The sequence below is a fragment of the Silene latifolia genome, chromosome 11 (assembly GCF_048544455.1).
Source record: "Silene latifolia isolate original U9 population chromosome 11, ASM4854445v1, whole genome shotgun sequence".
NCBI classification, from domain to species: Eukaryota; Viridiplantae; Streptophyta; class Magnoliopsida; order Caryophyllales; family Caryophyllaceae; genus Silene; species Silene latifolia.
The window spans coordinates 148,500,902-148,572,990 of NC_133536.1; the positions used below are offsets into that span (position 1 = coordinate 148,500,902).

Consider the following 72,089-nt stretch of genomic DNA (forward strand, 5'->3'; position numbering starts at 1 on the left):
AGTGCCATCCTACAAGGAAGTTAACCTCCAAAACTCAAGGATCCGGGAAGTTTCTATATTCCATGCACCATTGGCGACACTACAATCAACAAAGCTCTATGTGACCTTGGAGCAAGTGTAAGTGTCATGCCATACTCGGTATGCAAAAGGCTGGGAATGGGAGAACTCAAGTGCACTAATATCACACTTCAAATGGCGGATCGGTCAATGAAGACACCTCTAGGGGTGTGGGAGGATGTGCCGGTAAGAATTGGCAAGTTCTTCATCCCGGTGGACTTTGTTATTGTTGACATGGAGGAAGACTCCAACATTCCTATCATTTTAGGAAGACCATTCTTATACACCGCGGGGGCGGTGATTAATGTGAAACATGGAGAGCTCACACTTGAAGTGGGAGATGAAATAATCACTTTTAACCTTGACAAGACAATGAGAGCTCCCCACTTACATGAGCCATGTTTCATGATTGATCATTATAGCCGAGAAAGTGATAGGAAGAAGTTGGCATCTCAATACAAAGGACAAGCTACGGGTAAAGAATCACCACCCATATGCGATAAGAAAGTGGATAATATCCAAGATGCTCCATCCAAAGAACAAGAAAGTTTCAACAAGAATGAGAGCTTGAATAGCTCACCACCACTCATGACAAGAGAAGAAGAAGGCCTCATCGGCCATAATGACAAGAAGGAAGATCAGTTGTTCTCATCAACTCATGATACTATTGGGAAGCAAGCTAATGAAGTATGCGGTTTATGGGATGATGAGTTTGAAGGGTTATTCAATCCTTATATTAGTAATGCTATGACCCAAGACCAAGGCTTTGGTGATCATGTTAACTCAAATCATCACAATGAAGAACAACATATGCAAAGGTCTATTGAAGATCTTTATAATGACAATGAACAAGCCTTCGACTAGTTCTTCAAGATGTTGAGCAACATCAACAACACCTTGGCTATGCCTCCTTGACATTTCATACATGAATGAGAGTTTGGTGGAGTCCTCCCTAAACCACCATTTGTAAATATTCTAACCCCTTAACTTGCATTTTACTTATTGCATTTTTGTCAATTTTTGGATTTACCATTTTACTTTGATCAAGATTATCATTTTGAGAGAAAGTGAGGGAGGGACTTAAAAGTTTCTTGATGTATAGCGTTTTGATTTGTGTGGGGATAGCAATTGCCTAGGCTATCCAAGCCTTCGTAGTGCCCCTACAATGAAGACCAAAGGAACGAAGATGAAATGACTTGGGTTATGAAAATACCCATGGGTGGAACTGAACCCGTGATGTACAGGAGCAATCCGAGCGTCTCAGTAAAGATCCGCTCGTCTTGGGTGAAAATCCGAGCGTCTTGAGTAGAATACGCTCGTACTGGCAGAGCTGAAAAGGAAAACTTTGCACTGGGTACGAATCCGAGCGTCTCCTCAGTAATCCGCTCGTCTCAACCAAAAGACGCTCGTCTCAGTAAATATCCGCTCATCTTGGTTTTATCAGAATCTAGGATTTCACCCTGACCTTGAATCCGAGTGTCCTCAAAAGAATCCGCTCGTCTCCAGGAAAATACGCTCGTCTCCTGCGGAAGACGCTCATCTCAGCATGGGTTACATTTTATAAAACTGACTGGGCAACAATCCGAGCGTCCCGTGCTGCAGACGCTCGTCTCCCCCAGCTGCAATTCAAAAACAAGGGATTAAAACCCCCTTTTCCCATTTTATTTCCTTCATTCAAAACATAAACACACATTCAAAACCCTCAAAACCCTCAATCCCTCCATCCACAAAAATCAATTTCCTCAACCAAATTCACCCAAATAAATTCCAAACTTTCTCAAAACTCAAACAAATCACTCCTCTATCATCAAAAAAACCATTCAAACATCCAAATCCTCAAAAATTGAATCGATTTTCTAGGGTTAAAGGCAAAATTCAAAAATCCTAAATCGATTTGGGATTCATTGAAGCTTGAGGATACTAGAAGAATTCAAGCAAATCCTTGGTTGTTGATACATACAAGGAGAAGAACAATGGCTAGGACCAAAGGTGGAAGCAAGGCACCTACAAAACCAAACCTTTCCAAAAGGCAACAAGCACTTTAAGTCTCAAAGGCTTTGGTGGTTCAAGAAGCAAGAATGGAAATTCAAGAAACTCCTATTCTTATGGTGGGAGCTACTACTTCTATCCCGGTTATTGAGCAACTAGAAAAATATCCGGAGGTAACTTTCACATTCGACTCTCATAGGAAAAATTTTGTGTCTCTTGCTAAGAAATCGATTTTACCCACCAAGTTTATTTGCCAAGATGCCTTGACCAAATTGGGTGTCCTTGAAAGGACCAAGAACTTCTTTGAGTCTATGGGGTTGCTTACATTGTTTAATATGCAAGAATTGACCTACCCCTCCCTCACCTTGGAATTTCTAAGTTCATTGAAAGTTACAAAGGTGGAGACTCGAACGAACATTGAATTCCGCCTTGAGAATGTGGATAGGAAGATGTCCTTTAATGAGTTTGGCAAAGTTTTTGGTCTTGATAATGACTCGACTTATGTGAAGAAACCTTCAACAAAATATGATCCCGCCCCTTTGTGGAAAGCTATTAGCGGGAGGAAATTCGAGTCCTTCCATGAATGTCGTGCCCTTTATGCTCATCACCCGAGCATAAGGGTGTGGCACAAGGTTGTGCGAAATACTCTTATTGCTAGGAAGGGGACTAATCACTTCACCGAATTAGATTTCATCTATCTCGAGTCAACCTTGAATGTCGATAAGAAGTTCACCAAGAAATACATTATCCTTCAACTTTTAATCGAAAGGTGGCTTAATATCGATCATGACAAGGAAGGCGCGGCCTTTATAGTAAATGGGGGATTGGTAAAGAAATTCAACCATAATTTCAACAAAGATGACACTTATAAGCCGGTTAAGGGAGGCCACCTCATTGATCTAGCCACTATGGTTCACAAATTCCATTGGGTCAAGAACGACAATCTTGACAACAAATTTGAGTGGCTTACAAAAGATGCCAAGTCCTTCATTCTACTGAATAAAATTTGTCGACTAAATGTCCGAAGCCCGCACTATCTTCTCCCACTCCTCAAGGAAGCCGAGTCCATAATACAATACCATAGGGAGGCCATTGCCGAGCCCTCCTCCTCTATTGTCACTCCACCCTACCCGTTCACCTACCATGAATTCCGACCAAAAATGTTACGGTGGGGAATGATTACTTGACTCTTTTGATGCAAGAAATGCATAGGCAAGCCCATGAAGACCGAGTCAATGCATTTAGAGCTCAATATCCGCCCCTCTTACACCTAGCTAGGCAAGGACTTCTTGACCGATCATGTCGTTTGCATAGTTGGGCGGATATGGAAGTTTTCTTTCCTAATGCTCCTAGGGATGCTAACATGGGTGATGAGGTTGTTGTTGTTAAGAGTGGTGATGAAGAAGAAGAAGGTGAAGAAGAAGAGGGGAGTGAGGAAGAAGAAGAAAGCTCAAGTGATAGTGGTGAAGCCTCCGGGTCTATGGAGGTAGATGATGACAATGATGCTAGTGAGAATGATGATGATGATGATGATGGAGATGGTAGTGATGTCACTATGAGCGACGATTGAGGATTAGACAAGCTTTTGGAGGATACCACTACCCATTGTGAGTTTCCCACCCCTCTTTTTAGCTTTGTCTTTATAACATTTTTAATTTATTCTTGATCATGAGTTCGAGTTCTAGTACCACTTAGAGGACTCCTACCTCGGTCTCATTGAGGTGTCTTTTATTGCTCCTACCATGAAAATTCCAAAATGACAAGTTTTAGTTGCATGCATAGCATTTTTTATGCATTTTAGCATTTTTTATGCATAGTTTTAGTTGCATGCATAGCATTTTTTATGCATGAACTCCCTCACTTTCACTTGGTTTGGTGAAGTTCAAGCATATGCATTGGGAGTTAATTTAAATTATGCTCTCCAACCAAACAAAAATTCATGCATCATATAGCATAGCTTAGTTTGCATTCACTTTTGTATATATATCATACTGTTTGCATTTAGCTTAGGAATCATGCATTTTCATATAGCTTGCATAATTCCCTATCGTATTGGTCATTGAGGACAATGCCCATACTAGTGTAGGGATGGAAAATTCTAACATGACTTATAAAACAAAAATGATAAAAATTGAAAATTTTTGAAAAATACAAAAACATGTCCTTTTTATTTCATAAAAACATAAAACCATAAAAATTTGAAAAATTGAAAAACCCAAAAACATGTTCATTCCTTTTTAGTGTAGAATTGTATATATTGTATATATTTGTTTGTTTGTTGATCCTTTTTCACATTAATCGACTACGCCACATCCGAGACATGAGGATATTGAAGACCGCATGGTATGATCTTTCCAATCTCCTTTTTCCTATTTATGTTAATGATTATGTGGCTTTTTTTTTTATTGACGCGGTATAAACAATGTGATTATAGGATTGCATTTAGATTATTTGGCATACTAGTTGGTAGAAGCATATGCATTAGGTTGTATAAATGTTAGTTGTATCATGGCATATAGTTGCATTTAGGAAAAATTTTGTGGAAACATCTATTTGGGAAGCTTGACAAGTGTAGATAAGGCCCTTGTAGATACTTTTTCTTCTTGAGACTCTGCTTGTTAGAATACTTGTAAAACACCCTAGGATGTGTCATGCTAGTATCCTTTGACCCATGGATTAAGGCCTAGTCAAGAGTACCTTGTAGTGTGATAACTCCTTGGTTACTGTTTATTCCAAGGTGACTCTTGAAACCATGCAACCATCATCCATGTTCTACCACATTTTGTCATAAAAAAGGGAATAGGCACAAAAATTGTTCAAATTTGAGATCAAGAATTGAAATGAAAGTCAAAAAGTTTGCAAATTCATCAAAAGAAAAGAGGAGTAACAAAAATGAAAACTCCTATGCTTCAAATACAAGCACCCTCACTACAAATGGGGTAGCTTTGAAAATGTTCAAAAGAAAATGCAAGAAAAAGTTAAAATTGTCAAGTGTTGAAATGCCAAACATCAAAAGAAATGACAAAAAGAAAGCGTTCTCAAAATGTCAAATGCCACAAGAAATTGGGGGGAATAACAACAACAAAAAGCAAACTCCCACATGAAACTCAAATTCTATTGATCCCTTTTCCATCGTATCCACTTTTGTGCATGGTAGAGAGGAGACGGCCCTTATTCTTGTCTAGGAAAGAAGGGGAATTCCGCGATCCTCCAGTGTTTCTAACACCATAGGGAGTATACTCTTGACGAAAGCATTTAACGATTGAGGTCAAAGGTACCCTAGCTTGACACAACTTGGAGGTGATTTATTGGTATCCTTCTAAGCTTAGTAGTTTGAAGAAACCGTATCTATGATGGAATGTGTACCCTTAGATTGCTTCCCTTGTAGATAATTTCCGCCACTTAGATGAGGAAAGTAGCTATTCATTTTTGTAGATACATCCATTACTTGATTTGTGTGCTTTAATGATTGGATATATCGCCATTTTGGCAAGCCCCACCTTGCCTTGCAAGAAGGCATCCTACCTCATGGTTGTCTTGTTGTGAGTTGTAGGGGCGGAGTGAGACCCGCTAATTGTCTCACATCGCCTATATTAGTAGGTTAGTTTGAATAAGGGTCCTAGTTTTTGTCACCTCTTTACTCGGGACGAGCAAAGGTTCAGTTTGGGGATGTTTAATGTGACTTATATTTGAGCACATTTAGTCCCCGAATTAGCCTTGTTCCTATGCTTTATAGTGCATAATTGGGTCATTTACTATCTTTAGTTTCCCATTTTGTATATTCTTTGAGGTTTTGTCTCCTTGGTAGGAGAGGAGTGCAAACCTTGCATTTACATGGCGAAATGGAGCTAAATTGATCGCATCTAATGACCAAGCATCAAAGGGAAGACGATACTAGAAGGCATATGTAGATAATAAAGTGAAACGGGCAATGACGAAAGGATCCTTGCATCCTCAGATTGGTCCTCGCAGATTATAAGGAAGATAAGAAGAAATGTTGTCTGCCAAGGAATCTGAGCGGTTCACAGAGGATCCGAGCGTCTCCCCACCACCATCCGAGCGTCCCGTGACCAAGACGCTCATCTTGAAGTAAGAAGATCCAAGCGTCTCCCTCGACAATCCGCTTGGATCGTACCCCAGAGAGCCCGTGCCTGTTTTCAAGTCGCTCAGATCATGGCGAGACTAGCAAAACGGAGATGCTCATTTCCTTCGAGAGGAGCATTTCCTCAACTTTTCTTAAGGACTTAATAGTCATTTAAGCCCTTAGTAACCCTAATTTATGTACCTAATCTTTAGTATAAATACCCCATTGTACTACTTAGATTAGCATGCTCTCTTAATCATCTAGTAATCAAGCTCTAATCAATTAGTAATCATTCCTTAATCTTATAATCAACTCTTAATTTAGTCTTAATACAAATCTCAATACTTAATATTTCCTTAATTTCTCTATTGTTCATCATTTATTTTGGGTAATTAGAAGATCATTTAGGTTTATTGGGAGATTGACAACCTTCCATCAATCATCAAGTACTTCTATTATTCTTTGCATTATTATTTTCGAATCTCCATAGGTATAATTCTCTTAATCCTTGCTTTAATTATTGTTAATCATTTTCATTCATTCATCGTGTTTTGCCTTGTTAATGTGATTGACAACCTTGTTAGCATGTTAAACTTGATCATGAGTGAGTAGTTTCCTTAGCTAGGGTTAATGGGTAATTAAGGGAAACCAACATGGGGAATGATTCATGCTTAATCTAATATGTTCACATAATTTATTTGCTTGCTTGTTGTGATTTCAACTTATGCACATGTTATGTTTGATGAAATGCGAGCCTATGAATCCTTGCATTTTTTACCCATCACTTATCTTTTCAATAAGGCTTGTAAGACATAAACCAACTCGAGCCTCATTAGACCATGCATAATGTTGAATAGGAAGGATTAAGTCGACTTGTAGGTGTTGTCCAACCTAATAGATTCGGCTCCGGGATCCAAACCTTCTTAGGGATTGTAAGATTTACACTAACTCGATCCCATCACAACAATAATTGCTTACTTATAATTTGAGAACATGTTTGTATGATCAACTCTCATGTATTCCCCTATGAACCCATGATAACCTAGTGCTTTTAATCAACTGTTTACATCTTCATTTTATCTACCTTGCTTTGTTTTTATTGTTGATTAGTTTTAATTGATCTCCTATCTCAACTCCAAATTGTGACACCCTAAGACACGACCATTTAGAATTGAAAATCCTACATCAATACCCGTCCCTTGGGATCCGACCTTTACTTGCCTCTTTACTAAGAGTAGTTGGTGAAGTTATAAATATTGTTTTGGTTGGGTAACTTTTGACGACGAGTTTTACGATACCAAAAAAATACAACTGTTTCCCAAAAATGTCAAACCAACTAAAGTAAATAAATATTTAAGACACAGCGGAAGACTTCTTGTAACACCCGATTTATTTAGGAGCCTTTAGCTAGACATCCCAAGTAAATGAGAGTGTTACCATCTCGGTTTCCCGAGGTAGTGAATAACAAAGTACAACAAACCAAAGTACTTTAAATTAAAACTTTAGTGAATACATGTTTATTACAACTTTAACCAAGTAAAACTTAATATAAATTACAATACATCTCGCAGCGGAAAATAAATAAAGTGATAAAATCTTCTATATGGTCTAGACTTCTAGGTAGATTGGCCAAGTCCTCACGTATCCCATAGCTCCCAAGTCAGCTAATCTTTAGTACATGTCAAATCTGCTCCCCATTATGGTTCACCGCAGGTGTTCACGAATACACAGTCAACCGCGAGGTTGAGTAGGAATAAACTAAACAACAATAATAATAATCCAACCAAAATAAACATCTTCAAATTCTCATCACTTCATCCGTACAATTCACTTACGTCACTGGCAGTAGCACAACTCCCTTAACACCGTGCTATGCTCAACTGGCAGTAGTACTTGCGTACCATGCTCATCTGGCAGTAGTAATTACTTACCATGCACAACTAACTCTGGCAGTAGTAATTACTTACTATGCTCATCTGGCAGTAACGATTACTCGCTATGCACAACTGGCAGTAACACCCTCCGTGTTATGCTCAACTGAATAATCAACTCTCCAACAATCAAATACTCAATGACAATCCCGTCTTAATGCTCAACCAATATCTTATTATACACAATTACTCTATTTCCATTGATGAATCACAATATTAACCTTAACCTCATAAATCGTCACAATTAAACATTCATTCATTGAACAATAAACCCGAGTTGAGTAGGAAATTCCTACCTGGCAAGCAATTCCGAATAATGCAATCTATTAAAAATATTCTTCAACAAACCCGTTCCACAAGTCCGTCACCTATAGATAAATAATATTTATAACTTAACTATTAATTATTCAATTTATCATTATATTAATTTAATCAATTGTAATTAATTGATCGGGTCCGTTTCGTGTTCACAATTAAAGATGTGGTCGTTGGGTCACGGTCGAATCAAAACACAATTTATAGCTTCACAAACAACTCTACAATTAGTAAAGAGGCAAGTAAAGGTCGGATCCCAAGGGACGGGAGTTGAAATGAGATTTCTATTGAAACTAGTGGTGTCTTAGGGGTGTCACAATTTGGGTTGATGTAGAAGGTCACTAACTAAAATAGCAATGAAAATAAACTAGCAAGATGAATTAAAAAGGGGTGTAAACAAATGATTAAAAAGCACTAGGGTGTCATGGGATCATAGGGGAATCATGGGAATTGATCATACAAACATGTTCTCAAATTATAAGCAAGCAATTATTGTTGTGATGGATTGAGTTGGGTTATATCTTACAATCCTAGGAAAGTTTGGGTCCCGGAGCCGAATCGATTAGATTGTACAACACCTACAAGTCGACTTAATCTTCCCTACTCAACAACATGCATGGTCTAATGAGACTCGAGTTGGGTTATGTCTTACAAGTCTCATTGAAAAGATAGAAGATGATAGTAAATGCAAGGATTCATAGGCTTAGCATTTCATCAAACATAATATGTGCAAGAGTTGAGATCAAAACAAGCAAGCAAATAAAACATGAAAGCATATTAATTTAAGCATGAATCATTCCCCATGTTGGTTTCCCTTAATCACCCATTTAACCCTAGCTAAGAGACTACTCACTCATTATCATGTTGATCATGCTAGCAAGGTTGTCAATCATACCAACAATATGAAACATGATGAATAAATGAAAGTAATTAACAATAATTAAAAAGGGATTAAGAGATTATACCTATTAATGATTCCAATAATAAAGCAAAGATAAAAGAAGTACTTGAATGCTTGATTGAGAGGTTGTCAATCTCCCAACAATAACCCAAATAATCTTCGATGACCCAAAATAAAGGATGAACAAAAGAGAGATTAAGGAAATAAAACTTGTATTAGAACTTGATTAATTGTTGATTACAAAACTAAAGAGGGATTTGATTGATATTAACTACTCTAATTATTGATAAGAAGAACATGCTCCTCTAATTAGACTAATGGGGTATTTATAGTGGAAATTAGGGAGGATGCATTAGGGTTAACTAAGGGCTAAACTAGTAATTACACTTTTTAGATTGAGCAAGGAGGAGCCGGTATTTTTCGAAGGAAGGGCTTCTTTCTTCGTAGCTTGGAGAAGAGGAAATCACGCTGTGCTGGAATCCGGGCGGAATAAGGTCGGGACGGGCGGATTCTAGCGATGGGGTCCGAGCGGATTCGAGGGAATCCGGGCGGATTGTGGAGGTGGAATTCGAGCGGATTAGAGCAAAGCCGCACGGATTGTGCAGCTGTGGGACGGCCGGATTGGTGACAATCCGCACGGATTGTCACTCAAAGAAGACATCTTCTTCTTTTCTTCCCTTTTCTTCATAAATTCCTTGGGGATTTCCTTGGGGACTCAAGGATCCTTTCTCAACATTGCTCTTCTACTATAATATGTACAAAGGCCTTCTAATCTTGTCTCTTCTTGATGCTTGGTCATTGAATTCGATCAATTTAGTCTCGTTTTGCCATGAAAATGCAAGATTCTTACTCCTTTCCTACCTAGGGATCAAAATCTCAAAGAATATGCAAAACAAAGAACTAAAGATAAGAAATGACCCAAATATGCACTAAAAAGCATGGGAACAAGGCTAATTCGGGGGCTAAATATGCGCTAATTATGGTCACATCAAATATCCCCAAACCGAACCTTTGCTCGTCCCGAGTAAAGAGGTGACAAAGACTAGGACCAATACTAACCTATCCTAATAATAGCCGATATGAGACAATTAGCGGGTCTCACTCCGCCCCTTCAACTCACAACAAGACAACCATGAGGTAGGATGCCTTCTTGCAAGGCAAGGCGGGTCTTGCCAAAATGGCGACACATCCAAACATTAAGCACACAAAATCACAATAATGGATGCATCTACAAAAGGGATAGCCACTTCCTCATCAAGTGGCGGAGGCACTAAAGAGGACCGAATTTAAGAGCATGTAATCCTTCACAAATACTAGTTCAACAAATTACTAAGGCTAAGAGGATGGCACTAAATCACCTCCAAATGGTGTTAAACTAGACTACTTTCGTCCTCAATTTCCAAATGCTTTCGTCAAGAGCGATCGGATGGTGGTGGAATGATGATCCCTATGATGCTAGTAGCATATGACATGACAAGTCTCGAATTCTCTACAAAAGTAAAGGTCATGGATCATCCCAAGCTCGACCAAGTGGCTTGACAAAAAGGCTTTTTGGGAATGAAATGCTCAAATCTTTATTCACAACGGGTGGATATGACTAGTATTCAAAATTGTCCTCATTTCACTTTCACATTTCAAATTTAAGATGGGGTTTGTCCCTTCCGGGCTAGTGTCCTTTGCTTTCGCCAATCGCTTATTAGGCAACCGGTTAACCTCTAGACAATAGCTTTTCGGGGTGATAGTCACTCTGTCTCTGGGCGGCCGAATTCACAACCGTATGGGGGCCCAATTCAATGGATCCCGCACCAAAGCACATCGAAGTGGTACGCCTCCATCAAAACAACTTAAATTTCTCAACTTTCAACAATTCATAACATTTGAGGTTCCTTGGCATTAGATTACTTCCACATGACAAAATTTCTTTGAAATGAGCACTTCAAGCTTATTGATAGAAAATATTTTTGGGTTGCCTTACCACAAGGTCAAACAAAGTCACCTAGACAAGTTAACCAAGTCCACATCGCATCACGGGGTTGGATAGGTGACTCACATGCAAACCCTTGACTAGGCTTTGGGTCATGGGTCAAAAGACACTAGTATGACACTATCTAGGGTGTTTTACAACCATTCTAGTAGACAAAGTCTTAAGTTGAACAAGTATTTGTAATGGCTTAGTTGCTCTTGTCAAAGTTCCTAAATAGGCATTTTTCAAAACATTTCTAACATGCAACTACATGCCATGATGCAACTAATATAAACATCCTAATGCAAGTGATTTTATCAACTAATATGACATATAAACTAAATGCAAGTCCTAAGTTCACATTGTTATACCGCATCAATCAAAATAAAGCCACATAGTCATTAACATAAAGAGGAAAAAGGAGATTGGAAAGATCATACCATGCGGTCTTCATGATCCTCATGTCTCGGATGTGGCGTAGTCAATCAATGTGAACAAGGATAGAACAAACACAATATATACAAGACAATATATACAAGACTACAAAAGGAAATAAACATGTTTTTGGGTTTTCAATTTTCAAATTTTTATGTTTTTTGAAATTTTTCAATTTTTTGGATTTTTGAATAAGAGTTAAATGTTAGAATTCCCATCCCCACACTAATATGGGCATTGTCCTCAATGGCCAAAATGATGGAAATTATGCAAAGATGATGCATGATTTCTATACTAAATGCAATCTACACTAAGCTACACTATATGATGCATGGTTTTTGTTATGACGGAGAGGATAATTTAGATTACCTCCCGTTGTGTATGCATTAACTTCCCCAAACCGAGTGAGACACTATTGCTAATGTCCAAGGATGGGTGTAGTTCATGCACACACTATGCAATGCATGAAACTAATTTGTCATTTTGGATTTTGAAAATGGGAACAATGAAATGAGAACACCTCAATGGTACCGAGGTGTGAGTCCTCTATGGTGCTAGGACTACTCTAACAATGATCAAAATTAATGAAAATACAAGGTAACAAGACACAAACTTCTTTTCATGAAACATTGAAAAATAAAGAGGAGAGATGAGAAAACTTCACTTGAACTTAGGTGGGTACCTCTTGCCCGCTCCAACTAGTGATGAAGTAGTCTTCTAGACATCGGCATCATCTCCCTCTATATCGCTATTCCAAATATCCTTTGAAGCATCACTCAAACTTGGGTCCATGAATTCGTCTTCCTCACTCTCAAGCTTCACCGTGTCACCTCCACAAGAATTGCCACTCTCCTCCTCTTGGCGACCGTTCGCCCCTTCATTAGCTTTCTCTAAGTTGGGGAAGAGCAAATCCATTTGAGCCCATGAGGGGAAAGCTCCTTCCTCACTAATCCGTCCTTTTCGAACCATCTCATGGTATTGGGGGTAAAGAGCATAGTAAGTGTCCACGGAGGTCTCGTATTGACGGTAGTGTAGATTTTTTAAGATTCCCGTGACAAAGTCGTCACGGGGGAGGATTAAGGGATTTGGATGGTTATACGGTTGGTAGGGAAAGGGGTAGGGAGGCACTTTTATCTTCTCATTTTGGGTTTGTTGTTCTTGTTGTTGTGGTGGTGGTGCTTGCTTTGTTTGACTTGGGATGAGGTACGAGGGCATTGGGGACAAGTTTCCTCTTCTTGGGGAGATCCATGGTAGACCGGTCATTGGGAGATAGATCGGATCGCTTCCTTTCGACAACCACTTTATCCGCTTATCGACCCCCTCAAGGGTTATCCAATGGTGTTGGACGAGAAGGAGATCTTCATTAATTCTTGTGCTCCCCGTAAGTGGAGTGTACTCATTGTTCTCATTAAACCTTGGGTTGAAGTGCTTTGCAAGTCTAGTTATGAGTCCTCCATTCACTATGTGCTTCATTCCATCATCGTCCCCATTTCTAAACTTTGCCCATTTCTCTAGCAAAACTAGAGGTGCATTGAAGTGATACCCATCTCTCCCTTGAATGTTGAGGTATGATTCCATAAACACAAGGTCTAATTAGTTCACGATGGCCGGATCTCGGCGGGCAAAGAGAGTGCCCGAAAGAAATCGATATGTAAGCCTCAAGATCGGGTTTTGGATATGAAAAGCAAGACATTCCTTGGTAAGAATGAAATCCCGGCCCGTCATGGCCCTCCACAAAGATGCAACACTATACTTTTTGGGTTTCGATGTTCGGGTAGGCGAAACATCAAGTCCAAACACATTTGCGAATTCTACAAGGGTCATCATCCTAGAAACATTCTCCAACCTAAACTCTATGCATATCACTTTATTCAAGGTTGTAATCTTCAAAAAGCTCAAGAATTCAAGCACAAGGGACCGATAGGTTGGTTCATACATGCGAAAAAGGGTTGAAAGACCAAAAACCTCAAAGAGAGCTTCCACTTGGTGATAAATCCCAAGTTTCCTCAAGGTAGCATGACATAAAAATTTAGTGGGAAGAATATTCTTACTTAGAAGCCGGTGGAAGACTAATCTCTGCACATCGTTGAGGAATTCCACATTTGAGAAATCATCAAGCCTTGTGAGATCTACAATCTCTTCATGTTCCCTTCTAATGGTGTTGAGATGGGAGGTAGAAGAACTTCCCATCATCCTTGGTCTTCTTGCACTCCTAAAAGAGGATCTCCTTGGTGCCATTCTTGATTCTTTTGTTGGGTTCTTTTGATTTGTGAAAGGGTAAGGATGTTCCTTGTTGATTGAGTGTTGGAAACCCTAGAAAATTGGGGCTTTTTGATTTTTTGGGTAAAGAGAGTGATTTGGATATGTTTGGGAGTCATAAGAAGGTGGGTTTTATAGTGCAATTGGAAGGAGTAGTGATGTGTCACTGTATGTGTGGTGGGGTGTATTTTAATTAGGGAAAAGTCGGGTCAAAACACCGTGAGAAGACGAGCGGATTCGAGCTGAAGACGCTCGGATTCGTGCTCCTCGGGACGAGCGGATTCTGGGCAATACGCCCGGATTCTGTCACAGCGAGAATTTCCAAAATTTGACGCCTCAGAGACGGGTGTCCCGAGCCTGAGACGCTCGGATTCTTTTACGATGGGACGGGCGACTTCTTCTGAAGACGGACGGATTCTTCTACAGAGATTTTCTTTGAAGTGCACAGGTAGAAAGACGGGCGTCTTTCTTCAAATCCGGCCGGATTCTTCAAGACGGGCGTTTTTCCTCTTTGGACGCTCGGATTCAACCTCAGTCCAAAAATCTTCAAATTTTCAGCGTAGCTGGACGGACGGTTTCTCCTCAGAACGCCCGGATTCCAGCAAGATGGCCGGATTCCAGGGAATCCGTACGGATTCAGGCTGCGAGTTTTGACTTCTCCTCCTCTCTTAGATGCGTCCCCACACTTGAGAATTCGTTCCTTCCTTCATTCAAAATTCATTAGTAACCCTCCCTTACTTACGCTCATGAAAAGAGTTCATGCTATTTATTAAAACAAATGCAATAAATACAAGTTAGAGGGTTAGTATATTTACAAGTGGTGGTTTAGGGAGGACTCCACCAAACTCTCCCTTAGATGGTCCTTTCAAGGGGGAGGAGGCCCGAGGTAGGTAGCCTCGACCTCTCCAACAAACGCTCCTTCATAGTATGGCTTCAACCTTTGACCATTTACCTTGAACTTGCTTCCATCTTCCGCCTTGAGTTCGAAATCTCCATATTTTCCAACTTCGGTAATCAATAGGGACCCATCCATCTAGAGTTCAATTTTCCCGGAAAGAGTCGGTAGCGGGAATTGAATAGAAGGACTTTGTCTCCCTTGTGCAAGGCTTTTTGTCTAATTCTCTTATCATGAAGCAATTTTGTTCTTTCTTTGTAAATCTTTTCATTCTCATAGGATTGTAGTCGGAATTCCTCCAACTCTTGGATTTGAATCATCCTCCTTTGACCGCTCAATTTGAGATCAAGATTAAGTGCTCGGATTGCCCAATAAGCTTTGTACTCCAACTCGATTGGCAAATGACATGCTTTTCAATAGACAAGCTTGTAGGGGGAGGCTCCTATGGGAGTTTTATAGGCCGTCCTATAAGCCCAAAGAGCATCATCAAGCTTTGTGCTCCAATCTTTCCGAGTCTTGTTCACAACTTTTTCAAGGATTTGCTTGATCTCTCTATTTGAAATTTCCACTTGACCGCTTGTTTGAGGATGATATCCCAAGCCGGTTCGATGTTGAACACCATATTTGGTCAACAGGGATGCAAGCTTCTTCTCATGGAAATGCGTTCCTCCATCACTAATGATCGCTCTAGGGACTCCAAATCTTGGGAAAATTATCTTCTTGAAAAGCTTGGTGACCGTTTTTGCATCATCATTTGGGGTGGCGATTGCCTCCACCCACTTTGAGACATAATCTACGGCCACAAGGATGTACTTATTCCCATTGGATGTCACAAAGGGCCCTTGGTAGTCGATTCCCCAAACATCGAAGATCTCTACCTCTAGAATGCCCCTTTGTGGCATTTCGTTCCTCCAAGATATATTCCCCGTTCTTTGACAAGCATCGCAATGAATGATGAATTCTCTTGTATCTTGAAACATTGTAGGCCAATAGAAGCCCGATTGGAGAATTTTTGCAACAGTTCTCCTTGCTCCATGGTGCCCACCGTAGGGTGATGAATGACATCCTTCCAAGATTCCTTGGATTTCCCATTGAGGGATGCATCTCCGGTAGAGCCCATCACTACACTCCTTGTAGAGGTTTGGGTCATCCCAAAAGTACCTCTTCACTTCGAATAGGAATCTCTTCCTTTGGTTGTGGTTCAAATTTGGAGGGAGCACTTTTCCAACAATATAGTTAGCATAATCGGCAAACCATGGGGTGATGTGCCTTTCAAGTTGTGTTTGAATAGCCATCAAAATATCGTCGGGAAATGAGTCATTGATCGGGGTTTCTCCATTTTTATCATGAAACCGGATCCTTGACAAGTGATCCGCCACTACATTCTCGGCTCCTTTCTTGTCTCTTATTTCCAAGTCAAATTCTTGAAGAAGCAAGATCCATCTCAACAATCTTGGTTTTGCCTCCTTCTTTATCAAGAGATGTCGGAGAGCACGGTGATCCGAAAATACAATCACCTTGGATCCAAGCAAGTAGGAACGGAATTTATCCAAAGCATAAACAATGGCAAGAAGCTCCTTTTTGGTTGTATCATAATTCACTTGGGAGGGGTCGAGGGTCTTGCTTATGTAATAGATGGCGTGAAGAGCTCTCCCTATCCGTTGGCCAAGAACCGCTCCAACGGCGTAGTTGCTAGCGTCACACATAATCTCGAAAGGTAACTCCCAATTCGGGGGTGGAATGATTGGTGCCGAGATTAATGCTTCTTTGATTCTATTAAAAGCTTCAACACACTCGTCAGTAAATTGGAATTGGGCATCTTTAAGCAAAAGTTGAGTGAGGGGTTTTGCTATTTTTGAAAAATCTTTTATGAAACGACGATAAAAACCCGCGTGACCGAGAAAACTTCTCACCCCTCTAACTTTCACGGGAGGTGGGAGTTTCTCTATCACCTCAACTTTAGCTTTATCGACCTCGATGCCCTTTTCCGAAATCAAATGGCCTAAGACAATTCCTTCATTGACCATGAAGTGACACTTTTCCCAATTTAAAACAAGGCTAACATCTTCACACTTTTGCAACACAAGAGAAAGATTATGCAAACATGAATGAAAGTCCTTTCCATAAACACTAAAATCATCCATAAAAACTTCCATTATGGTCTCTAAGTAATCGGAGAAGACACTCATCATGCATCTTTGGAAAGTAGCGGGGGCATTACATAATCCAAAAGGCATCCTCCTATATGGAAAAGTGCCATAAGGGCATGTGAAGGTGGTCTTATGTTGTTCATCCGGGTGTATAGGGATTTGGAAGAATCCCGAATACCCGTCAAGGTAACAAAAGAATTTGTTGGAGGCTAACCTCTCAAGCATTTGGTCAATGAATGGTAAGGGGAAGTGATCTTTTCTTGTTGCGGAGTTTAATTTCCGGTAGTCAATGCACATACGCCAACCGGTGATCATGCTTGTGGGTATTAATTCATTCTTTTCATTTGTCACTACCGTAGTACCTCCTTTCTTAGGTACCACTTGGACGGGGCTAACCCACAAAGAATCCGATATGGGATATATGATTCCCGCATCAAGTAATTTCATGACTTCTCCTTTGACAACTTCTTGCATGTGGGGGTTCAATCTTCTTTGGGGTTGAATGGTAGGTCTATGGTCTTCCTCTAGATGAATTCTATGCATGCAAAAGTTGGGACTTATCCCCTTAAGGTCATCTAGACTATAACCTATAACCTTCTCATGTTGTTTCAACACATCAAGCAACTTTCCCAATTGGTCATCATCAAGTCTATCATTAACAATTACGGGTTTGGTCTTTGATTCATCAAGGTAAGCATATTTCAAATTTGGGGGAAGGGGTTTCAAAGTAGGAGTTTGTACCTTACTTTCCTCCTTTGGAGTTTCATTGAGAATTTGCTCCATCTCCATTAGACACTCCATTCTCATAGCATACTCAACTTCACTTTCATCAACCTCATCATATTCAAATCCCATGATGGGTTCCTCTTGCTCTTGAGCTTGTAAAATATCCTCTAGGATGGATTGCTCATCCTCTATGGGTTGACATGCTTCCACTAGAATATTATGCACCAATTCGGATTGTGCACGAGTAAGTTCCTTGTTAGCTAGAGCGGCCTCAAAGAGATCCACCTCCAACTCCCAATACATGCTCTTAGCCTCACTTGCTTCCAAGGCTTCCAATGCTTGCATGGGATCCTTGAAGTAAGGTATACTCAAGTGGTCCTCTACAAAACAATCTATGAAATCCATCTCGCAAAATATCAAACAACTTGAAAACGATTAGAGCAAACCTTGAGGGGTTTTACTTCCCCAAGGCGAAGAAAGGCACAACTAATAACAATAAAAAGAAATCTAAATCAAGTAAACACCGTCCCCGGCAACGGCGCCATTTTTGATCGGGTCCGTTTTGTGTTCACAATTAAAGATGTGGTCGTTGGGTCACGGTCGAATCAAAACACAATTTATAGCTTCACAAACAACTCTACAATTAGTAAAGAGGCAAGTAAAGGTCGGATCCCAAGGGACGGGAGTTGAAATGAGATTTCTATTGAAACTAGTGGTGTCTTAGGGGTGTCACAATTTGGGTTGATGTAGAAGGTCACTAACTAAAATAGCAATGAAAATAAACTAGCAAGATGAATTAAAAAGGGGTGTAAACAAATGATTAAAAAGCACTAGGGTGTCATGGGATCATAGGGGAATCATGAGAATTGATCATACAAACATGTTCTCAAATTATAAGCAAGCAATTATTGTTGTGATGGATTAAGTTGGGTTATATCTTACAATCTTAGGAAAGTTTGGGTCCCGGAGCCGAATCGATTAGATTGTACAACACCTACAAGTCGACTTAATTTTCCCTACTCAACAACATGCATGGTCTAATGAGACTCGAGTTGGGTTATGTCTTACAAGTCTCATTGAAAAGATAGAAGATGATAGTAAATGCAAGGATTCATAGGCTTAGCATTTCATCAAACATAACATGTGCAAGAGTTGAGATCAAAACAAGCAAGCAAATAAAACATAAAAGCATATTAATTTAAGCATGAATCATTCCCCATGTTGGTTTCCCCTAATCACCCATTTAACCCTAGCTAAGAGACTACTCACTCATTATCATGTTGATCATGCTAGCAAGGTTGTCAATCATACCAACAATATGAAACGTGATGAATAAATGAAAGTTATTAACAATAATTAAAAAGGGATTAAGAGATTATACCTATTAATGATTCCAATAATAAAGCAAAGATAAAAGAAGTACTTGAATGCTTGATTGAGAGGTTGTCAATCTCCCAACAATAACCCAAATAATCTTCAATTACCCAAAATAAAGGATGAACAAAAGAGAGATTAAGGAAATAAAACTTGTATTAGAACTTGATTAATTGTTGATTACAAAACTAAAGAGGGATTTGATTGATATTAACTACTCTAATTATTGATAAAAAGAACATGCTCCTCTAATTAGACTAATGGGGTATTTATAGTGGAAATTAGGGAGGATGCATTAGGGTTAACTAAGGGCTAAACTAGTAATTACACTTTTTAGATTGAGCAAGGAGGAGCCGGTATTTTTCGAAGGAAGGGCTTCTTTCTTCGTAGCTTGGAGAAGAGGAAATCACGCTGTGCTGGAATCCGGGCGGAATAAGGTCGGGACGGGCGGATTCTGGCGATGGGGTCCGAGCGGATTCGAGGGAATCCGGGCGGATTGTGGAGGTGGAATCCGAGTGGATTAGAGCAAAGCCGCACGGATTGTGCAGCTGTGGGACGGCCGGATTGGTGACAATCCGCACGGATTGTCACTCAGCAAGACATCTTCTTCTTTTCTTCCCTTTTCTTCATAAATTCCTTGGGGATTTCCTTGGGGACTCAAGGATCCTTTCTCAACATTGCTCTTCTACTATAATATGTACAAAGGCCTTCTAATCTTGTCTCTCCTTGATGCTTGGTCATTGAATTCGATCAATTTAGTCTCGTTTTGCCATGAAAATGCAAGATTCTTACTCCTTTCCTACCAAGGGATCAAAATCTCAAAGAATATGCAAAACAAAGAACTAAAGATAAGAAATGACCCAAATATGCACTAAAAAGCATGGGAACAAGGCTAATTCGGGGGCAAAATATGCGCTAATTATGGTCACATCATTAATTTACCTTAATCATCTCTCATATAAATATTACGTAAAACCCATCTTACATAGTTAATATATCGAAACCAATTCCCAATGCCCAAGACATCACGTGAAAACAACCCAACCCACACCCCATGGTACATGGCAAAATGTGTTTCACATCCCCCCTTTCACCCGCCTATAACCAACACCTCTAGCCACCACTCACACCACCCAACCCCGTCACCAACAGTCCAAAACACCACGACTACCGACGACCTCCAACCACCATCCCAACCGCCCCCTACAGCATGCAAATTTACGCCCTAGCAACAACAACCACACCATACCAATTACCGAAAACCCGACATCGATAACACCGTGTATAAAGCCCACACCCGACTCCACCTTAACCTGCCACCAACACTAACTATAGCCTAGACTCTACCGCACTCATCACCCCAAACCACCCACAGCAACACCATACACACGGCTGGCCCAAACAACAACAACAACCAAACACCAATAAACCCCCTGTTTTTCCCCTGTTCTCGCGAATTCCGGCAGCCTCCAGTCGAAATCACCACCATTAACCAACCCATACCACCCACGGTGGTCGACTACACCCTAGGCATCCCCCATAAACAACCCAGGTCAGTTACGCTTAAGAATGGGTTCAAAACGACACGAAACCCGCAACACAACCACCCCTCGAAAACCCTTCTGCCACCGCCACCCTACGCCTTCCCTGACACCACAACTGTACTCAATCCAACCCTTGCAATCCCACGTACCACTCCCCAAAGTTTGGTCTGATTCCGTCAAGGTTTGGGTTAGTTTCTAAGCGTCTTAAGATCATCTTACATTCAGCTTAATAAGAAAATAAAACGAGATTAGAATTTTACCTTAATTAATTATCGCTGCTAATTCTGTCACCAATACTTTCTTAATCTCCCTCTTGTGAATTATTTTTAGATTTGATGAATAATAAAGACCATTGCTTGAGGTTTCATCTATTTATATTGGTAGGCTAAGGTTATAAGGAACCAATTAGAAAACTATTGTCTTTTCTAATTATTATTAGGAATTACCATATTATATACTTATTATTTTATTATTAAATCCCGCTTTAAATCCCGACTATTCTCATACTAGGCCTAATATAATCAGCCCATTTATTCACAACACATGGTCCAAGGTTTATTACTAGCTAAACCCAATTCCCGGCTTGCTTATTTATTTATTATTTAATTAACGTCTTTCTCGCAACTATTATTAGAAACCTCATTAATTAATTATTTAAATTACATAAACTATTCTCATTAATTATTATTAAATTACGGGGTATTACAGTCTTCCCCATTTAAAATGAACTTAGTCCCGAAGTTCGCCTATAACTACTACAGCAACATTTATAAATCTCCGCACAACTGAGCCTCATTCCAACTTATGATCATTGCAACATAATTAACTTACTTAATCATTATCAAACCATATCATACTTATCAAAATGTATCTCAAAACTAATTCAAAACATGAAAATGTATCACAAAATAAACTTAAAACATGAGGTGTCACATTCTACCCCCCTAAAAATAAACTTCGTCCCGAAGTTTCGGAACTACTATTACTTATTAAACTACTGACAACTTAAATACTTATATAAATTATAAGACTCTAATCCTCTCAATAAAACTAGTTACCCTTCTCTCCATTCCCTTGCACTGTACTAGCTGTACCAAAAGTCTTTCTACCATTACTCTGATTGCCCTCATTGCCTTGCCTATTGTTGTAGCTCCTCTGGGTACTCCATTGCCCTGCATTCCTATTTCCCCCAATACTTGGTGCGGGAGTTCGATAACCCTCTTGGTTCCTATTTTCATTACTTCCCCTAGGTGCACTCCTGCATTCAAAAGCTCTATGCCCCATTTTGTTACAGTTAAAACATCTCCATCCTCGAACTGGAATCTGACCTGAGCCTCCTTCTCCACCTCGTGTTGCACTTCCACTATAACTAAACCCTCCGGGTGAAAAATGTTTAGATTGAGTATTGTTTTTCTTACTACCCCCAACTGCCTCACTTGATGATTCAGCCTTTCTCTTCTCACTCTTTTCCTTCTTCTCCTCCTTCTCCCTCCTCTCTTCCTTTAACGTATCTGCAATCCTCTCCACATGCCCAGCTCGTTGATAAACATCATCCATGGTACTTGATTGACCAGCTGCAAGCCTCTTCTTAATAGTGGTTGTTAATCCCTTTTCAAATCTGAGTGCCAACATCTCATCACTAAAATTCAAATCAGCTACATATTCTGATAATTCCATAAACCTGTTATAGTAAGTCTCTACTGTCATCTCCTCAGTCATCTTGAAAGAATCAAATTCAGCCCTCATCTTACTCCTAATATGTTCTGGTACAAATACAGCTCTCATACTCTCCTTGAAACCCTTCCAAGTGATAAAAGGTTCATCACTCTCCCTCCAAGCTTCCCTTAAGACTTCCTTACTATGATTCCACCAAAAACCCGCTTTTCCCCTCAAATAGTAAGCAGCTTGATCTACTTGCAACTCCGTAGGACATCCTAGCAACTCAAAAAGGTTGTCAAACTCTCTATGCCAATCCTCAAGTAAAGATGGTTCACCTAATCCGTCATACTTTGTCGGGTTGTGCCTCGCGATACTAGCACTCATCTTTGCTGGATCCTGAACCGACCCCTTAGCTTTCAGTGCCGCAGTAAAAGCCTCATTCATGGATATCAAACGGTCAATCTCCTCTTGGGACATGGTAGAGGGTGTAGGTGTAGATCTCTTTGGAGGCATGGTTCTATAAAAGTAAAACAAGACAACATAAGTTTCTACCCGAGTAAAGATGGCTTAACATTTTAAATATTCTATACTTACAAAGATAAGGTTTGGTTAATTATATCCTTTCTTACCCCACCCTAGGTCCTCCTATCATCACTCCCACCTCCCAAATATCATAAGTTAAGAACTGATAAAACATTTATTTTAAACTTTTGGTAAAACTCGCGTTTTTTGGAAATCAAAGTCAAGCTGTAACTTTCAAAAATCACCATTAAATAACCGTTACATTCTACATTGAGTTTTTATACTTTCCAGAAAATATAAAGAGTTTTCAAATCATGAGAAAACGAATAAAGCCCAAATCTCGAATAACCATTTTATAAAGATTTTTACAATTCAGTGGGTCGAAACAAAAACTGATCTGCAATTTGTCAAAATCTTGGGTCAACTTGTAAAAATCACTATTAATTGTCAAAACTTTAACTTGCAACGTCCCTTATCAATATGGAAACATATTTGAATCTTTTAAACAGTGGAGTTGGAATTAAGCACAATTATTAAGTAGGTATTAAATGAGAAATTTTAGAAAATTGTTTGTCGAAAACATAACTGTACAGGAACATTCTGACCACTGTCCACTAAATTATTTATTTCTCCCAAACCGTAAAACTTATAAACATGAGACCAACGGAATTGGTATGCTAACCCATTGGGTTATCACTCATAAAAATTTCAACCATGTATGATGAACGGCGGTCAAATGGCAACTAAATCAAATAGAGGTAAAATATGATGGAATAAAGTTCAGCTCTAGGTTCCTTTCTACTAGGTCACACGCCCTCATTAACACCCTCCTATTCTTATATCAACACAAGTTGGTTGATAAACTTTCACACGACTAGTATATACTCTAAAGCATTCATATCACGAGCTTAATCATTTCATAATATATTTTAAATAACATGGCTTTGGGACTCACACAACCGCATATCACTAGACATGATTCTACTATCAGACAACGTTCAACCATATAATCAATATCAATTTATAATTACTTTCATGCTCATGATCAAAATAATTCAGCATCAACTCCTCATTTCATCCAGTCCACACCCCTTAAAATCAAGGTTACGTCCCGTAAACTCAGTCATCAATGAAAACAATATTCAAACAAAGCAACCAAACCTCCTACGACAAAATAAACAATATTCATTTTAAATTACCCCACTCTGTAATATCTCTCAAGGAAACCGGTTCAAAACTGAAAGGGCCAGAAGTTTGGTGTGAGGGGGCCCCTAACTCATCCCAAGCCTTAAGTGGGCTCCTAATAGTTTCTATCCGGGTTCATTTTATTACACACATCCTATGTTTATTATTATGTTCATTGGTTAGGCCTGAGGATCGTTTTTGCTCTGATACCACTTTGTAACACCCCATTTATTTAGGAGCCTTTAGCTAGACATCCCAAGTAAATGAGAGCGTTACCATCTCGGTTTCCCGAGGTAGTGAATAACAAAGTACAACAAACCAAAGTACTTTAAATTAAAACTTTAGTGAATACATGTTTATTACAACTTTAACCAAGTAAAACTTAATATAAATTACAATACATCTCGCAGTGGAAAATAAATAAAGTGATAAAATCTTCTATGTGGTCTAGACTTCTAGGTAGATTGGCCAAGTCCTCACGCATCCCATAGCTCCCAAGTCAGCTAATCTTTAGTACCTGTCAAATCTGCTCCCCATTATGGTTCACCGCAGGTGTTCACGAATACACAGTCAACCGCGAGGTTGAGTAGGAATAAACTAAACAACAATAATAAAAATCCAACCAAAATAAACATTCTTCAAATTCTCATCACTTCATCCGTACAATTCACTTACGTCACTGGCAGTAGCACAACTCCCTTAACACCGTGCTATGCTCAACTGACAGTAGTACTTGTGTACCATGCTCACCTGGCAGTAGTAATTACTTACCATGCACAACTAACTCTGGCAGTAGTAATTACTTACTATGCTCATCTGGCAGTAACGATTACTCGCTATGCACAACTGGCAGTAACACCCTCCGTGTTATGCTCAACTAAATAATCAACTCTCCAACAATCAAATACTCAATGACAATCCCGTCTTAATGCTCAACCAATATCTTATTATACACAATTACTCTATTTCCATTGATGAATCACAATATTAACCTTAACCTCATAAATCGTCACAATTAAACATTCATTCATTGAACAATAAAACCCGAGTTGAGTAGGAAATTCCTACCTGGCAAGCAATTCCGAATAATGCAATTTATTAAAAATATTCTTTAACAAACCCGTTCCACAAGTCCGTCACCTATAGATAAATAATATTTATAACTTAACTATTAATTATTCAATTTATCATTATATTAATTTAATCAATTGTAATTAATTTACCTTAATCATCTCTCGTATAAATATTATGTAAAACCCGTCTTACATAGTTAATAGATCGAACCCAATTCCCAATACCCAATACCCAAGACATCACGTGAAAACAACCCAAACCACACCGCATGGTACATGGCAACATGTGTTTGACATCCCCCCTTTCACCTGCCTATAACCAAAACCTCTAGCCACCACTCACACCACCCAACCCCGTCACCAACAGCCCAAAACACCACGACTACCGACGACCTCCAACCACCATCCCAACCGCCCCCTACAGCATGCAAATTTACGCCCTAGCAACAACCACCACACCATACCAATTACCGAAAACCCGACATCGATAACACCGTGTATAAAGCCCACACCCGACTCCACCTTAACCTGCCACCAACACTACCTATAGCCTAGACTCTACCGCACTCATCACCCCAAACCACCCACAGCAACACCATACACACGGCTGGCCCAAACAACAACAACAACCAAACACCAATAAACCCCCTGTTTTTCCCCTGTTCTCGCGAATTCCGGCAGCCTCCACTCGAAATCACCGCCATTAACCAACCCATACCACCCACGGTGGTCGACTACACCCTAGGCATCTCCCATAAACAACCCAGGTCAGTCACGCTTAAGAATGGGTTCAAAACGACACAAAACCCGCAACACAACCACCCCTCGAAAACCCTTCTGACACCGCCACCCTACGCCTTCCCTGACACCACAATCGTACCCAATCAAACCCTTGCAATCCCACGTACCACTCCCCAAAGTTTGGTTTGATTCCGTCAAGGTTTGGGTTAGTTTCTAAGCGTCTTAAGATCGTCTGACATTCAGCTTAATAAGAAAATAAAACGAGATTAGAATTTTACCTAAATTAATTATCGCTGCTAATTCCGTCACCAATACTTTCTTAATCTCCCTCTTGTGAATTATTTTCAGATTTGATGAATAATAAAGACCATTGCTTGAGGTTTCATCTATTTATATTGGTAGGCTAATGTTATAAGGAACCAATTAGGAAACTATTGTCTTTTCTAATTATTATTAGGAATTACCATATTATATACTTATTATTTTATTATTAAATCCCGCTTTAAATCCCGACTATTCTCATACTTGGCCTAATATAATCAGCCCATTTATTTACAACACACGGCCCAAGGTTTATTACTAGCTAAACCCAATTCCCGGCTTGCTTATTTATTTATTATTTAATTAACGTCTTTCTCGCAACTATTATTAGAAACCTCATTAATTAATTATTTAAATTACATAAACTATTCTCATTAATTATTATTAAATTACGGGGTATTACACTTCTAGACATCTCGTGGCAACTCAACCCAGCTATCCCATGTGCGTCCATCTCATACCTTCTCAATAACTGCTTACCACCCCCGAATGGATCACCACAGTTTTCAAAACATTTAAACGGGGCCAGTTACTGATTACACAAAAACAATACAACAGAAACAATACACAATTATCCAAATCTCCATCATAACTCCACACACCTGACTACACACTAAAGTGTGTAGTCCTGCCAGAATACTCATCGCAACAAGTACTCCACACCGCCGGTGGGGGACCGCAGCCGTTCCCACCTAAACCCCGCTCATCTCATCCGAGCGATAACCAATGTTCCTAAATGTGCACATCCCCTCTATGGCGGGTTCCACAGAGGGCGAATCAAGGGCGTGAAGCCACTCCCGCAAGTGACTCCACTCAGCCGAGGATGCACCTCGAGTACCACAGATAAACAATCACAACCAACTACATTATACAATAACAATCACCAATTAACAATTCCAATAAGATATGAATCAACAACAATAAACAACCATCAACAACATTATGTAATCAATAACCGAGTAGGGAAACCCTACCTGGAATAAGCAACCACAAGACCGTCACAAGCAGCTAATCAGTAATGATCCTCTACGAAACCTCCTCCTATAATCACATATTCATACAATTACCATCTAAACAACATAACACTCCCAAAACCCCCAATTCTACCCAATTAGGGTTTTAAACAAACCCAACAAACAGTATAAAAATTATACAAGAATCTTACCCTTGACGCGACGAACTCAACGACGTAAAGAACACAACGATCCGACAATCTTAGCCTTTGGGATTTGATAATAACGCGAAGAATAAAACAACGTACTCTTTTCTCTTTTTGGAAGGTTTTTAGAAAAGTGAAAAGTGATTAAGAAAGATGACGGAACCCTTAAATACTAATCACGCGTTATTAACAAAACCCGGCTAAAATAACCCGTAAGACCAACTTACTCGATCGAGTAAGTGACTTACTCGATCAAGTGCCCCTTACTCGATCGAGTGTCACACGTACTCAATCGAGTACCCATCAGGCAGACTACTGTTTCGTATAAAAATATACTTACTCGAGAGAGTAAGCCCCACTCGATAGAGTACCCATAGACATAGAAAACTGTAGTATTACAGTAAAATGTCAACCTTCTTTCCTCATCTAAGCGGCCGTTTTGCTTTCAAAAACCGAACAAAGAGATTCATTAGTGAAGGATGTCATGTTCGGGTCTTACCAAGGTGTCTATCCCCTAGCTCTAGCTCAAGCAGCCTACATTGACAACACGGAGTGCCCAAGAAACAAATTCTAGGTGGAAATGGGAAGTACGTCGCTATACTCCTAAGAATGACACGACACACACAAGATTCGACTCCATATCAAACTCTTGACCAAAGGAGACCTAAGTCCGGCTATCACTGGTTTCACTAGACACTCAATGAAGAATCGGGTGTTTATTGCGACAAAAGTAACCAAAATCACTCCCCTATCTCGACTTGTGAAGTATGTACGCATTCTAATATGGTACTTCATCCAATATCCGCAAGAGAAATGTCAAACTGATGAACACACAAGAGAGACAACCGGGTTGTAACGGGGCTCGGGTTATGTGAAAAGAGGTTTGTGCAAGCACCATTTTAAGACATGTGGGGCTAAGGATCGAGTATTCGTCACATCTAACCAATTCACTAAACTGTATCAATGCAAAATAATTCATCCACAAAATTTGGCAAAGATTGTTATTTCCAAAAATCATTCATTTCTTTTCGAATCAAGATCACTTGCAAATCCATCAACCCTTTATTGGACACAAATAAAACATTCTTTTCTTTTTGTTTTTCATTTCATTATTTTTTTTCTTTTCTATTTGATTTTCTTGGTTGCATTTTTCATGACTTGTTCACCTCTTATTAACCAAAAGTAGCCAAAGTTGCATTTCACTCATGTGGCATTAAGATCATACACCTAAAGGTGAGCCAAAATTCCAACCCAAATATACTCCACAAAAGAACCACAATGACAAACTACTCAAACAATGTGAGTTGTTTATGGGATGTAGTTGTTTTTTTGGCAATAGAAACGACAAGGCTTAAGCTCAAAATGGGTTAACAAAAGGAAAACAATTGACTCAGGGCATAATATAGGCTTATTTGGCTATTGTAAGGTTACTTTATTAACAAAATCGTCTCAATATGCACATCGACATTTCTACGGAATCAAGGAACGAGTTCCATACTTATGCGTGTTGACATGACATACCACATAAGGAGACCTACTCACAAATACCTAATGGGGCCGGTTTGATGGACCGGCCATATGGAGGCTCTAACCTCACATTTGAGTAGCTATGTCGGTCCTAGGTCGGGTCTAGGGTCTAATACGGTTTCACAGGGTGGTCGCAGTTTGGTTGTTAAGCTAGACTTACGAGTTCTTGCAAGCAAAAATCCTAACCATGTGTCATCAAGAGGCACAATAAGCTATCAAAAGGGGAATGACACGGACAAAACAATTATCATCATTGACGACATATACTCTCTACATTTAGACTCTCTATGCAACTATTTACAAACAAGATGCAACGTGTATGAAATGCAACTAAACATATGAACAAGTTACGTGAATGCAAGAGTGTACATATATACATTTCTAGTCTAAATGCATAAAATATCTAGTCCTAATAACACACCAACAACACAAGCATATCTAAAACGGTTCTCAAAGGGAACACCCACATCACATATCCCGTCCTCCTCCATGCTTATATATACAAAAAGAAAAGGAAGGATAAAGGAGAAAGAATTGGAAGAATTTTACCAAGCGTCTTCTCTGATGCTCGCATGTGTTGCCTATCAAAATGGTTAGGACAAATGCACATATATAATATAAACAATGCAATATTTTTGAAATTTTTGAAATTTTTCAATTTTTAAGCATTTTTTGTAATATTTCCAAATTAACAAGCAAATATATACAAAGATGCACAAAGTAGATATTTTCCTCCCCACACTTAAAATTTACATCGTCCTCGATGGAACAAAATGCAGGGAAGAAATAGGAAAGATAAAAGACATTTTTTGTATTTTTGAAAATTTTCAAGAAATTAAAAACGTGTTTTTTTTGGGTCTCCTCCTCACACTTGATATTTACAACATCCAATGACGGATGAAGTGTGCTTAAGAGGCAATTTTTGAAATAAAAGAAAATATTTTTGGATTTTTGAATATTTGAAAATAAATAACATGTTTTTTTGTATTTTTAAATGAAAGAATTTCCTCCCCACACTTATTTATTTACATAATTTTCAATGGAAATAAATGTGTGGAGAAAATTCGGAAATGAAATATTGGTATTTTTTCAAATTTTTTGTGATTTTAGGTTAAAGAAATGCAATGCATGAGCTAAGCTAAATGCAATATGAAATACAATGCAAACTATCCTATATGGATGCAACTAAGCTAGTCATGAGTGTAAACTAATTATATATCACAAATTCATGCTAACTAATGCAAAACTAATGATATGAATGCATGATTTGGGAGAGCTAATTTAAATTAACTCTCATTCAGATCATGTCAACTAAGTGCAAATGCAACTAAAATGCAATTAGAGCAAAGGAAGAGTATATACAATGTGGTGGTTCTTTAGGAGCTCCACCAAAACTCTTCATTCCAAGTATACTTCAATCAACCGGGATCACCATCTAGGAACCACACTATCCCTTTATCAACTTCAAACTTTCCCATGGAGCAACAGCTTCCAAGCTTAAACAATATTTCATGTACACCATTCATTACATGATGTACTTCCAACCATTTCCGGGCAATTTATTCTTCAAGTTTCTTCTTGTCATGGACAAGAGCTTCTTCCTTTTTAACTTTGGGGTCAAATTTCCCTTTCCCCTTTGATTTCTTTCTCCATCTCTTTGGTTTCTTCTTCTCCACTCTTGGCTTGGATTTTGGAGAGGTACTGGTCCTAGAATCAAATTCGAGAGGGAGGACATTGGGGTGATCCTCTCCACCCTCAAGCTTCAACTCTTCTTTACCTTTTTCATCCTCTACCATCAACTCTTCAACTTCCCCTTTTTCATCAATCTTCTTTAGGGTTTCTTGATCTAGAAGGTAGTCCAAAGTCTCAATACCAAACATATCATCAACCATGGGCTTTTTCAAAGTATTTGGCAATTTGAATTCAACTATTTCATTACCGAACTTGAAGGATAATCTTTCTTTTTGAACATCGATGATAGCTCCTCCCGTGGCCAAGCATATCCGTCCAAGGATGATGTGGGAGTTCTTACCCATGGGAATGTCCATTACTATACAGTCGGTGGGGATGGAGAGAGTGCCAATTTTGACCACCATGTCCTTAATAATCCCAATTGGAGCTTTGATAGTGTTGTCGGCTAACTTGATGGTGATGGGAGTGCGGGACAAGCTTTTAACATCAAGCCTCTTCACAATTGCGAGTGGTATAACGCTAACACTTGCCCCTAGATCACACAAAGCATGGTCAATATTTTGGTTGCCAACGGTGCATGAAATTGAAAAGTTTCCGGGGTCACCTAGCTTGATAAGCATTTTGCTTGATATGACTGAGCTACACTCTTCCGTTGAGGAAATCTCCTCATGCTCATCAAGGCAAGTAAATTGGTAGGAGATAAGAGGTGGAGGAGTCAACTTCTCAACATTGAGGTTCATGATGTCATTTTTATCCCCATTTTCTTGACCCTCCAAATGAATTGAACCATTACCTAAGAGAAGAGCTTCAATGTCTTCCAAGCAAGTATCAAAACTACAAACATCATAGTTTTTCTCATGGCTCCTTAACTCCCCAAGTATGGCAAGTTCGAATTCATCAACCTCCATTTCCAAAGTCCTAACCTCTTCCCCACACTTTCCATTGACACACACTTCCTCTTCATGAATAATTTTGCAAGGAATTAGTGGTGGGAGGCCTTCTTCATCATCATCATAAATGTCCCAACAGACTTCGGTAGAGGCAATAAGCTCGTGGTCATTGATATTCCTTTGCTTTGAGATAACTTCATCTTGGAAGTTGGTGTAATGAGGCGTCTCTTCCGTGGATGGAAAAGTGACTTCCATCATTTTCACCAAGTTGATGAATTTCTCAATTCGTGAGTCTTCGTTGGTCACTTCCACCCTTTGAGGAAAAGGTAGAGGTGGCACATAAGAAGGCTTTGGTATAACCTCGGGTTCCTCAATTACCAACTCACTCACTTCTTGCTTTTTCGAGGAGTTTTCCTCCCACATTGCCATTTATTCTCAACTTCTATCCCCACTAGTTCCTCAAGAACAAACTCTTCATCAATTTCACACCTTCTTTGCTCACCAATTTTGGGGGTAGTTTATACAACCGGGTCATCATTCTCTTCACTCACTTCAAATGGTATTGAAATTGACTCATCACCAAGATTAAGGGACGTGCATGCTTCTTCCATTGCCACTTCCCCTCCCGCAATGATTGTATTCACCTTATTTACCTCCATAGGATCCCTAGTATTTGGCCCTTGCTATAGAAATCCAGCCGGTGGTGTTTGAGGGTCGACAAGAGCTTGGGAAGACATTAGACGTGTAAGGTCTCTTTGGTTTGTCAAGAGAGTCTTTATGTCTTGGTAGGTTTGGGTTGTCAATTCTTCTATTGTAATACTACGGTTTTCTATGTCTATGGGTACTATATCGAGTGGGGCTTACTCTGTCGAGTAAGTATGTTTTTATACGAAACAGTAAGCTACCTGATGGGTACTCGATCGAGTATGTTGAGCACTCGATCGAGTAAGTTGGTCATACGGGTTATTTTAGCCGGGTTTTATTAATAACGCGTGATTAGTATTTAAGGGTTCCGTCACCCTTCTTAATCATTTTTAACTTTTCTAAAACCTTTCAAAGAGAAAAAGAAGTTACATAGCTTTCATTCATCGCGTTATTAGCAAATTCCAAGGGCTAGGACCATCGGATTGTCGTGTTCGTTACACCGTTGAGTTCGTCGCGTCAGGGTAAGATTCTTGTATAATTTTTATAATATTTCGTTGTGTTTGTTTAAAACCCTAATTGGGTAGATTTGGGGGTTTTGGGAGTATTATGTTGATTGGGTGGTAATTATATGAATATGTGTAATAGGAGGAGGATTCGTAGAAGAACATTACTGAGTAGTTGCGTGTGACGGTCTTGTGGTTGCTTATTCCAGGTAGGGTTTCCCTACTCGGCTATTGTTTACATAGTTTTGTTGATGGTTGATGATTGTTGTTGATTTGTATCATATTAGAATTGGTAATTGGTAATTATTTTTGTATAATGTGGTTGGTTGTGGTTAGATGTCTGTGGTTCGTGAGGTGCGCCCTCGACTGAGTGGAGTCACTTGCGGGAGTGGCTTCATGCCCTTGATTCACCCTCTATGGAACCTGCCACATAGGGGATGTGCACATTTAGGAACCTGGGTTATGGATGAGATGAGCGGGGCTTAGTTTGTGACGGCTGCGGTCCCCCACTGGCGGTGTGGAATACTTGTTGCGATGGGTATTCTGGTAGGACTACACACTTTAGTGTGTAGTCAGGTGTGTCGAGTTATGATGGAGATTGGATAATTGTTGTATTGCGTTTGTTGTTTTGTTTTATGTAAATAGTAACTGACCCCGGTTTAAATGTTTTGAAAACTGTGGTGATCCATTCGGGGATGGTGAGCAGTTATTGAGCAGGTATGAGATGATGCGCATGGGATAGCTGGGTTGAGGTGCCACGAGATGTCTAGAAGTCTTCCGCTGTGTCTTAAACATTTTTTTACATTATTTGGATTAGCATTTTTGGGAAACAGTTGTATTTACTTTATCAGTTTAGGTTTTGGACTTGTATCACTTTAAACATTTTTAATAAAGTATGTTTCTTTATTGTCTATTTGATATACATTGGCCCGGGTAAACGAGATAGTAGTATTCCTATGCATTAAGTGGTCCTGGTAAGGCACTTGGAGTATGAGGGTGTTACAAAGTGGTATCAGAGCGACGATTTTGGAATCTATAACTAATGAACCCAATGAACTTAGGGAGTCAAAATAAAATGAACCCGGGTAGGAGTTGTTAGGAGCTAATGCAAAGGCTTGGGAGACGTCCTAAAGTCGCGATCTCGCCCTACAACTTTGAACCGGTCACTATGAGGTGTGTCCTGGGGTCTCTATGTGTTTATCTAAGTATGTTGCATATCTGTATAGAAATGTGTTGTGTGAATTGGTGGATGAATGCATGTGGACGATGGAGAATGATGCGGTGAAAAGTGAGTAAGTAACATGAGTATATGTGATGATATGAATAATGGAATTGCATGATGATTGATTTCTAATGTGGCTTATTAGAAACATGTGAAATAGGATGTTGTTTGTTTTATATATATATATATATATATATATATATATATATATATATATATATATATATATATATATATATATATATATATATATATATATATATATATACAGTGGGGATCCGGTGAGTCCGGGGTTTTAAATGAGTCCGTCCTATCAATATAGACCATCAGATCTAGCATCTGTTAACGCGTCAGATTGTGCCACGTCGGGCTAAGTTAGTAGAACAAAAAACTCAAACCTGTCCTCATCTTTCTTTCTTTCACTCTCCAATCTCTTTTGGTACAATAATAATAATAATCCCCAAATAAACAAAAGAAAACACAGATCGCGATTCTTCATCTTCTACTGATTTCGATTTCGATTTTGATGATTACAGATCTTCTAATTCTTCGCTCAAGTCCAAGGTCTATTGTTCCCTTATCCGAAACTTTTTGTTTCCTTCATTCATTCTCTTGAAGTTTTTGCGATTGATTAGCTAGTCATTAGATTTGTATTAGTTATTGTAAAATTTATTTTCGTGTTAATTTTGTACTTGATTGATGACTTTAATTTCAGATTTGCCGAATTTTTCATTTGATTCTCAAGACGTTAATGTATGTAAGCATACAAGTATCAATTGCAACAATTTTAATCCTTTCAATGTGTTGTTTCACTAATTTGTTTCCAAGTATGGAGTTAGTTTGATTTCAAGGTTTATTTAGTTAATTGTTTAAGTTTTATTAGAGATTTCAAATACAATGCTCGTCGGAAAATGTTACGAGTAATTGGATTGTGGGAAATGATACGCGTGTAATTGAAATCGTTAGCGAACATGTTCAAGGCTTTCGCAATGACAATATGAATAAATCTTGATGGTTTTGTGTCGTATTATGATCGAATTCTATTGGCATTTCAAATCTACACCATAATCTAGAGTCATATCTTTTGTTATAATAAGGCTTAGCTAGTGTCGTATTTGGTGAGAATACTTACATTAGTGCTAAAAAAAGGTGTTGTTCTGTCGGATTACCTGTGTTATAATAAGGCTTAGCTAGTGTTATTCTAGGAAATAACTTGTGTGATTTATTAGTGTAAGTGGTTTTACTCTAAGGAAAAATTAGTATTACTTTAATCGTACATTACTCTACCATTTCTTACTATATTAGCTTCCTAATTTTCACAAATAAAGCACACATATCCTGTTACACTATTCTTCCCTTTGGACTTATAGCATATCATTTTAAGCTTCTTTAGAGCAGATTCAATTTTATTTGTCATTTCTTATCTCGTTGCTTAATGACCCCTGCCAAAGCACACAATTTTATTTGTCATTTCTTATCTCGTTGTCTGTAACACACAATTTTTTGTTATTATAACACCCATTCAATGTAGTTGTAACATATATTAGTTGTTATTGTAACGCATACTAGCGGTTATTGTAACGCATACTAGCTATTATTATAACTTGAAGTTGTTTGATCTTCCATAATTGTTAGTTATTGAGTACTTAGTGCCTCATTCTAGAAGTAATATTTTCATGAGTGGAGGATTGGCCTATAGTCGAAACTCAAAAGCCGTTGGTTAGGCGGGTGGCTTGACCTCAGGGCTTGCATTTGAACTAACTTGTGAACTGCAACTGATATGTGCTACTGTGCTAGTGATGCATTTTGGACCCTAGAAAAATGTTAATCTGTAAATCCTAGAAAAATGTTAGTAGTTTTGATTGTAGAAATGCAATATACATATTAGATATTTGATTAACTAGCTTGACGCGCTAACGTCTCTATCTTGTATTACTTCTAGTAAAACCTGAGTGACTCTACTATTCAGATATGTTGTACATCAAATCTGAGATGCGGAATTGTTGACGCTCAAGGTAGCATGTTGTCACTTAACCATGGTTTGAGTGCTTGAATGTTGAGATCAACTAGCATACCTTGTTATGTTTTCAGGATTAGTTGAATTAGTAATAAGGCATTCATGTCCAAGCATGTTTTATGTCGCCAATTTGCTGAATATGATTACTCATTGTATTTCTGTCTAGTTGGCATATTCATCTATGTTGTTCACTTCCACGATAAGAAGTATTTGAACGAAACTCCTATATTAATGTACACGTAGAGCACTTACATTTATAACCGTTTTAAAAACCAATTAGCTCAAATGGTAGAGCATTGTGCAATGCACAAGATGTGGGTTCGACTCCCATGTTGGTTATTAAATACTACTGTTACTCTAAAATTAAGATAATGCCTGTAAAGGACAACGACTCGTTTGTGTCGTGTCTAGTTGTGCTTAATTTCAAAAAAAAAATTGTCTTTGAGGTTATAACAGGCTCACATGCCCGCCCCTAAACCTCTGATTGTTGTATTGAATGATACTAGCTCATGGACATATCATTGATGCCTTCACGAGTCTTATCATGACCTCCTTCTCCTCCTTACTTTTCCAAGATTGAATATGATTAGGACTTATTCATACTAAATGATACTGTAATGCTCATGTCATAACAAGTTTTAGTCACATGTTTCTTAAATTTATTAGGCTATATGGGACTCGAACCCATATCTTTGTGCAAAATTTGCACATTGCTCTCCCATTTGAGCTAATAGCCTTTAATATATGACAAATAAATATAAATGAGGTGTACTTGAAGCTAAATGTCTTTAAAATACCTTTCATGGGACCAAACTGAATGGTAGCATTGTCTATAACTTCACAAGAGGATAAACTGGTACTCAATCTTACGAGGATTACTATCATACTTAATAAACATTGGCATCATTTTACCTACACAACGATAACTCCACGACTTTCATGACTATCTTTTTTCCACTGCCGGAACTCTATGTACATCAAGATAACAGGAGAATCCCGAACTTGTCTTGAAATGTAAAAGAAATCAATAAATTTGCTAACATCACTATCATGAATTACCTTTAAAAGATGACACACTTGTACCATTATTACAGTAACACACTTATACAATTAAAGTAACATAACCGTATCATTATAGTAACATATTTGCAGCATTAGAGTAAACACAATTGTTCTTTATTATAATTTAATAACATAACTATACCATTATGATAACACACTTGTATCATTAGAGTAACACAATTATTCCTTATAGTAACACAATTATATCATTATGACATCTCATTTCGCACGCCCTAACAAACAACAATAATGTACCATGAGTTGCACCATGGCTGGAGTACAAACAAAGCACTCATCTATAATTAAATAAAAATTCTCAACTATAAGCTTTTGTGGGTAGAATATTAGCCAATTTGGTATACAACACCATAAAAATAAAAATTCTCAACTATAATTAAACATTTCGCCACAGTCACAGAAGCTCCATTTGGCGAGTCTCAGCAAAGGAGAGTAAAAGAGAAGAAAATTAATACTTGAAAACTGTAATGAGACAATGACGGGATATGTAATTCGAATAAACCATTAGAGTAACATAATTAATCTATTACTGTAACAGAGGCCAACCATTAATGTAACACTCGTAAACCATTATTATAACAAAGTATAACTGCTATTGTAACACGTGTAAACCATTATTGTAACAAAGTATAACCATTATTATAACACGATTAAGCCATTATCGCAATACAGTTAAACCATCATTATTGTCGCTAGTTAATACTCTTATCCATTGTTATAACACACAAACACCGCTACTCATCAAACCAGAATAACATCGTAACATCAACTGAATAATAAAATTTCACAGTTTCACCAAAGTAAAACATTGTATCTTTATAGTAACAGACTTATTCCATTACAGTAACATCATTATATAGTTAAAAAGCGAGGCAAGCAGAATCAAGGTGAATTACTTGTATGATTAGAAGATCACTACAGAAAATGGTAAAATTGAAATGAAATTATAAAAAATTAATCAGGCTATAAACCTAAAATTACAGAAAATTGGCAAATCGATTATATTGAATTCAAAGCAACATAAAATTTCAAAAATTATACTAATCCTACAAGATTATATAATACATTTCAGTAGCATAGCAATAGATTACCTGATTCATTCATGTCGAAGAGTAGCTAGAAGTTCCGCTTTCTTCAAATTTCACACAAAACTGCGAGTGATTGTTGACGAATAATTATTAAGATAGTTAGATTTAATTTAGAGAAGAATCATTAAAAAATGTGGAATTTGGCTGAGAAATCAACTCACAAAATCGGTCACAAAATCGGTTCACAAATTAGAATGTGGTATTAAAAGCGGAAATTCGTCTGAATTCCAGCGAAAAATAGGAAATAAATTTCATTCAATTCTTAGATCAACAATTCGTAATATATATCGAAATAAATTTGAAAGAAAGCTTTAAACTAAATTAATCCGAAATTAAATATTAAAAATTGCACAAAAACCTTACCTAGAACTAAATTTATCATCAAAACCACGAATTGAGATCAAATTGCCTTCAGAAGACGGAAACGATTTAAGAAATCGCACACATAATTCGCGAAACTTCAAAACACGATCAAGTTAGAGTTTCAACATATATGTGTAATTAAATTAAAAATCGAAGAGCAATACAAAATTAAACGAAGAAAATCATGAGAAAACTCACCATATAAATGAATTGAAAGAAGATTTGTCAATAAAGGATCAATTTTAGACAAACTTTTGAAGTTTTGAGCAGCACTTGATGGAGAATACGGAGAGAAGGGGGAGATTCATGATTTTGATGAGAGAGAAAGAATATTGCTAAATGACGGAAATCGAAAACTGCAATTAATTTTATAATTATTGTTCATTTACGATTTTACCCTTATTAAGACACTCTTACGTCAGCCACTGATTCGAACAGATCTAATGGTCCAGATTGATAGGACGGACTCACCCTAAGAAGCTAGACTCTCTTGATCCTAACTCTATATATATATATATATATATATATATATATATATATATATATATATATATATGCGTATGTATATCGAGTTATATATATAGTTGGTTGGAAAGTAGTTGAGTTGAGCATGCGGGTAGTAGACGAGTCAGCATGACTCGATCGAGTGGGGGGGGGGGGCACTCGATCGAGTAGGTGAGGGACTCGATCGAGTGGGTGTGAATCAATCGAGTGGGGTGTATGTCGTTTCTGGACAGTGTACTGTTTTTGGGCACTCGATCGAGTAAGTAGGGGGACTTGATTGAGCGACGTCAGCTCGATCGAGTAAGTTTGAAGCTCGATCGAGTAAGGTTTGTGAGGCTTTCTGGTCAGGTTCTGGAGTTGAGGCACTCGATCGAGTAAGTGGGAAACTCGATCGAGTGGCTTCAACTCGATCGAGTAGGTTCTACATAGGTCATATACGTGTTTAAGTTGTGGGATGTGTGTTTATGTTTACCTCTTCTCTTATATAGTTCAAAGATGCCGCCAAAGAAATCTGCGTTGTATGCTAGGGCCGAGATGATGAGTGTTGATGAGATTGCCAAGATGCTTGAGCATCAAGAGGCGCTGACAGAGGCCTTAAAGAATTTTGGGAAAGATAAAGAGGCTGGGGTGGATTTTGCTAAGATGAGTGTCACCATAGACCGTTTCAATCCAAAAGAATACATGGACATCGGAGCGCCAATTTTGCTCGATAATTGGCATCGGGAGATGAGAATATACTTAATGTGGTTCATTGCCCTGAGGACTTTAGAGTGGAACAAGCTGCGTTCTACTTGAGAGATGCGGCCGGAGAATGGTGGGATAAGGTTAGGGAGAGTGCCTTAGACCTATATGTGAAACAGGGGATATCGGCTATACCTTGGAGTGAGTTCAAGAGAGCTATGCGCCGAGAGTTCGTACCTGAGCATGTCCGTAGTAGGCTGAGAGAGGAGTTTGATGATTTCAAAATGACTCTGGTGATGATTGTTGCTGGAGTATTACCACAAGTTCAATGAGAAGTCTAGATATGCCGAGGATATGGGGTTGAATCAAGAGAACTTAGCGTTGAGATTTGAGAAGGGTTTGACACCTAACATCATGGAGAAGCTGCCTGTAGGAGTCCTTACTGATGTTAAGGAAGTGTATGAGCGAGCCGGGAGAGCTGAGAGGTTGGTTGAGATGGCCAACGAGAATAGGAAGAGAGCATCTGAGAAGAGGAAGGCTGAGAGTGAGGGTGGTGGTCAGTCTAATTACAAGAGGGGTAACCATAACCAGGCAAGGGCTTACTTTTCGGGGTCGGGGTTCAGTGGTGGAGCTTCCTATGGGCGTCGCCGCGGTGGTGGTGGTAGTAGAGTTGGGGGATATCTTGTTGGGTTCATATACCCTTATTAGACTCATCTAATTCATTTTATAAATTACCCATAATTTATATTTATGTAGATCTGGTGCATGCATAACAAAATAATGAAATAAGGAAGAAAATCGAGTTTTCTTATATTAATATGATCCTCCATAAACTCAAACTTTCAAATTAGAAAATCTCCTCTTGATTGCACCTAAAATAATCCCTTAAAGCTAATATATTAATTAACTTGATTAATATACTAGTTATCCTTAAAATAAAATTCTAATAATATAGTAGTTACTAAACTAGTAATAAGGAGGAATTATTAGAATTTAGATTGAACAAGTTTTAGATCTAAAACTTATTTTAGAGAGATGTGAGTATTCTCTCATCAAAATGATTTGCATAAGTATATGTGTAGTAAAAATGAGAGCCAAGCTCTATTTTTACGTATGGGAGGCCGGGTAGGAGGGTGGAGAAGGCCAATGCATGGCCTTCACCTTTTGCTTTTTCTCTTATAAAAAACATAGGTGTTAAAGGCTAGCTTTTAGGTAATTATTGTGTTTATTTTATACTTAAAATAAAACATCCACTAACCCGAAAATCCTCCATTTTTTTGGCCCATACCATAATATGGTTATCCATTTTATTTTATCAATTGTAACATTGTCACACAATATGTCACATGTAGCATGTAACATGTTATTAATCAATTTAGTGCATATTTAATAATTAAATATCATTATATAAATTAACTAAATTACAAATAACAAATTGTCTAGTAATTCATAATTACATGGTATAAAATGGGTCATGTTAATATAATTCACACATCTTGTAATTATAATTAACTATTCATATTTATCTCAATTGTTTCAAAAACAATAATCAATTTTAGTAATGAAAACATTTCAATTACTAAAATGAATCTTATTTAATCAAATTGCAATAAGATACTTATTCTTACTCACAAAACAAATTGTTCAATTTTAAGGAATTAATTAACTTGTATCATTATACAATTAATTAATTAATCTATTAAGGGAATTGTCCTGTAGGTGTGACCTTAAGGGATCAACTGATCACCACCGTCAAACGATAGTAATGTCAAACTCTAGTTAGCCAATCATTACCGATTAATGTTGATCAGTTGACTATATAATTGAATCATCCCTTACGTATTCTTATTATGAGATTTAAACATGTGATCGCGGTATTGTCGAGGACACATACTCCAACAATCTCCCACTTGTCTGAGACAAGTGTGTGTCACCAATTCTCTTGTCCTATTACATCTCCCACTCAATTCAAGGTGTCTTGCTGGTCGTACATGCATTTGATCATATCTAGAGTGGTTTCCTCGATCTGGAGAGTAACTGTCTGACCGGAATTATCTACCTTAGATACCTTCCAAGCGTGGCCACGCATTTTCAGTTCACTACTCCTCGAGTGGCCCTGAGATTTTTAGATAACCCTGACAAGGGGGTGGACAATTCCTATCGCACTGTTCCTTTTGAATAGCCACAGCTCATCATGACCCAAAAGATGCCCATTTGACCTCAGTTACGAAAATCGTAGAGCATGAATCAAAGTCACTCAGAAGCTGTGCCACCTTGGGCGAACATTCTTTAGTCAAAGAATCGACTCAAAAGAATACTATAGTAGCTCTCGTCACGACAGGGCTTTATAAAAATTACTAGAACTCTATAAACGGTCACTGCCCGACAGAGTGTCCCATAAAGTCTGCCTATGTGATCGACTAGTCATCTCTTATGACTCTATGGCACTTGAACTTGCCGTCAATCGCATCACACTCTACTCACTTGGAGACGTCACCTCCTATAAGCAATTAGGGGCCAATACTATGTTAATCCAATTCACTTTAATAGGGTTCAACATTGTCCTTACAACCTATTTGGATATAACAAAGTAATAAAAGAGTTTTAATAAAACTCAAACGATGAATGTATTATCACATATGTAAAATTGATACCATATCAATTACTACATTATCTATAATCCATACTTAATATTGTATATAACTATACATCTCAACTCAATTGAAATGGCATGACATATCATGCTTAGCCTATGAAAAGGCCTTGGTTGGCAAGTTTTAGCAACAATTTCCACTTTCCCTAACCTAACTATATACTATTCCCATTCTTGTGTATAATCTTGTATTATAAGAATTTCTTTAAGTACGTGTCTAGATCCAATCTGGAAATAGGCACTCTTGCCTTAAAATAGCTCCCACTGTCCTCACAGTGAGTAGGGATAGGACCTTCGGTTATTGGAACAAACTACCATAGTTCCTCCAATTCATAAAACCGAATCCTAATATTATCCCTTCCTTCTTGCATATCTCATTATTGCAAGTGTACTCAATTTCCGTTGTGTATATCTCATTGTTCAACTGCCTAGGACGTTTCTAGCAGATATCCTCCTAAAATAATATAGCCAAGATGGTTCTCTAACCATCCTTATGAATTTAGAATATGGTTTTTGTGTAACTCCTTGCACATAAATCCATCTCATTTCTAATCACTTTAGCTTCATCTCTTTAGTGCTTCATGAGTACTAACCAATGAACTATATGGCTATATAGAGACTTCTCTCAAGGATTCGATTTATAATTTCTCGTCATACTCCAAGTATACGAAGTTTATGAATGGTGATACATCTTAGCGTAATGAATTAATTCCGCAGCGGAAGCATGTGGATTACATTTCTACATGTTCTATACTTTTGAACTTGTCAAGATTCTTATTAACATAAGAATATTCATTTAACGCTAATATCCTCTTAGAACTATCTTTATAGGTCTGGATACCTTAGAGATGTATTATTCTTCTCCTTAGTCTTCCATCATTCACAATGATCAATATGTCCCTTACACATAAGACTAGTAACACCATATTACTCCCACTAAACTCCATATATAAATAGAACTACTCGACAATTCGAGAAAAGTTTATCACATGATCAAAACGTACAATTCAACTCCTTAACTTCTACTTAAAACTTTTTCTTATGTTTTCATCCTACGTTAGGATAGTTGCGATTTTCAAAAACTCATGCTAGATGATTTTAAAACCCAACTGTCAAATTATATCCGAATTCAATGAGGCGTTGTTGTTGTGTGCAAAATCCTTTGTCACCAACCAACCAAGCTAAATAAACATTTTCATGTTTATGCTCATTTCGGACTTTTGCGGAGTTGAAACTAGACAAAGCATCTTACTAAGTTACAGGTTTGTTACTTTTAAAAATAACATGACTCCTGTCCACTTTAGATTTCGAAGAAATAATTACTGATTTTGACCAAGAAGGAACATCTTCCTACGTCTTATTCTCAGTTTGTGGCTCTTGAACATTTTCTCCCACTCTGTCTTTAAGAAATAATCCTCTTTTCTTAATAGACAACATCACGAGCCACAAACCCTTCGTTCCCGTGATCTTGTAGGAAAAATGAGCACATGTTTACTATCGAAACAAGCTACAATTTAGGTACCATGCCTAACCATATTTCATATGAAAAGTAGATGATTGCTTTAATCATGTTTTATATTAGTGGAAAATTTTTAAATGCCAGACAAATTTTATAACAGAAACTACCACCAACTACAATGTAAAGATTTAATCATATCATATAGGATTATTTGTCACTTTCTAACACACCTTATATAATATTATGTGCTTATGAAGGTGAACTTGTGATACCATATCACACTCCTTTTCGTGCAAATAAAAGTCTTTACTTAATTATTCCCTACCTTAACAAAGTACTAATACTTTGTTTTTATGATCTCTAGGTTTTGTTACTTTTAAACATTCATTGAATTTATTCAAAGTGTAACACCCACTAATTTTCTGTGTTAGCATTTATAATTTAATTAGCCATTTTATTATTTTATTTATATTTTTAATTCCGTTTTTATAAAATATGACTTTACATGTATAATAATATTAATGTTGATAAAAATATCCGTCTTGAGTTGTAGTAAGCTTAAGGCATATTTCTAGTGTAATATCGACCCAAAATGTCAATTTGGGCCTAAGGCAACTATGGACCTTTCTCTTATGTTCTTCCCTCCACCCATATAAATGCTTGAAAGCCTATCTTCTTCCACCTAACAACAAATTTCAGCAACACCACCACAAACACAAACACCATTTTTGCATCTTACACCTCTTCCACTAAAACACCCATAACTTGCTCAATTTTTATCCGATTCAAGTGATTTTTGCATCTATCTTCTCCTCTTTCCGTCCTCCATCTTTCTAGGTAAGAAAGGTCTAAACTTTCTCCATATTTCTCCTCTGGTCGTGACCTTTAGGGCACGAGTACCCGTGTTTATTTCGTTTATTTGTGTGTCAAGTTGCGGATTTGGGCAACCGGAGTAGCAATGGGTCGGAAACATGCTTATTGAAGAGCTAATGAGGTAACGGTGATGGGTTACTCGGTATTATGTTAATTTGTGTGTTTGTATGTTGTGTATTGTTCCTTGTTGATATAAATTGTTAGTCTTTACGAATTGTTCATGTGGTGTTGGTTGAAACGTTTTTATACATGTTTTCCATGTTTAATTTGAGTAAAGGTTGCAACTTTGGATTCATGGTGGAATATATTTATGAACTAGGTAGTTTAATTGGGTGAATTTCATCTTTTACATGCTTAACAATCTATCTTAAGACCGTTTCAACATTTTTATATATGGCTTGTTGGGCGTATAAATGCTGTTTTGGGGAGTGATTTACATGTGTTTGAGTTAATTTTCTTGTGCCCGGCTCAAATGTATATACATGTATGAATGAGGATCATTTGTATGGATGAATACCGTTTTAATCATGCTTAGAAACCCGTCATAAACCACCCGTGTTGGCCTGGATACCTGTCGTACCTGACCGGGACGAGCTCCAATGCCACTGAAAATGTGACAGATGGAACGGCATCGAAAAATTAGGTGGTTTAGCCACTTGAATCACTCGATTCGGAGTCCGTATGAGTTAATGGCGCCCGTTTTACCGTTTCAAGTTCTATATATATATATATATATATATATATTTATATATATATATTTATATATATATATATATATATATATATATATATATATATATATATATATATATATATATATATATATCCTTTGTGTATGATGGTTGTTTATGCTTTTTATTCGTATCATGACCAAAGTTTTCCCTTGTTGACTCGTATATGCTTATGGGTGGTTCGGATTTTAGTTTGTTTACGTTTTGCCTCGTGTTCCGTATTAGTTAATTCATTTGTTATCAGTTATTTATACTTTGTTCAAGTAACATGTGAATAAGAAATGAAACGTTTATTCATTACCGCTCATTATATTTTATAGATTGGGTTCACTATAATTTATATGGGGAATTTACATACTTCCTTCTTTTGGGCTTGTTATGTTTTAAATGTTGGACTTCACATGATTACATGGCTGGACTTTGCATGATTAACTTGATGGATTTCTTGTGACTTCAAGTATTGGGTTTTTATGACATGTTTTATGGGCTCATAAATGAGTCTTTGAGCTGGTCACATTTTATCCCGTAAATTTCACATAACGTAAATTGTTCATTATCACTTGTTATATTTTATTTAACCGGCATGTTAAATTAAGAAATGGAATATTTATTAATATAATACAAGTATGAGATATTTATTATAAATATGTACTTGTAAGAGTCATATCCTTGATAACGTCTTGTATTGTTCAGTTGGGAGAGTCTTGGTCGTATCGGATGCCAGAGGTGAGCCATATGCCCTCTAGTTACAATATGATCGTCGGGATTGATGTTCTCATCCGTACTTATGGTGATGCAGGCCATAAGTATGAATGTGACATTAATAATTCCGTCCCTGAGTCTTGGTCCTATCGGATACTAGGGGTGAGCCATAGGCCCTCTAGTTGCGATATGATCGTCGTCCTACGAAGAGGTTGGAGTCTAGGATGTAGTCTTGTGTGTGGTATCTCGGACATGCTTTAAAGGTAGCCTCTGAGTCGGATACTCCGTTTGCACTTTGTGTTGGTCTTACACTTGTAAGAGTCGTATTCTTGTAGAAATGCCATATTACCATCGTATGTGCTTGACATACATTTACGCCCTACTTGTGTGGTTCTGGCAAGTACGGGTTTGGCCTACTTGTGCTGTTCTGGCAAGTGTGGTTTTGGGCCACTTGTGCTGTGCTGGCAAGTGAGTCTTATTTTAGTCTTTCCGCCACTTTCGTGATGTTCTGGCGATTGGGGTACTCGATCTCCATGAGTAGTCAAGTCTTGGGTGCGTGCTGTGCTGGCGCACGTCGAATCGGGATGTACACCCGAGAATCTGCAGATTTAGACTAGGACCGTATCATTATCGTAGTCCTACCCGGGGAAATTATAGTCTAAGAGTAGTAAATGTCTTGCATTATTTGGATGGTTACTTTGGTCATATCTCCTTGAAATACGTGTTCGTGGTAAGCGGTCGTGTCTGTTTCCTTGTCTTTCTTCTCCATTTATTTTATTGTTGCTTATGCCTTACTTGTTTATTCCATCATTTCTTTTATCCTTGTTGGTTTAAACAAGTATGATCCCATGTTTAGTTATAAGTCGATTCACTCATAACTTATCTAATATGATTATATGTTCATGTTCTTTGTTATGTTCGTTTTGACATAATGTGGCTGGGAGAACCCTGAGTTACTCCCCACTAACTGTGGCTTTCTTGTTTACATGAATGACAGGTTCGTGAAGATGCATTTGTGGGGTTTAGACGTGTGAGCTAGCGAGCACCTTGAACTAGTAGTCGGTTTAGTAGAATTGCTTAGACTCGCCATTTATCATTTGTCATCCGAGGGATATATTTTCCCTCACCTTGACTATCATATTTGTATAATTCAATTTTATTTTCACATTCTTTGTTGGTGTTTTATGTTTTAAGGAACCCGCGCTTTAAATTTTAAAAGTTTTGAAAATTTCCTAATTTCCGCTTGAATTTATAACTTATATTTTCCGCTTTATCGTGGGGGTTCACAGTTGGTATCAGAGCCTTTGTTGCTCCCGACGCACACACGTGTACCCAAATTTAATTTTGAACTTGACCTTGAATAATGAATGAGAGATGGGTAGACTTAAGGTCCAAAGGTGGTAGTCTGTAGTGTGTTTGCTCTTTTTTAGGTTCTAACATGTTTGTTCATTGTCATTTAATAATTGTTGTGCCATTTGATCAATGACTGTGAACTTACCTATGTGGAGATCAAGACTTGGTGCCTAGTGCCGGAAACTGAAGGTTTGTTCAATCTTTGAGGAATGCTTCTTCTTCCTCGGAGATATTCCTCCTTCTTTGTGTTCCTTGCCTTATTCTTTACCTCTTGGTGGCTATCTTTCTTCTAAACTTTTTTTTTCCTTGGAAGCTACTCTTGTACCCTCCTAACTTTTCCTTTGTTCCTTACTTGTCCTCCTTGACGCCTTTTAGATAGTTCTCTTTCTTTTGTGGGATGTTAATCTTGGTTGGATACTTTGGATTTGTGGAGTTTGTTTGTATTTGACCCATAACCTTGGTTTAGTGGTTGTGATGTTAGAGAGACTTAGGTAGTGTGGTGAGACATACTTGGTAATTCTTATACCTAATTTCTTGACATAAAGTGAGCATAATTGATTAGTGGAATTCTGTGTGTAGGTGTGAATTTCCTATGTTACTAAGGTTATAGAACTTGGCTTTGTTGTTTATGTTTGGGATTGGAAAGGCTTGGGAAGTGTAGTGAGACGTGTCTTGGGATGCTAGTGCCTAGTACTTGACTTAAAATGGATGAGATTGAATGGTGGATTTGAGGATGTAGGATTGACTAAGTAAGTCGAGTTTGTGATTGGCTTTCGTAGTTGCTTTGGATATGAGGGTTTAATGTGTATGTTACCATATGACAAATGCTAATTGTGGGCTTATTAGTTTGTCTAAGTAAATGATATTGATTACTATTTGAGGTATGGTATGAGAGTGAGACTAAGCTACATTGTTCGGAAGTCTTAGCGCTGGTTTTAGTAACTAGAAAGGATAACGGTATGGTTGACGCCAATTGTTAAGTTGAAGGACATAGTTTCAATTTATGGTTTTAGAAACTTTGAAGTGGTATTGAGTACTTGAGATGATGATGTAGTTGAGTGTAGTTCCGCTTTTGGGAATCCGTAATAAGTAAAAGGATAGAAGGACTCGAGATCCTATGGATTTTTCAAACTTCAGTGATTAGGCATCTTTCTCAAAGAGTGTGTAGTAGAGTGAACTTTTATGAAAGGAGTTTTAGGCTGACTTGTTACTACCGTACCCTATATGAGAACCTTGTGGAATAATTGAGAAATCCTTTCTGGGAATTTAGAGTTTGGAATTAGGATCCTTGATTGAGGATTCTACCATTTTTGGAAACTTATAGATGACACTGGTTGGATATGAGTATAACTTTGTTGGAAACCTTGACCTTGATCTTGTGGAAGTTGTTTGTGGATATTTGAGGATTTGGAGTGATGAGATCACACTTGTAGTGAAGTACCTCATGTCATGGAATAACTTAGGATGCCATAACATAAGTGTTTTGATGAAGTCTTTGGGTGTTATGCGGTTATCAGTTTTGTGGTTAGGAAGTTTTCGGAACGGTTTGGGATGATGTTGTTGTTTGAGATTTGTGTACCCGGCGTTTCCTTCTTCTCTAATCCTCTTTCTTCTTTTACCATAAGCGTTACCGTTCACACCTCTTTTCCTCGCTTCATCATGCTTCTCCTTAAAATTTGATGTTGGTAACCTATGAAACTCTATCTTTGACATCCTTGTGGATTTGACTTCGAATCTTACCCCTATGAAATTCATCATAGCTCTTTTGATTAGTTAAGTTTGAATCCTTTTAGCATACTTGTATCTATGATGTGCAAGTTACTTTTCCTTTCGTACAATTTCTAAACATTTCAAACTACCATTTTTGGTTCGTTGTTAAAAAACTATATTACTCTTACAAAATCTTACCTATTTTTAAAAGGTTCGAAAATGGAAATTTGATTTAACTCCCTATTTGTTCCTTGAGTGTAGATTTCTTTATCATGATTTTAATTAATGAACCCGAGCTTCTTTAAATTTTATTCAATTTCAATTAACTTTGATCTACTTATGATTTCTTTGTCAATGTTTGATGTTATCTTTTCACAAACTTGACTCCTTTTTAGTTTAAAAGTGAAACCTTTATCTCTATTTTGGCTTTTATAAAAGAAAATTTGAGTGGATTACCTTTTTCTTTTGATTTTAACGCTGATTGGATGTTAGAACTCGTTATTGGAGACGTTTGATAACTGGTTCTACGCTTGTCGGCGAATTAATTTTGTTCTAAATCTGTCTTTGACTTGGAAAGTTAGCGTTCTTGTGTGCACGACAAGAGCAATTTTGTTCCATGAATGAGACTTATACTTGGAAAACCCTTCATAAATATTTTCGAAAACAATTTGATTTTTTATTTATACAAATGATTTACCTTTCGATCTGGTTCTGTCGGAAAATTTTAATTGAAACTTTTGAAAGAATTTTAATTCTTACGATAAGTAACCTTTTAATGTTTTGATTAACGATTCCAAACTTCCAGTTTTATTGTATATAACCTTTCATTTCTACTTTCAAGTTTCGAGGACGAAACTTTTAAAAGGTGGGGTGATTGTAACACCCACGAATTTTCCGTGTTGGCATTTATAATGTAATTAGCCATTTTATTATTTTATTTATATTTTTAAATCCGTTTTTATAAAATACGACTTTACATGTATAATAATAGTAATGTTGATAAAAATATCCGTCTTGAGTTGTAGTAACCTTAAGGCGTATTTCTAGTGTAATATCGACCCAAAATGTCAATTTGGGCCTAAGGCAACTATGGACCTTTCTCTTATGTTCTTCCCTCCACCCATATAAATGCTTGAAAGCCTATCTTCTTCCACCTAACAACAAATTTCAGCAACACCACCACAAACACAAACACCATTTTTGCATCTTACACCTATTCCACTAAAACACTCATAACTTGCTCAATTTTTATCCGATTCAAGTGATTTTCGCATCTATCTTCTCCTCTTTCCGTCCTCCATCTTTCTAGGTAAGAAAGTTCTCAACTTTCACCATATTTCTCCTTTGGTCGTAACCTTTAGGGCACGAGTACCCGTGTTAATTTCGTTTATTTGTGTGTCAAGTTGCGGATTTGGGCAACCGGAGTAGCAATGGGTCGGAAACATGCTTATTGAAGAGCTAATGAGGTAACGGTGATGGGTTACTTGGTATTATGTCAATTTGTGTGTTTGTATGTTGTGTATTGTTCCTTGTTGATATAAATTGTTAGTCTTTACGAATTGTTCATGTGGTGTTGGTTGAAACGTTTTTATACATGTTTTCCATGTTTAATTTGAGTAAATGTTGCAACTTTGGATTCATGGTGGAATATATTTATGAACTAGGTAGTTTAATTGGGTGAATTTCATCTTTTACATGCTTAACAATCTATCTTAAGACCGTTTCAATATATATGGCTTGTTGGGCGTATAAATGCTGTTTTGGGGCGTGATTTACATGTGTTTGAGTTAATTTTCTTATGAACGACTCAAATGTATATACATGTATGAATGTGGATCATTTGTATGGATGAATAACGTTTTAATCATACTTAGAAACCCGTCATAAACCACCCGTGTTGGCCTGGATATCTGTCGTACCTGACCGGGACGAGCTCCACTGCCACTGAAAATGTGACAGATGGAACAACATCAAAAAATTAGGTGGTTTAGCCACTTGAATCACTCGATTCGGAGTCCGTATGAGTAAATGGCGCCCGTTTTATCGTTTCAAGTTCTATAAATATATATATCCTTTGTGTATGATGGTTGTTTATGCTTTGTATTCGTATCATGACCAAAGTTTTCCCTTGTTGACTCGTATATGCTTATGGGTGGTTCGGATTTTAGTTTGTTTACGTTTTGCCTCGTGTTCCGTATAGTTAATTCATTTGTTATCAGTTATTTATACTTTGTTCAAGTAACATGTGAATGAGAAATGAAACGTTTATTCATTACAGCTCATTATATTTTATAGATTGGGTTCACTATAATTTATATGGGGAATTTACATACTTCCTTCTTTTGGGCTTGTTATGTTTTAAATGTTGGACTTCACATGATTACATGGTTGGACTTTGCATGATTAACTTGATGGATTTCCTGTGACTTCAAGTATTGGGTTTTTATGACTTGTTTTATGGGCTCATAAATGAGTCTTTGAGTTGGTCACATTTTATCCCGTAAAGTTCACATAACGTAAATTATTCATTATCACTTGTTATATTTTATTTAACCGGCATGTTAAATTATGAAATGGAATATTTATTAATATAATACAAGTATGAGATATTTATTATAAATATGTACTTGTAAGAGTCATATCATTGATAACGTCTTGTATTGTTCAGTTGTGAGAGTCTTGGTTGTATTGGACACCGGAGGTGAGCCATAGGCCCTCTAGTTACAATATGATCGTCGAGATTGATGTTCTCATCCGTACTTATGGTGTAGCAGGCCATAAGTATGAATGTGACATTAATAATTCCGTCCCTGAGTCTTGGTCCTATCGGATACTAGGGGTGAGCCATAGGCCCTCTAGTTGCGATATGATCGTCGTCCTACCAGGAGGTTGGAGTCTAGGATGTAGTCTTGTGTATGGTATCTCGGACATGCTTTAAAGGTAGCCTCTGAGTCGGATACTCCGTCTGCACTTTGTGTTGGTCTTACACTTGTAAGAGTCGTATTCTTGTAGAAATGCCATATTACTATCGTATGTGCTTGACATACATTTACGCCTTACTTGTGCTGTTCTGGCAAGTACGGGTTTGGCCTACTTGTGTTGTTCTGGCAAGTGTGGTTTTGGGCCACTTGTGTTGTGCTGGAAAGTGAGTCTTATTTTAGTCTTTCCGCCACTTTCGTGATGTTCTGGCGATTGGGGTACTCGTTCTCCATGAGTAGTCGAGTCTTGGGTGCATGTTGTGCTGGCGCACGTCGAATCGGGATGTACACCCGAGAATCTGCAGATTTAGACTAGGATCGTATCATTATCGTAGTCCTACCCGGGGAAATTATAGTCTAAGAGTAGTAAATGTCTTGCATTATTTGGATGGTTACTTTGGTCATATCTCCTTGAAATACGTGTTCATGGCTAAGCGGTCGTGTCTGTTTCCTTGTCTTTCTTCTCCATTTATTTTATTGTTGCTTATGCCTTACTTGTTTATTCCATCATTTCTTTTATCCTTGTTGGTTTAAACACGTATGATCCCATGTTTAGTTATAAGTCGATTCACTCATAACTTATCTAATATGATTATTTGTTCATATTCTTTGTTATGTTCGTTTTGACATAATGTGGCTGGGAGAACCCTGAGTTACTCCCCACTGACTGTGGCTTTCATGTTTACATGAATGACAGGTTCGTGAAGATGCATTCGTGGGGTTTAGACGTGTGAGCTAGCGAGCACCTTGGACTAGTAGTCGGTTTAGTAGAATTGCTTAGACTCACCTTTTATCATTTGTCATTCGAGGGATATATTTTCCCTCACCTTGACTATCACGTTTGTATAATTCAATTTTATTTTCACATTCTTTGTTGGTGTTTTATATTTTAAGGAACCCGCGCTTTAAATTTTAAAAGTTTTGAAAATTTCCTAATTTCCGCTTGAATTTATAACTTATATTTTCCGCTTTATCGCGGGGGTTCACACAAAGAATTTCTCTTCTTATCTCATTAAGTGGATATCAAGTATCTACCTAATTCGTTGGTAAAAGAGATGAAGAAGTAATAACCTTCCCTGATTGAAATTATATTCGACCATACACTTCAAAGTGTAAATAGGGTGAATATCTTGTTCTATTCATAATCCTTTTCCAGGAAAAATCATGAATTAACTTGCTTTGAATACAAGATTCGCACACACCAAAAGATTCCCAATAAAATGGTTTGGGAGACTAGTCAAAACTAGTTTCTAAAAGTGATTTTCAATCAAGGACTAAGAAATGGCTGGGATCACCAACTTAAGTCTTGTATATATGACATTTTATTTCTAGTTTAAATATAACTACCTTGACTTGTATGGTCTCACCATAAACTTAATCGTGGTATGTAAGAGTACAACGCTTGTTTTAATTGCATAATGATAAAACCCTTTACCTTTTGTGCAAAACTCAAATTATATTCTTATTTAGACATATTGTATATCATAACAATTATTGAGGTACATTTCTAAATACAGAACTAAAATGAGTACACTATAACACTTATATGTCCGTGGATGAAATGGCAACTACCCTACTTCCATTCATGTAAATTTCTGAATTTATTCTTGCTAGTCGTCACACGATAATGCCAAATATTATGACGAAATCCATAAATTTGTATCAAATACTCATGATGTGGTAATTGGGAAGAATGCAATGTCAATGTCATAGATATTTAGGAAGGAATATGTTGGAGTCACACGACCAACTTCCTAGATCTTTACTCATTTGGGGTTTGTCTCTATTTAAGTGTCTCACACTTTCTCTATCGAGCCTAGTTCTATCCTTAACAATTAAGATAGGTAATTTACTTCTTGTTGCTCCCACTGACTTCAAGAATTTTTACTTGATGAAGACTTATCTTCATTTAAATTCCTAGTTAATCCTTCACAATAGTTAACTCTATTGTGGTATTTGTTAATCAAAATTTCTAAAAAATTAATTTACTAATTTAACATTGTCATGTTCTTAACAACTAAAGTGCTTGATGACAAGTGTTTAGGTTGAGCAATAAGACTTTTGAACCGTGGATGCATAGAAGATATTATCAAAACATATTTTGACTAATCATCACTTCTAATCGTACTTCTTGATAAGAAATTATATATGGTATGTGAGGAATTTAAGATGTTAATCTTATGTTTGAATAGGATGATTCCTATCGAGTTCTATGGAATAGAACGATTCCTATGGAGCTAGTCCACAACCTATGATACAGTTCATTTTTAGAAAGAGATTCTTTGTCGTTAGCAATAATGGTTTAGCGGAGACTCGTGTTACAATCGAATGATAATATCGCATATGAGTAGGAGTAATGAAATAGAACAACATTAAAAACAACAAAATAATGGGAAAATTTAGTTTCCTTACATTGTAAATGTACCGAATTTTGGGCACGAGTAAGGTCTCCTACATTCACTTGTTCTTGAGCTTAATACATTAGAATGATCCTCCATAAACTCAAACTTTCAAACTCTAAAGTCTCCTCTTGATTGCACCCAAAACAATCCCTTAAAGCTAATATATTAATTAACTAGATTAATATACTAGTTATCCCTAAAATAAAATTCTAATAATATAGTAGTTACTACACTTGTAATAAGGAGGAATTATTAGAATTTAGATTGAACAAGTTTTAGATCTAAAAATTATTTTAGAGAGATGTGAGTATTCTATCATCAAAATGATTTGCATAAGTATATGTGTAGTAAAAATGAGAGCCAAGCTCTCCTTTTACATATGGGAGGCCGGGTAGGAGGGTGGAGAAGGCCAATGCATGGCCTTCACCTTTTGCTTTTTCTCTTATAAAAAACATAGGTGTTAAAGGCTAGCTTTTAGGTAATTATTTGTTGGAATATGTGTCCTCCGACAATAATGCGATCACAACTGTCGATCATGATGATCACATGTTTAAGTCTCATTTTAAGAATACATGTGGGAAGTAATATTTTACAGTCAACTGGTCCACACATATCGGTAATGATTGGCTGACTAGAGTTTGACATTACTGTCGTGCGACGGTGGTGATCAGTTGATCCCCTTAGGTCATACCTAAAGGGTAACACTCTTAATTGATTATTTAATTGATCGTATGTCGATACGGGTTAATTAAATTACTTAAAATTGACGGACGATTTTGGAGGTAATATTTACGTGTCTCATTATAATTTGATTAAATAAGATACGGTCTAAGTAATAGAATTGTTTTATTACTTAGATGAAATTTTTGTTTACGGAAACAATTGAAACTGAATGAATAATTTATTATAAATACAAGATGCTGTGATTTATAATTGGTAAACCGTTTTGGTGCAAGTAATTATGAATTACTAAGTCGATTTTGTACATGACGTATTTTCATTAATAAGTTGATTTTTAATATGTTAAAAATACATGACAATTTACATGGCTAGAAACTTGTGACATGTGACAAATTAATAAATTGACAAAGATAAAATGGAACCCATTTTATCTCATATGGACCGAAATGAAGGGAGTATTAAACTAAAAATTGTGTTGATTATTTTAAGTGGAAAGCATAATCATTAACCTAATTGATAGCCATGCAAACCTAGTTGCTTTTGTGAAGAGCATCTTGGTCATGCATTGGCCCTAGCCCCTTCCCCATACCCGGTTTCCCAACCATGCAAGCAAAGGGTTTTTTACCCTTTATAATCTCTATAATGCACATATATCCTAACTAGTTGTGCATTATTATTATTCATTCAAAAATTAACTTATAGAAGTTTAGAAAGAGAAATAAAAACTCCAAAATTCATCCCCTCTTGGCCGAAAATTTCAAGAGGACAAAACAATATTTTGGGTCAATTTTTATTAAGATTAATATTGTTCTAGTATTAATAATATTAATTTTTAAGAGGTTATCTTGGGTATACTTCTTTGGGAGAGATTCTAAGCTTGAATCTTTGTTCTTCCATATAAGAAAAGCTCAAGAACAATTAAGAAGGAGATCTTACTTGTGCCCAAAATCCGAAACTTTCATAGTAAGAATGACGATTTCTTCTCTATATTTATTTATGTTTGCATGCATAAGATCACAATTTATTTTATGACTAAATAGATTATCACATATATGAATATGTTGAGTATAATGAGATATATATTTCTAACAAGCGGTATCAAGAGCCTTAGGTATTTTGCATGCAAATCGGTTATTGTTTTTCCGAGTTATACGATTAACAAACAAAACTTATAAATTTGTGTTTATTATGATATATCAGGAAATTAATTATGCATGTTAAAGTTTCTGGTCCTAAAATTTTTTTAGGATTTTTGGGTTTATTTATGGATTTTATTGTTCATTTTATATAATAATGGCATTAAAATGTGATTTTTATGATAAAAATGTCATTTTTGGACTAAAAATATCTAAACTTCGATTTTTCCAGTGGTTTTTGGATATGTTTGCACATATATCATCTATTGATCACCTATAAATTTTCATAATAAAATGAGTTGTTATGCTCGAAATATGGATTTTTCAAGATAAAATCGTATTTAAATGGAAAATAGGTTAGTATGAGTAATATTTCGAATCTGGTCATAGAAATTTAGTATGTTGTCACATGCAATTTTAAAAGATGTGTATAAAATAATTGGCTATAATTAAGGCTTTATGCATGATTTATGAAGTTTTGATGAAAAATCACTAAATAGTCACTTTAATTAGTAAAAATTGCTAAAACATACTTCATGACTAAGAAAAAATGTCACATGTTGCATTTTATCTTATATTTAAGATCTAAAAGTGAAAAGTTAATAAAAATAATTTTTCTCATATTTTTATGATAATAATTGATAAATCGGATAAACCGCAACATTGTTTTTCTTGATAAATTTTCGAAATTTTAACCTAAGTTTTTTGAACATTATGAGTGTCATAGTATTTTCCCAGAATGTTCATGAGTTTAAATTTCAAAATTTTGAAATTATTTGGAATTTTTATGATTTAATTTGAAGTTTATGGCAAATTTTTGTATTTTGAGTCCATTTATGAACAATATTAAGGAATATAAGTTAATTATTGTCAAATATGTTAGTGGAGACTAATTTTGAGTCCTAATTTGGTTAGGGTAATTAACTTGTACATAAATATGATTTTATGTAATTATTGTGATTTTAAAAGGTTAAATCACGCAAATCCGTAAAAATCGATTAATATACGATATTGGCTCCTTAAAGGCGATTTAGCATAAAATTGGGCATGATCATACATAATATAATGTTGCATTTTATTTATGATTGTAATATTTTAATTTTATGTAATTTTTGAATTATGTAATTTTACTTAGTATGGCCTTAGTTTTTAATTGATATTACCCGAAATGTATGGGAATATCGATTCGGTTGTAATTTATTGTGATCTCGTATCACCGTTTTGTAATTTAATAGATTTATTTTTATTTTTAATTACAAATGTATAATAGGAAATTATGTAATTTATTATCTAATTTATTTATTCCGGAGTTCCTTGAAGACGGTGCCACTCGAGAAGGCGATCCATTAAAGAAAGTGTTGCCTTGAAATGCGTGCCAAGACCGAAGTTCAAGGGACCAAAGGAGTTGGTTTCCGAATTTTTAATAGTTTATTAGATTTACTATTTTAGGAAGGCCATACTAGGTTTTTTTTTATGCTTTGCATTTTATTTATATGTTGCATGCATCGCTAAATCGCCATAACTAAAACATGCATTATCATTTTAATCGAGTTTTTCGGCCGTGTCAATTACAATTATCGTAGTTAACCGCTTTAGTTCACTTAAAACATGATAGATAATAAATTGACATGACCTCTCGCTAAAACAAACAATTGAGACTTAGCCTTACCAAAAAGTAGAAACCATGAAAACCTATTTCGTGAGGGCGTGCACTCGGCCACACCGGGGTACAAACCTTGTTACGTAGAGGAAGTGGGTGATAAATGTCTATCCACCGAATTCATGTTGATGAGGGATTCATTGGCCACACCGTGCCCAAATCAATGTGGGTTTGGATCATGGACACATTTATTCGAAATTTGGATTGAGCTCAACGGAAGTATTCGTAACCGTAGTTGCATGTGTTCCGGGCTTAAGATAAAAGTTAATGTAATTTTATCGACCAAGAGTTCTAAAAGTAGAATCGATTAAAGAGTTAATCCACCGAGTTATATTAATAAGGGATTCATCGGCCACACCGTGCCCAAGTTAATATGAATTTGGGTCTTGGAATCATTTATAATAGTTGGGTAGAGGTCACTATATAAATGCTCATATCTTGTTAATTTATTTACAAGTATGATATTAAAAACGATAAATGTTTTATTCCTTCTTTTTGGTTTTGTAGACCACCTAAATTTCTCATAACAAATGGCCGCACCAAACACCAACGCCACACCTCTCACTAATGCTTCATGTCTCCGATCCTTCATGGATCGTTGTAAACTTGAAAAGAATGGGTCAAATTTCTCCGATTGGGATGCCCAACTCAAATTAGCCGCCCAAGGTGACGACAAGCTTCGTTACCTCACCGAGGCCTCTCCACCCGAACCTAATGCTAGGTCGAGTGCCGCCACTAGAGAAGCATATGAGGCTTACCACAAAGAGTCCGCCGGAATGAAAAATGTGTTGATTTTTGCGATGTAGGCGGATCTCCAAAGGAGAGCCTTTAAAATGGGCACCGCTAATGAAATCTATTCCAAGCTTGTGACAATGTTTTCACAAACTCCGAGGATCGTCCAATATGAGGCGGCCTCGGCATTCTTTGATCTCGATTTTAAGGAGGGCCAAAAGGTTAGCCCTCACGTGCTCAAATTGTTGGAGCTAGTCGAGACTTTGAAGATTTAAAAGGTTGAAATCCCCAAAGAGCTCATTGTAGATAGGATTCTACACTCCTTATCCAAAGTCAAAGCGTATGTTCAATTCCGGATGAATTTTAACATGCAAGACAAGGACGTGTCTCTTGAAGAGTTGCACAAGTTACTTGTGCAAGCCGAAAGAGACATGGGGTTAAATGTTAACCCACCCAAGGATGTGCTTAATATAAGCACTAAGAGCAAAGGGAAGTTAAAAAAGAATGGGAAAAAGGGTAAGAGGCAAGCTCCCATGTCCACCAAGGCTAAGACTTTTGAAGCTAGCACTTCCAAGACCAAGAAGGGTCCTCTTGACAAATGCCATTATTGTAATGGTGTTGGACATTGGAAAAGGAATTGTTCCAAGTATCTTGGTGACATCAAAGCTGGAAAGATCACTCCAGTAGGTAAATGACTATCCTTTCTTTTATGTTTCTAATTCAACTATGGTATTTTGATACAAAGTTGTGATAATGTATCCCCTTTTTATTGTAAATAGGGCCTTCTCCAAGCAAAGACAAAGGAAAGGAAAATCAAGCTTGAGAAATCATCAAGGAGCTAGGAGTAGCTACCAATGAAGCTTGGCTTTTATTATTGTCTTATTTTAAAGTTATGTTTTGGATTTTTAGAACTATTTTGATTTCCGCGTTCGACATGGAAATGGTTGATCCTTTCTAAACAATTGTTGTATTTTGGATGATGGTGGCTTGGTTTGCAACCCAAGTTACCCCTTTTATCGTATTTCATTGTTCTAAAAATTCGTCTTTATATGCTTGCACATAGAAACATATGATCATCCACTCAAAGTGATCCAATAAACAACTATAATGATGAGATTCATTATATGTCCACAAGCTTAAGGCTTGTGTATGATCAATTATAAAGTGATGTTGAGTTGATGAACTCTCCTAAAGGAATGTCAATTACCAAGTACACTCATCAAATTTAAAACTATTAGTCAAACCTATGAGATAGTCCTCCCTATACTTCAAAATCATTATTTGTGTCTCATAAGCTATCTTTGAATATCTAGTGTATTTATTCTAAAGATAGAGTGGGAGAAAAATGAAGACACAATGAATGCAAAGATAATTTATATACTTGAGTAAATGAGATCTACGAAAGAAAGAATGATTTGTATACCTAAATAGAAAGTATACACGAATAGATGAGATCTATGGTCTCGAATAGATGAGATCTACATGAAGAAAGAGACCAAGTAAAGTAATCGAAAGAATATGTTCTTAAGATAACTACACGAGGAGACCAAAAGAAAGTTTTGAAAGAAAATGACTAAAGAAAAGTCTTAACAAGAGATTTGGCTAGTTTATGAACAACATTTGACCAAGAGTTTCAATATTGATATTTACTTAAGAGCCTAAATGAAACGAAGTTGCATCCTTGAAAATAAATGAGATTTATGACTAAAAGTTGCAAAAGAAGATATGCTGATAGCTACAAAAGCTAAGTTAATTGTTAACCACGCTAGTGTCATAACTTAACATCATTATGAAAATAAAATGGTTAAACCTCCTTCCGAAAAAGGGTATTTTGAGAAGGACGTGTATTAAATGATATTCACATTTAAATAATGACATTGCTACGCATCATTATAAAATGAATGAGTTAGAGATTAAAAATCTCTTTCCATAAGTTTAAGATTAAAACCTTTTCTAAGTAGGTATTTTGAAAGGATATGCTGGGAACATATATGGTTTTTATCTTAATAACTTGGCAAGACAAAATGTATTTCAATTCTTGAAATGTTTCGATTGAGTAGTCAATTGCGAAACATGTGGAATTAAGTGGGAGTTTGAAATTATCATGTGAAGAATGAAATTTAGTGGGAGCAATCATCTTGTAAAATTTATAACTCATTACTCATTGAGAATGACGAGCTAGTACTATCTTTCACAAAGATATGTTTGATTTTCAATTTTGGATGAAAATGGACTATGATGAATCCAATCACATCATGGGATGTTGTATAAGTATTGAGACATACACATCAAATCAACGAGAAACGTAGGTTATTCATGTCAATGAAAATGGAATTACCATTAGCAGTCATGGTCATTCATTGAACCTAAGAATCGTTGATCATATGATTAAAGATTACTAATGTTTCCGCCATTAGAATAATCATGTACATGTCCAATAATGAATCATATGCTTAAAAGCATGATGAGTCGTTGGCAAGCCATAGAAGAATCTTCATGAACTCTCGAGGAGAACTAATGAGCTATTCTAGTGTTTGACAAAACACTCTATTATGTGACAAGAAGTTTCACATATTGAAGTTCGAAAACGCGTAAGGATATATGAAAATCCTAAGCTATTCAAGCTAAAAGGAGAAATAAGAAGTTGGAAAGATACTTAGTTATAGTAAGAAGTTACTCAAAACTAATATTTTCTAATATGCTAGGACTTATGAGAAGTGCTAGGCTAATCATCTTGACAATTATTGCAAGACCCTACAAAACGTATACCTAGTGCATTACAAGTTGGTAGAACACTTGACTGGTGCAAATTATATCATCCACCACAATTCGTTGGTTATGTGATAAACAAAGAGTAAGTTCTTTCAAGATAAAGAATCTAAACCTAGGTTGGGAACCTAGATATGTACTTTGTAAGGTTCATGCTATGAGAGATAACATGAATATAAAGGATAGTGCAATACAAGAAGTATGAACACATGGAACTTCTATTGCAATCGACTAGTGTTTACACACTTACGATATACATCACAAGTTTGTAATATGGTATTGACTACCCAAATGTGATGTCGACATTCGTCGTTTGAGTTATTATTAACTCATCTTATACTTTGTTACATCCAAACGGGTTGTAGAGACAATTGAACCCCGTTAAAGTGAACATGGATTAGCATTGTATTCGCCCATAGTCACTTACATGAGGTGACGTCTCGAAGTGACTAGAGTGTGATGTGATTGATGGAAAGTTCAAGTGCCATGGAGTCATATGTGATGACTAGTCGATCACATAGGCAGACTGTTAGGAACACTTTGTCGGGCCTTATGACCACTTATAGAGTTCTGGCAAATTTATATAGCCTGGTCGTGGCGAGAACTACTATAGTATTCTAATGAGTCGATTCTTTTGATTAAAGACTGTTCGCCTAAGGTGGCACAGTTTCAGATTAACTTTGATTTATGTTACTACGACCTTCGTAAATGGGGTCAAATGGGCATATTTTGGGTTATGATGGCTGTGGCTAGTCGAAGGGAATAAGTGCGATAGAAATTGTCCACCCCTTTGTCAGGGTTATAACAATATCTCAGGGCCACTCGAGGAGTAATGAACTGGAAATGCGTGGCCACGCTCGGAAGGTATCTATGGTAGATAATTCCGGTCAATCAATTATTCTCCAGATCGAGGAAACCACTCTCGATATGATCACTTGCAAGTACTACCTGAAAGACACCTTGCATTGAGTGGGAGATAGTAATAGGACAAGAAAATTGGTGACGCACACTTGTCGAGGACAAGTGGGAGATTGTTGGAATATGTGTCCTCCGACAATAATGCGATCACAACTGTCGATCATGATGATCACATGTTTAAGTCTCATTTTAAGAATACATGTGGGAAGTAATATTTTACAGTCAACTGGTCCACACATATCGGTAATGATTGGCTGACTAGAGTTTGACATTACTGTCGTGCGACGGTGGTGATCAGTTGATCCCTTTAGGTCATACCTAAAGGGTAACACTCTTAATTGATTATTTAATTGATCGTATGTCGATAGGGGTTAATTAAATTACTTAAAATTGACGGACGATTTTGGAGGTAATATTTACGTGTCTCATTATAATTTGATTAAATAAGATACGGTCTAAGTAATAGAATTGTTTAATTACTTAGATGAAATTTTTGTTTACGGAAACAATTGAAAGTGGATGAATAATTTATTATAAATACAAGATGTTGTGATTTATAGTTTGTAAACCATTTTGGTGCAAGTAATTATGAATTACTAAGTCAATTTTGTACATGACGTATTTTCATTAATACGTTGATTTTTAATATGTTAAAAATACATGACAATTTTACATTACTAGAAACTTGTGACATGTGACAAATTGATAAATTGACAACGATAAATGGAACCCATTTTATCTCATATGGACCGAAATTAAGGGAGTATTAGGCTAAAATTTGTGTTGATTATTTTAAGTGGAAAGCATAATCATTAACCTAATTGATAGCCATGCAAACCTTGTTGCTTTTATGAAGAGCATCTTGGTCATGCATTGGCCCTAGCCCCTTCCCCATACCCGGTTTCCCAACCATGCAAGCAAAGGGTTTTTTACCCTTTATAATATCTATAATGCACATATATCCTAACTAGTTGTGCATTTTTATTATTCATTCAAAAATTAACTTATAGAAGTTTAGAAAGAGAAATAAAAACTCCAAAATTCATCCCCTCTTGGCCGAAAATTTCAAGAGGACAAAACAATATTTTGGGTCAATTTTTATTAAGATTAATATTGTTCTGGTATTAATAATATTAATTTTTAAGAGGTTATCTTGGGTATACTTCTTTGGGAGAGATTCTAAGCTTGAATCTCTGTTCTTCCATATAAGAAAAGCTCAAGAACAAGTAAGAAGGAGATCTTACTTGTGCCCAAAATCCGAAACTTTCATGGTAAGAATGACGATTTCTTCTCTATATTTATTTATGTTTGCATGCATAAGATCACAGTTTATTTTATGACTAAATAGATTATCACATATATGAATATGTTGAGTATAATGAGATATAGATTTCTAACATTATTGTGTTTGTTTTATACTTAAAATAAAACATCCACTAACCCCAAAAACCCTCCATTTTTTCGGTCCATACCATAATACGGTTATCCATTTTATTTTGGCAATTGTAAGATTGTCACACAATATGTCACTTGTAGCATGTAACATGTTATTAATCAATTTAGTGCATATTTAACAATTAAATATCGTTATATAAATTAACTAAATTACAAATAACAAATTGTCTGGTAATTCATAATTACATGGTATAAAATGGGCACTACTATAAATTCAGGCAACCACAACGGCCCTTTAACAACGCTTATTCACGAAAATCACCAAAAGACGTTGTACAATGGATTGCGCGAAATTTTACTAAACTTAATTACAACGGTTATGTGTTGTTAACCGTTGTTATTGGTTTTAACAACGGGTCAAACTTGCACAACCGTTGTTAATATAAAAACTAATAACAACAGTTTACTCTGTACTACATTATAACCGTTGTTAATAATTTGGCGCAAAATTAGTGAAAAGTAATTACAACGGTTATATTAGAACCCGTTGTTAATACTTTTTTAACAACGGTTGTCAAAGGAACCGTTGTTAATATATTATCTAATGACAATGGGTTTATGTGTAATAACCGTTGTCAATAATTTCAAGCAAATACCACAATATATACCACACAAACACAGATATGCTACAGCCACAAACACAAACACACAACCACACTCATTCTCATCGTCTCTTTCTCATCGTCGCTTTATCATCTCCGTGACTGTTGTTATCATCGTCTCTTTCTTTCTCTAATTATCAGGTATATATCTATCACTTTATGGTTTTAGGTTTTGTCATCTCTGTCATTATTGTTCTTTCTCTTATTATTTTATTTGCTGTGTTTTTCTCCGTCATTGTTCTTTCTCTAATTATTCGCTTAGTTTTTCGGCGTTTATTAGTAAAACAAATTAAATAAAATAAAACAAAGAAGATGATGGAGAGGATAGTAAAACAAATCCACATTTAACATACATAAACTTAATTAATTGATATATATACATAAACTTAATGCATTGCTAAAAATACATTTCTTAGATGTTCATTTAGGGATGCATTCTCTTCTCTGAGAATCATCCTCTCCTCCTTTTCTATTTGGAGGTTTCGTTCCGCAGATACAATATCTTCATATAGCTGCATTATCTGCGGCTCTAACTCCTGCACCAAGCCATGTTTCACTGCGGCTCTAAATCCTGCACCAAGCCAGATCCGAGCTTGCTCAAGGAAGAGCCTGTTCTTCCTCTCGATTTCCAGCAAGCGGCGTATGAAACTTTTGTTGTACTCGGTCATAATGCATGTTAAACGAATGGTATCATTCATTATTGAAGGAAGTTTGGAGTTTATTAGGGTTTAAAGATTTAGGGTTTGGAGTTTAGGGTGGAGATAGTGATATAATGGATTGGTTATTGAGATAGTGGAATGAATTTATAATTAGTATATGTGTCGTTTGAGTTGTTTTTTAATTAATATGTTTAGGGTTTGATGCTTAAATTAATACGAAGTATATTTTTGTTTAGGAAGTTGTGCCATATCCCTGCTTCAAATCTTATAACCCTTCGCATTCCATATATTGTGTCCTTTCATGCAGGGATTTTGGCAGTAATAATGCATCTAGTAATATATAATTAATTGATGCAGGAGGGATTTTGGCAGTAATGCTTTGTATTTTTATTTTTTTTAAAAACAATAACAACGGTTTTTTCTATTGTAACCGTTGTTATAACTTTCCCACCAAAAATTAGTCACACTTTCCACAGCGAATGACTCGAAAGACAACGGTTTTTAACCGTTGTTAATAGTTTTCACAACGGGTTTCTTAAAAAACCAACCATTGTTAAAACCTTTAACAACGGATGCTTTAACAACGTCCGCTTTTTTATATAACAACTACCCTATATCTGTAGTAGTGGGGTCATGTTAATATAATTCACAACATCTTGTAATTATAATTAACTATTCATATTTTTCTCAATTGTTTCATAAACAATAACCAATTTTAGTAATGAAAACATTTCAATTACTAAAATGAATCTTATTTAATCAAATTACAATAAGATACTTATTCTTACTCACAAAATAATTTTTTTAATTTTAAGAAATTAATTAACCTGTATCATTATACAATTAATTAATTAATCTATTAAGGGAATTGTCCTATAGGTGTGACCTTAAGGGATCAACTGATCACCACCGTCAAATGACAGTAATGTCAAACTCTAGTTAAGCAATCATTATCGATTAATGTTGATCAGTTGACTATATAATTGAATCATCCCTTACGTATTCTTATTATGAGATTTAAACATGTGATCGCAGTATTGTCGATGACACATACTCCAACATATCTTGCTTTAACGGTGGCGGTATGGGTCACAAGAGACATGAGCACACCAGTGTTGTGGGCAGGGATTTCCAAAGACCATCACAAGGGAGTTTCTCTCAGGGTCTGTCTCAGAGTTATGCTAGTAACAGGCCGGCTGGGTCATGGAACAATCAGGGTGGACATAACAACAACAACGGTTGGGCTAACCGCAATGGCGGTAATTCATATCAGAAACCAGCAACAAACAACAACCAGGGGTTGGCTGCCAAGCCGTCTACTTCTGCTAGTACTGTCCAGGGAGGTGGACAAAAGACCAGTGGCAAGCTTTTCATGATGGAGAAGAAAGCAGCTGAAGATGATGCTCACGTGATCACACGTACGTTTCTTGTTAATGGTGTCTTTACCTTTGTTTTGTTTGATTCAGGGGCTTCACAATCTTTTGTATCGTCGAGTCATGCTAAGCTTTTGGGTATGGGGAATTTTGAGTCTGTAAAAGAGGTTTTCATATCGTCGGGTGAGTCTGTAACTTGTGGGAGGTTGTATAAGGGTGTGTCTATGATAGTTGGGCAGGTTGACATTCCGGTAGATTTGTTAGAGTTTTCCGTAGATGGTTTTGAGATGATAGTTGGCATGGATTGGTGGGTAAGTACAAAGTTAGAATAGACTATCACCAGAAGAGAGTACCTTTGAGGGGTACTAAGGGTGTTAGCGTGTCTTATCGTGGGTTTATTGTCAAACCCAAAGTTAAAGTGATTGCAGCGGTGACCTTGAAGTCTTATATGACGAAGGGGTGTCCTTTGATACTATGCCATGTGAAAGACCATAGTATGGTGAGTTCGACAGTTGATCATATACCAGTGGTGAGATAGTTTCCAGATGTTTTTCCAGAAGAGATACCAGGTTTACCACCAAAGAGGGAGATAGATTTCAATGTGGAGCTAAAACCATTGACGGGACCAATCTCTAAGGCCCCGTACCGTATGGGTCCTAAGGAGTTGGAGGAGCTGAAGAAACATCTGGACGATTTGATTGATAAGGGATACATTAGACCTAATGTATCACCATAGGGAGCACCAGTTCTGTTTGTGAAGAAGAAAGATAGGAGTTTAAGGCTGTGTATCGACTACAGAGAGCTAAACAGGGTTACAGTGAAGAATAATTAGCCTTTGCCAAGGATAGATGATTTGTTTGATCAGTTAAATGGGGCAGCAGTCTTTTCTAAGATTTATTTGAGGTTGGGGTACCATCAGGTGAAGATTCGGGATGTGGACATACTGAAGACAGCTTTTACATCAAGGTATGGTCACTATGAGTATGTTGTGATGCCGTTTGAGTTATCTAATGCACCTGCAGTGTTTATGGATTTGATGAACCGGGTCTTCAATCAGTTTTTGGATCGGTTTGTGGTGGTCTTCATTGATGATATCTTAGTCTATTCTAAGACTAAGGAGGAGCATAAGGAGCACTTGAGTTTGGTGTTGCAGACTTTGCGTGACAATCAGCTATACGCAAAGTTGTCAAAGTGTGAGTTCTGGCTCGAGGAAGTTGCCTTTCTGGGACATATGATTTCAAAGAAGGGTGTAGCTGTGGATCCGGCAAAGATTGAGGCAGTCACTCGGTGGGAAGCACCGAAGAATGTGGAAGAGATCAGTAGTTTCTTGGGTTTGGCAGGGTACTACCGTCGGTTTGTGAAAGACTTTTCCAAGATAGCCTTACCTATGATAGCGTTGATGAGGAAAGACAACAGGTTTCGTTGGGATGAAAGTTGTGAGACGGCGTTCCAAACATTAAAGGAGCATTTGACCACAGCTCCAGTCTTAGCATTACCTGAAGGGTGTGGGAACTTTGAGGTATATACAGATGCTTTGGGATGTGTGTTGATGCAGAACGGGAAAGTAATTGCTTATGCTTCTAGGCAGTTGAAGCCTGATGAGGAGAACTATCCGACACATGATCTGGAGTTGGGTGCAGTTGTGTTTGCTCTCAAGATTTGGAGGCACTATCTTTATGGGGCGACCTTTAAGGTGTTTTCAGATCACAAGAGTCTCAAGTACATCTTCACTCAAAAGGAGCTGAACATGAGACAGAGGAGGTGGATGGAGCTAATAGGGGATTATGACATAGATATTATATACCATGAAGGGAAGGCAAACGTGGTTGCAGATGCGCTGAGCAGGAAGAGTGTGCATTCTCTATGCACAGCTATGTCTTTGATGAGGTTTATAGATGAGGTGGGGAAGATGGGGATACATATGATATAGAAAGGGGATGCTAAAGGGGACTTGACAGTGGAGCCAGATCTTTATGATGACATTCGCAGGAAACAGGCTTTGGATCCTAAGATTGAGGAGTGGAGAGCTAGAGTGGAGAAAGGGACAGTGTCTCGGTTCTATTCATACAGATGGCAGTGTGAGATTTGATGGCAGGTGGTGTGTTCCTTGTTGGAGCTTGTGTCCTCCACAAATTAGTGTGATAACATTTGTAAATCTCTTATAGGTTCACAAGGGTATACTTCGTATATTTAATCAGTTGATTAACGTTTACCTAATAACGGTTGGCTTGCTAGAAAGTTTGACGTTATTATCATAGAGATGGCGGTGATCAACTGGTCCCTAGGGGTCACACCTATAGGATGTGTTTGAGAGATGTGGTTATAGAAATATAATCACATTGATGCCTAATATGACTAAACAGTTAGTCAATGTGTTGATGAGATAATTATTTAATGAAGATTAAATAATATTAGTTGAGACGAATTAACTGTCAATTCGTAAATTGAATATAATAAGTTATATTTAATTAAATGTATGTAATGTTAGCTTGGACGAATTAATCTGTTAATTCGTAATTAAATGTAATCGGTTATATTTAATATCAACAAGATGAATGTGTCATAGTACACAAACCAAGAGGTCATGGGTTAGATCCTCACTAGATGACAATTTAACACATTTTATACATTTTTGGAATAACCGAAAATAAGGAAATATACTCCTTATTTCGGTCAAATGGGCCGAAAATTAAAAGAAGATGATCTACCCTAATTACTTCCTAATACACGTTTTATAGGGAGTGAGGGAGAACATTATTCTAACCTAATTTTTCCTAAGCCATTTGTGCCTCCTCTCTCATCAGAAAAAACACAAAAACCTAAATTTTTACAGAAAATTTTGGATCGATTCTAGCACAATCAAAGGGCATGTCTCATATCGTCTTGGGTGCAACTGATAGGCGAATATCTACTTTGATATTGTTCTTAGGCCTTATTTGCTAGGACCGAAGGTTATTTTTGAATCCTTTTACTTTTGTTTATGTATTTTATTTTATGACTAGTGATCGTCTTTATTAAATTCGTTATAATCCTTGAATATTGAGGGATTCATACAGATTAATCCCACAAGTGGTATCAGAGCAAAGGCCACGAATTTTAATTTTGATGATTTTCATAAAATTGTATGTAAACAATAGGAGGAATTTCGAAAAAAAAAATTAGGGTTTTTCGGCTGAAATTTTTTTTTTGCCGAGAAGATTTTTTTTTTTTTTTTCGGCCTGTTTTTTTTCCGTTTTTTTTCCTTCTTTTGCTTGATGATTTATTTCCAATTTCATTTTTCATATCATTGTTTTAATCAATTAAAATTATCATATGAAGAATTGGTAGATTTTGATTTAATGAAGATTAAGTTAAAATACAAATAGAATCGTCATGTCGATGATACAAGAACTTGTTTTTGCTATATAGTTTTAGCATATACGATTAATCATGTTCATTAATTCATTTGCTAAATCATGTTCTAATAGCAACTGTAAACATTTTCTTCATCGATTTTGTTTTAGGGCTTTTTGCCGCAAAAGAAAAAAATTGACGGCTTATTTTTTTAAGGGTTTGCCGTGAGAAAAAAAAAATTTTGTTTTTTGTTGTTTTTTTTTTCTTTTGAAATGCCGAAAAAGAAAAAAAAGGAAAGGTTTCTCTTGTTTTTGCCTTATTGCCGAATTGAAAAAAACAAAAAACATATTTGGGCTGTTTTTATTCCAGCCGTGAGTTGGGAATTAAAAAAAAAAAAATTTTTTTTGATTCAGCCGAGACCAAATAAAAAAAAATAAATGGATTTTGTTTTTTTTTGTTTTGTTTTGGCCAATTAGTTATTGTGAAACGGTTCACAATTTAAATATATCATATTATTTTAAAGCAGTTTAAAATTTTGACGGATTGATATCATATTACAAGTTTAATATGAATTAAGATTGAAATTAATGTGATTAATTGAGGAATTGTCACTTAATTTGATTTAAATAGGTGGTTTGGATAAATTAATCAACATAATTAAGGAATTGTGTCATGTATGTTTAATTTATTTTTAGTTGATGCATTTTATTTTAATTTTGTTGAATGAATCGATTGAATGAATTTAATTTACGTATTTTGGCAATTTGTAATACTTAGTGTGGCCTTAGTCAAATTATGTTTTCGTAATGAAGGAAACATGATTTTTTTATGTAATTATGAGATCTCGAATCTCCTTTTTTTCTTTAGTTTTTGGGTTTTGAAATTAGAATGTAATAAATAGGTTTATTATGTAAATTTTATTTATTGTTTTTCAAAAGAAGACTAAAGATGGAGATTGGAGCTCAATCCCGCTACATGGATCAAGATGGAACATCAAGACAAGCTTCTCGGGTCCAAGGATGGATTCCAAACTTGTATTTATTGTTCATTTTGATAGGATAGGCCACACTAGGACTTTTACCGTTTTTACGTTTTCATTCTTATTGCTTTTCATTCACATGTTAGTTTATGCATCATATTCCGCCTAAAACCAAACCACCTACTACTAAAATGCATGAAAATTGACTCATATAGGTTGTATGTTAGTTTTCATGGACATGCAGATGTCACAGACTTTAAGCCATCACCTTAGTTTATTCATTCTCGCATGCTAGATATTAGTTCACTTAAAATGATTTAAAATAAAGTTGATGAGATCTTCCTCTAAAACGGAAATTGAGATTAGTCTTTATAAGGGCAAACAACTATGAATCCCTTCTTCGTCGGTAGCCATAATATGACCCCTTCTACGTTGGGTAAGTAGTTGTGTTGACTTAGTTTACCTCAACATCATAGTCCGAAGAGTTTCTCGTGATTATGATGGACTAAAGATAAAATTTACAGAAATTTATCGACCAAGAATTCTAACGGTAGAATTAGCTAAAAGGTTAGCTTATCAATTTACAAAGAATTGAGTCTTGGGATCATTTATATAATTCTTGAGGGAGGTCAATTGTATAAATGTTTTGAGTCTTCGCGTTATGACAGTAGTTCATTAGACTTAAAAATATAAACGATGCACATGCTTATTATTTTTATTCTTCTTCTCGCAGTGTAGAACACGTTTATTTTGATAATACTGTTACAACTAAATGGCTGGAAATAACGCAATCCCAATGCCTAGTGCCACACTTGGACGCGAGTCCTGGCCGAAAGCTTTCATGGACCACATGAATCACCCACGCGATCAAGAATGATGGGTCCAACTTTGCGGACTGGGAGGCGGCACTACGGAATGCTGCCATTGCTGACGGTAAGCTCAAGTACTTAACTAAGCCAATACCGGTCAACCCAGACCCCAATGCAGAAGTCAACGAGTCACTCGCTTATAGTGACTTCGTTATGGAAGCGGGTGCGATAAAAAACGTAGTCATCTTTGCAATGGAAACCAAATTGCAGAGACGCTTCATTGCTCAGGGTGCAAACAAGATTTTCACCACGCTCACTAACGAGTTCTCAAAGGCACCGAGAATCGTTACATATGAGCATACCTGTCGTTTCTTTGATGCGAAACTCCAGAAGGGCCAACCGGTTAGCCCACACATTCTTCACATGATTGAGAATGTCGAGAAGCTGGAGTCTCTTGATTGGAAAATCAGTGAGAGCATTGTCATTGACCGAATGCTTCATTCTCTTCATGATGGTTTTGCCCTTTTCAGGGCGAACTACTACATGAATGACTTGAAAAAGAGTCCTCATGAGCTACACTCCCTTCTCGTACAGACCGAGAAGGATATGAAATTGAGTGGGAGCATG

The 72,089-nt window shown here is 36.8% G+C and overlaps 3 long non-coding RNA genes across 3 annotated transcripts; 2 read left to right on the forward strand and 1 right to left on the reverse strand.

Moving 5' to 3' along the window:
- Positions 1-37,855: 37,855 nt before the first annotated feature.
- Positions 37,856-38,618, reverse strand: LOC141615129 (uncharacterized). Its single transcript, XR_012529644.1, has 3 exons — positions 38,509-38,618; positions 38,311-38,405; positions 37,856-38,010 (listed from the first exon to the last, which is right to left on the reverse strand). It is a non-coding gene; the product is annotated as an uncharacterized LOC141615129 (long non-coding RNA).
- Positions 38,619-44,193: 5,575 nt separating this feature from the next.
- LOC141615130 (uncharacterized) lies at positions 44,194-47,106 on the forward strand. Its single transcript, XR_012529645.1, has 3 exons — positions 44,194-44,444; positions 44,539-44,601; positions 46,911-47,106. It is a non-coding gene; the product is annotated as an uncharacterized LOC141615130 (long non-coding RNA).
- Positions 47,107-50,012: 2,906 nt separating this feature from the next.
- LOC141615131 (uncharacterized) lies at positions 50,013-52,824 on the forward strand. Its single transcript, XR_012529646.1, has 3 exons — positions 50,013-50,285; positions 50,380-50,442; positions 52,652-52,824. It is a non-coding gene; the product is annotated as an uncharacterized LOC141615131 (long non-coding RNA).
- The last annotated feature ends 19,265 nt before the right edge of the window (positions 52,825-72,089 follow it).